A 72,089-nucleotide genomic window follows, 5' to 3' on the forward strand; every position below is an offset into this window, starting at 1 on the left:
CATCAGTATATACATACATGCATCTTTGTACTTACATCGGCTAGGCGAAGTACGTAGAAAGTAGGTGGCGAATGGAGGGGGATAGCAAAGGAAATGGCAGCACGAAAAAGAGAGAAGAAGATTAGAAAGAGGACAGAGAAGGTTGGTGTGAAATGGAGAGGGGAAGAGGAAGGGACATTGGCAGAAAAGTTGGAAAGAAGTGAGTTAGAGAAAAGTAGAAGCAAAGGGGGAGAAGGACAAAAAATGGAAGGGGACGGTGAGAAAAAAACGAAGAATGGGACATAAAGATAAAAAGGAGGGAGCAAAAGACTGATAGAAAGAAGTAAAGTAAAAATAAGAGGAATGAAACGGGAAGGGATGAAGGAGAGGAAATGTAGAGCGCTGGGTAAAATAAAAGAAACAAATGTGAGGAAAAAAATATATATATAGAGAGGGTGGAAAAGGGCGAGAGAGGCATGTAAAGCGTACGGGAAGTCATATAAGAATATATACAAATAAATTAAAGGTAAAAAGATAAAAAAAAGCAGGCGAAGAAGAGAGATTGGGAGAGAAGAGAGATAGGAACAACAAGTAAGGAAGGCTAAGTTCGGGTGTAACCGAATATTACATACTCAGCTGAGAGCTTTGGAGACGCATGTTGGAGTTGAATGTTGACATAATTTACTTATATACTATAAAGATATTCGATTTTTTGTTAAAATTTGACTTGAAAAAAAATTTTTTTTAAGTGGGCGTGTTCGTCATCTGAATTTGCTAATTTTTATTTGGAACACATATAGTAATAGCAGTAACGTTCCTGCCAAATTTCATCATGATATCTTGAACGACTGCCAAATTACAGCTTGCAAAACTTTTAAATTATCTTCTTCGGTTTGGGAGCGATTTACCTCCAATGAAATTTAGGCCGAGCTTCTCTTCCAATATTCGATGTGAGGCATGGAGACCCACATGTTTTAAGTCGACTCCGAACATCAGCTACAAGGCAGGTTAGTGTGCGATGAGAAACTTTTCATGGCAGAATTACACTCGGCGTGTTTGCTAAACCACTACAGAGCGGCGACCAGTTTAGAAAAACTTTCTCATAATTGGAACAACTTGTTTTTTATTCTTTATTGCTTTGCCCGAGACTTGAACTCAGGACCTTTGGTGTGGTAGGCGGAGCATGCTACCACCACACCGAGTCATCTAAAAACTATCTCTATTTACCTTTTAAGAATGGCCTAAAATATATTGTTACGAATATTAGCAACACAAAGGGGTACTGCAATCTCTAAGCCGATGCTAAGCAGTGATTGTATGCACATCCATAAATCAATCATTATGTATCTACATAAACGAATCAATCATTATATATACACATATGTACGTACACGCAGCGGAGAAACAACGCACAAACACATGCAGATATCTTATCTGAGATGCTCCCAAAAGTATGCAATTGTAATTGTGGAAGTGCCGCTCACAAATACACGTGCATATGGGAGCTACACACGTGTATCTGTAGTTATAATTATATACCAGTGACTAAGTAAATTCTGGAAACGCCTAGAAGATGCAACGAGGAAATCACACAGTAAAAAACAGCAACAGTAGAGGCGCGAGAATCAGTTTAAATTAAGCTCGCTATCTGTCGAGCAATATTAGAGTTATTTATTGTGAAGTACTTTAATAAAGGCCATTTTGCATTATTAAATATTGGAGTTATTTGTTCAACAGTTTAGTGATTCGAACTTAGCAGAAGGTTGCAAATAAGAGGATTTGCAGTAAATTCGTTACAATTGGAGTCAGAAGGGGAATTGTTGAATAAATTCTGGAGATTTCGAATACAACTTGGACATGACAAAGTTAAGTGAATTGAAGATCCAGCAACTGAAGAAGGAGTTGGAGAGCCGTGGATTGAATACAACCGGCATTAAACTAGAACTTCAGGAACGACTACGGCAGGCCATGGATTTAGAAGGAATTAACGTGGAAGAGTATGTCTTTCATCTTGATGGAGACGAGAAAACAACAAAAATTGAAGAGAAAAACGAAACATCGCAGACAGTTACGAGCACAGACTTGAACATGATTTTGGCTGCAATATCTGCTCAAACATCAACAGTGGCATCTCAACTGGAATCGCTAGAGTCACGCATAACATCCAAGATTGAAGCACAGGAGGCACGCATTTCAGAAATGTCATCGCAAATGTCATCTCAACTGGAAAACCAGAAGACAAGTATAGCATCCCAACTGGAATCGCAGGAGAACCGTATAACTGCCAAGATGGAAGCGCAGGAGACACGTATATCCGAAATGTCGTCGCAAATGTCATCCCAGCTGGAATCGCAGGAGAACCGTATAACAGCTAAGATTGAAGCGCGAGGGACACGAATATCCGAAATGTCGGCGCAAATTTCAGCACAGATATCATCGCAGATCTCTGCTCAACTGGAAGAACAAGAAGGACGTATTTCCTCGAAGTTCGAGGCCAAAGATACAAAAATTTTGCATCGAGGCCGATGATGCTCTGATAGGACGTATCGAGCAGTTGCAACTAAATCGCCCAGCAGTTTCAATGAGTAATCCGAAGGTAAAAACACCACCCTTTGACGGTTCTGTTCCTTTCCAGGTCTTTAAGCTACAATTTGAGAAGACCGCAACAGTGAACAACTGGAATGCTGAAGATAAAGTTGCTGCATTCTTCGTAGCATTGAAAGGACCAGCTGCCGAAATCTTACAGACTATTCCAGAGTACGAACGGAACTGTTATGAAGCACTGATGGGCGCTCTAGAGAGACGATACGGAAGTGAGCATAGGAGACAGATATACTAAATGGAGTTACTGAACCGCTTTCAGAGGCTTGGTGAAACATTGCAAGAGTTTGCGTCGGATGTGGAAAGGCTGGCACATTTAGCGAATGCGGACGCAACCGTGGAATACACTGAAAGGGTAAAGATTCAGAGCTTTATAAATGGCATACGGGACGTCGAAACAAATCGAGCTATATACGCAAACCCAAAGCCAACATTCGCAGAAACGGTGTTACAAGCTCTGATTCAGGAAACAGCGTCGCTTCTGTGTAAGCCAGTTTTCAAAGGACGCCGTGAGGAAGTAGAAAGGCCAGAGTGGGTAGACGCAATATTGGAGGTGCTGAAAGGATCGCAAAAGCGGAGTGGAAGAGTTATGAAATGCTTCAATCGCGGGAAGCCCGGTCACATTGCACGTCATTGCGATCTTGGTCCTAATAGCTTCAACAATGTGGGTGGCCGCAAAGCTGGAGGAGGTGAGCAAGAGCATGTCATATGTAAGGAAGGAAAACTTGCCCCAGCTATTGAATGTCCTGTGATATCTGTGTCGCAAATTGGAAGAAAATCGAGCAGTTTTGCCGTCGAAGGAAAGCTGGATGGCAAGGAGCGTGTACTAAATGTAGATACGAGGGCATCTTATTACTTAATCCGATCTGACTTGGTTGCGTACGGTCATTGGCAAGTATAATCAAGTCCAAGGAGAAGTGATATGTGAGGTATTATTTTGAAAGGTCATGGTTTTACACAAATTCATTGTGGCGGAGATTGTTGATGAAGTCATATTGGGAGTGGACTTCTTGGTTGACCATGACATCTAGATCGATATGCAGAGAAGGGTGATGCGTTATGAGAACCAGGATGTGCCACTTAACTTCAGTTTGGAAAAAGGGTTCAGTAGTAAGCGAGTGCTGGTGGAGGAGATTCGACAGAGACCACGAAAGTCAAGGAAAGTAGATCGAGCAAAGGTTGATGGAACAAATGGGCCAAAAAAATCAAAACCGAAGGTACCTGTGAGAGAAACACTGGCATTGAAAAGCCCTAACGGACGCACTAAAACGAAGAAAAGAATTTCGCAGAAAGAATGCAAGGGTGGTTTCAAGCCAGGACACGCTACTGTTGTGAAGCGTCGGAACGATACTGATTATGCAAAGAGAATCCGTCAAGCGCAAGCTCTACGAAGTAGTTCATTGGCCAAACAACAGAGTGTGAAGGAACGAACCAGGGTAATGAGTAGTACGATGAGAATAATAATTCGGAAGGTTTCTTGGCGAGAGATTTGGTACTGTTATACAACCCTCACCGGCGGAAAGGTGTTCCATCCAAGATTTGGTGCAGTTTGGAAGGCCCGTACAAAGTTGTGAAGAAAATCAGTGATACATCTGCCGCATACAAACCATTGGGAAACCACGGAGTAGAAGAGTGGTACATTTGGAGATGCCAGCGGCGTTTAGATCGGGAGTTTTGTCTGATCGGGACGTTCACACTTAGGTGGAGGGCAGTGTTACGAATATTAGAAACACTAAGGGGTACTGCCATCTCTAAGCCGATGCTGAGCAGTGATTGTATGCACATCGATAAATCAATTATTATGTATCTATATAAACGAATCAATCATTATATCTACACATATGCACGTACACGCAGCGGAGAAGCAACGCACAAACACATGCAGATATCTTATCTGAGATGCTCCCAAAAGTATGCAATTGTAATTGTGAAAGTGACTAAGTAAATTCTGGAAACGCCTAGAAGATGCAACGAGGAAATGACACAGTATAAAAGCAGCATCAGTAGAGGCGCGAGAATCAGTTTTGATTAAGCACGCTATTTGTCGCGCAATAGTAGAGTTATTTATTGTGAAGTACTTTAATAAAGGTCATTTTGCATTATTAAATATTGGAGTTATTTATTCAACAGTGATTCGAACTTAGCAGAAGGTTGCACATAAGAGGATTTGCAGTAAATTCGTTACAATATTTATATTAAAATTAATTAAAACACTTTTTACCAAGAGACAAGAATCGCAGTTTAAATGCCATGCGACTGGCTAATATGGGATCTATTTTGATGCATGTACTAGCTTTGCTCATGGGTTGTATGACATTATATTACTCGCACGACAGGCATGCTTTACCCAATGTACTAGGCCCCTTAACCCCTTTGAAACTATTAGTTGCCACTCAGTTTAGTAGGGACGGAATGGCTTGGAACCCGAAACTACATTCGCTAAAACTCGAGAGTATACAGAGATCTAATGCAAATCGAATTTATATTCAATGGGCGCACAGCTGTTACAAGACTAGGTCGATAAAACCGAAGCATGGGCGAAGGATGGGTATATAGGTTAGGTTGAACAGACCGGTCAATAACCATAAATTGTTTGCGACCAAGCGGAAACCCCCCAATAAATTACCAGAGCTCAAAAAATACTTGGCGCGATTTATCTCCATTTAATATTTAAGCCGGGGTTTTTTTTCAATTTTTGACGTGCTAGTTTTGAATTTTGCTACAAACTGTCGGGACCTGCATGTTTTATGCTGCCTCTGCAGCAGCTGTGAGGCAGTTGAATTTTCACTGAAAGACTTGTCATTTCAGTAATATACTCGGAGAGTTGTAAAACCACTGCCGGGGGCGACCCCGCTTGTAAAAATTTGTTTAATGCCCGCTGGCAACACAGCAGAAATAACTCTTCCTAAAGGACCTATCTCAAAGACTACCTCGAGATCTCGCAATTCTGCCGCCCTTATTATCCCGAGCCTTGAGTTCGCAAGCATAGGACATCAAAACAGAACGTGCACAAGAGTGTCTTCCTGCAGGCCGCACTTCCTTCCATTGATCTCATATCTTATCCCACTTAAAGCACCTCCGAGCACGTCGCCAGGCCAACCAAGGAACTACCCCCATCTCGATATAGCTTCGCATATTTTTACCGTTTGCTAGTTTCTGCTTATAGGTCAAATAGTTAACAAATCTCTCGATTGAGCATATTGCCAATGTACATGTGGCAACTAAGTATGCAACGACTTGTGATAATTTTTGTTTGCGATTGGAAGGACTTACAAATATTGGCTTCATAGGGTGTCACTCCGCCGCAGAACACCCTGATTTCAAATCTTCCTTCACCACCTTCGTATCCTTCCAAATTCGAGTGTGGACAGAAATAATTTTTAACCGGACCATGCTCGTCCATTCTCATAACATTTTCTAGCCAGCGAAACCTTTTATCTTTTATTATATTCTTATCTGCCTAGAGGTCATACCGCTCATCGTTATACCTAGTTCGACGTTGCTGCTTGTATGACAGCAAGAAGGTAGTTGGTTCTGTATAACCCCTTCTCTGTCGTGAATCCCAAGTACTTGACAGTTCATATGAGTATAGCCTCTGTCATAGAAGATAAGTAAACTGATTTAGGACGGGTTTTTCAGTGCGAGTTTAAACTCCAGTTAAAGTTGACTAGAGTTTAACCATGCCACATCGGTCGCTTAAGCTGACATGAGCAGCAAAATTTTATGTTTTTCGCCAATTACACGGCTCAAGTATCCTTGTGCCAATTACCAATTTGCGCAAGGATTTGCCCGGTGTGTGCACTGGTTGCGCTATTTGCGCAGAGAACTGTGCTAAAATCAAAACGATTTTGATATTTACGCATGTCTGCAAATATTGCACATGCTTTTTTCTTCGTGTGTGGTGAATGTGACACAGTTTACCTGTGGTTTCTGATAATATAACATCAGTAATTGTTGCTTAAAAATGTTAATATCGAAGGCGTAAGGACCATCTCTAGCTTGTAACAGGAATTCACACAAATTCAATAATACATAATAATTTTTTATACAATTAAAACACATGTTTCATTTGTTGTGCTACATTAAAAATGAATATTGCGCAGTGTTTTTGAGCCGTGTATGTCAACATTTTTATTTGCACAAATTCCGTCGTTTTATATTTGCGCATGGCTTTTGTGTCATGTAAGGGCCGTCTTAGCGAACAAAGTGGCAAGATTAAATTCTAGACTCTAGTCAACTTTAACAGAGTTTAAACTCGCACTGAAAAACCAGGCATTCAACTTATGTACGTATGTATGTACTGCACAATTCAAATTCTTTTCCGTTGAACATATATACATAACTACATAACTCACCGTTCAATTGCACCCGTTAGTTGCTTTTTCTTTTGACACCCTCTGCAAAGTTCGAATTTTCAAGTGCGAAGCTAGCATGTACACCACCCTTTTAGCTTCGCTTCCTACCACTTGCACAATCAATAGCAATTGACGGCGGCGACTTTAAAACATTAAGCAGCGCAAGTATTCTCAACCAGGAAAAACAGCCAAAGTCAATTTTAGCAATTCTGGTTGCCATCCATTTTCACGCAGAAGGATTTTATTTGTTACTTACTTTTGATTGTTGTTACTTAACGCAATAAGAGAAGTACATAGATACATTGACATCTTATTTTTTTTACTTACATACTTAATTGTTATGTCTTTTCTATGATCAACTTTATTTACATAAAATTTTCATAAAACTAAGAAAGTCTTCACAACAAATGGATAAAGAAAACGGGTTTGTTCTAAATATTTCGATAAACTAAAAAGAAATATTTACAAATGTGCACTAAAACTAAATAATAATGAATAAACTAGATTTGTGATTAAAGCTAGGCAAAAATATTTTCTCATATACATATCCCTGTCCAATATTTTTGGTTTAAGTTATGACCGGTAGATAAGCGGTGCTCATCATCTTTATAGGGCTAGACTGGAAATGACTACGACGATTAGAATGCATTTGAATAAAGTTCAAAAAACTACGTTAATGTTGGAATACTGCAACTGTTATTTAAACGGTATTCCGCATAGACGATACCTGGAAAGAAATGAAAAAGTAAAAATCTTTGTCTTAACTTGCTTTAAATTTGCATATAGAGATTTGAGTATAGATGAGTCTATCGCGGCTGTTAGTTTGAAAACGTCCTGAATCAAAAAATAGTTAAAAAATGTTTTTTATGAACATTCTGAGCATGACGCAATAAAACCGGACAGGTGAAATGGAGTCGCATTTGACACAACTCGCCCTCATAAATTTAAATGTTGCTTCTTGACTTATCTGCAGCACAAAAATATACATTAATGGCTACCTGCGGCCTGTATTTTCTTTTGTGGGAGGATTTATTTCCTTTTCCTGAGAGGAAATGTTTTTGGCAACGGAACTAAATGGCTGAGTCTTCAGGGTCCCCCGTAGTCCACGACTAAGGAATATGGAAAGATACCGCTCACGTCAATGAGATGATTGGCAATCTGGAACAATATCATGAAGTTGCGGTTGAGTATATGGGAGGTTTATTGTACGAAAACTCGGGATTGACGGTATACGGTCCTAAGACCCACCATTTATTTATGTAAGCCAAGCGTTGAAGTAGGCTCATTGAGCTGAAAAATATACATGTAGCTGCAGATGTTTTACAGCAACGATGCATCAACAAATCAGAGTTTATCAATTTTTATATATAAAAAAAACTTACCCACAGCGGGTTAGGGGGTTAGAATATACCCGCGGTAGGTATGCCTGTCGTAAGAGGCGACTAAAATACCAAATAGATTCAAGGGGTTGTGTAGCGCAACCCTTTAAAATATAGCTTCTTCAACCCAATTGTCAACCTCAACTATCCGTGGCGAATCCTGTTTCATTAACAGCCGAGGCTCTGGCGACTCCGAACTCCTCATGGATCTAGGGGGTGGGAGGGCGTTATGGCCTAGACGGTTGCATGTGGTCATACGAAATCGTTCCTGAGATGGATGGGCATGGTACCGGAACGTACCAGATCTGCATCCGGCAAAGGACCATCAACATCGACAACACCCCAAGGCCTTCGGGGAGTGTCGTTATCTCTACAACAACAACAGCTAATAAATTTAACTGATGGCAGAATAAATAACTTTGGCTTTTCAGAATTTTATTTTAAACGGCTCTGGCTATCCCTAGAAACGTTTAGACTAACATGAAATACTCTCAGCCGTGCGATTAAATTCGACAGACATTGTTATGACTTTCTCTATCTATCCACCTGCCTCTCCTCTGTCTAACCCTCTTCCTCTCTTATTTCCTCTCGCCTATGCATTTTCTAGTTTACCTTATTCGACTCACCATTACCCTTGATCCTCTCCATATTACTCTTGCTTTTTTTTACTTTTCCGCCTTCGCTCTATTTCCACTACATTTCCTTCCCACATCCTTTATTTTCTCTTTTCTCTCATGGCCCCCCTTTCCAATGTGGAGATATATCGATTTTCGCTTTTTCCCACACAATACATTACTAAGGAAATAAAAAAAAGTAGCAAAATAGTACCAAATATTTTCCCTTCATACTACTTTAAAATTCATGACCGGATTATGAGGCCCGTCAAATGTTTCTTGCTGTACTAAGGACTTCACCGCACTGGTTTTATTGCGTCATGATTCTCAGATATATCCGATCTTCTTTAAGAACTACAAAAAGACGAGTTTCAATCATTTCCCGATGTATGGCATTTTTGAAAGTGTTGCAAAATAGAGTATTATTTGAATAGCATTCCTTCACTACTTTCTTAGATACGAAGTTTTTCGAGTCGTCGATATATCAAATACTTACCAGTATTATGCCAGTGATAGAAAGCGGCAAGAATAAAAAGGTGCCACCAATTATGTGAATGTCCTACATAATCCACTTTACCGGTGAGCCAGCGCTCCGGTATTTTCGCCGCATAAATGACAAAGGCGAGAGCGCACCAGCCATACATGACAATTATACGAGGCACCATTAGCTAGAGAAGGAAAAAGTTACATGTGAAGATAAATAACACTCTACTTTGGTAGGATAATTCATTGACCAGCAAATAGAGAAAGAACGAGCTACATAGGTAAAGAATTGGCCTAACTATATGACCTTGGTTTAAAAAATATAGATTTTTGCACAAAATAATTTTTGGACCTACCCACACTAATTCGTTTTCAAATCCACCCATCACATAGGTCCAATGAGCCAATGGTATGATACCATACGCTGCCCATAACACCAGCACGGAGATTTTTGCATCCAAAGACACATTCAATTTCGGTATTTGCACCAAGATCGCCAGACCGAACATACCCAAAGCAATTACAGAATAAATTGTACGAAGAGTCTGAAAAGGAATTAAAAGAGTTTATTTGGGAATAAAAATAGAATTATCCAAATATTTTTATTCAGGTTATGTTCATGTTATGTTGAGTGACATCTACAGGGGTAGAGGAAGCTCACTTGCACAGCATTAAGATCTGTTATGACTCCGGACTGAAATACTTTTTCATAGTTCTGGCAAAGTCCGAACAGTCAAGCATGAAATAAATCGATGAAGCTCTATGCAGATGCAGAAGGAAGGATTTTTTTGGTACATTAAGATATAGCATGGGGTGTTATACGCCAATGTGTAGGGCCGTGTGTAGAAGTCCACGAAAGTGGGGAAAGCTTCTGACCGCCATTCACCTGGGAATGGCCAGAGCGATTCTTTTGCATGCGGTTCAAGCAGCTCACTACTGCCGGTCGCTTGCGGCCAAGTATCCTCTGGGTAGCCGCTAAACACCCGTTTAGCGGTGAGCTAATGTGAGAAGGCGACAACCTGGCTAGGCCACTCTGACATAATCGGTTTAAGGGCTAGCCGGGGGGAGATTTCATCGGCAGCGTCTGTACACCTCTAGGTGCGGCTGCAAGCGGGCGTCTGTCTTGGAGCAAGCGGCTCGCTATATAAACGTGCCAAGTAATATTTTCACCCCCGCTGAGCGGGTTGTGCGCTGGGCTTGGGACCCGCCACGTAAAACCATACTCCAATGAAATATAACAACAAGCCTCGGATAAATACACTCTCTATTGATGACGACCATGGCAAACGTTTGAAGGACAATGAATTGAGGGCATGCACCTGGAACGTCCGCTCCCTGAATGGGATTGGTGCAGATGCCCGGCTGGTTGATGTCCTCGTCAAAGCAAAATCTGACATCACCGCCATCCAAGAAATGCGTTGGACGAAGCAAGGAAGAAAGAAGATCAAAAATTGTGACATATATTGGAGTGGCCATGCGAATAAGCGCAGTTTCGGCGTCGGATTCGTGGTGGGAGAGAGACTTTGTCGCCAAGTGCTGGCGTTCACGCCTGTGGACGAGCGTCTCGCCGCTATTCGAATAAAAGCAAAATTTTTTAATATATCATTCAACTGCGCCCATGCGCCGACAGAGGAGAAAGACGATGAGGTGAAAGACACTTTTTATGAACAATTAGAACGTACATACGAGCGCTGCCCCCGTCATGATATAAAAGTCGTGCTTGGCGACTTTAACGCCAGGGTGGGCAAAGAAGGTGTTTTTGGCCCTACAGTCGGAAAGTTCAGCCTACACAATGAAACTTCTCCTAACGGACTGAGGCTGATTGACTTTGCCGGTGCTCGAAACATGGTCATATCAAGCACGAGGTTCATGCATAAAAAGATACATCAAGCTACATGGCTGTCTCCTGATCGAAATACTCGCAATCAGATCGATCACGTTGTGATAGACGGACGGCATGCCTCCAGTGTTTTAGATGTGCGAACGATCCGAGGACCTAACATCGATTCGGACCATTATCTCGTTGCAGCCAAAATACGCACCCGCCTCAACGCGGCTAAAAACAAGGAACAAAAAACACAAGGAAAGCTAGACGTCGAAAAGCTTCAATCACAACAGACTGCCAATGATTTCGCAACTCGACTCTCACACCTGCTCTCTGAGGGCACAACTCATCCTGAAGGAATACAGGAGCAGTGGGAGCATATCTCCAAAGCACTTCATACTGCCGCCGAGGAAAAAATTGGTTACCGGCGGCCACGAAAAAACAACTGGTATGATGAAGAATGCCGCGTTGCAACCGAAAGAAAAGACGCTGCCTACAGGGCTACGTTAAAAGCGAGCGCGACAAGAGGAGTGTGTGAACGCTATCGTGAGTTGCCCGGTCACATTGCACGTCATTGCGATCTTGGTCCTAATAGCTTCAACAATGTGGGTGGCCGCAAAGCTGGAGGAGGTGAGCAAGAGCATGTCATATGTAAGGAAGGAAAACTTGCCCCAGCTATTGAATGTCCTGTGATATCTGTGTCGCAAATTGGAAGAAAATCGAGCAGTTTTGCCGTCGAAGGAAAGCTGGATGGCAAGGAGCGTGTACTAAATGTAGATACGAGGGCATCTTATTACTTAATCCGATCTGACTTGGTTGCGTACGGTCATTGGCAAGTATAATCAAGTCCAAGGAGAAGTGATATGTGAGGTATTATTTTGAAAGGTCATGGTTTTACACAAATTCATTGTGGCGGAGATTGTTGATGAAGTCATATTGGGAGTGGACTTCTTGGTTGACCATGACATCTAGATCGATATGCAGAGAAGGGTGATGCGTTATGAGAACCAGGATGTGCCACTTAACTTCAGTTTGGAAAAAGGGTTCAGTAGTAAGCGAGTGCTGGTGGAGGAGATTCGACAGAGACCACGAAAGTCAAGGAAAGTAGATCGAGCAAAGGTTGATGGAACAAATGGGCCAAAAAAATCAAAACCGAAGGTACCTGTGAGAGAAACACTGGCATTGAAAAGCCCTAACGGACGCACTAAAACGAAGAAAAGAATTTCGCAGAAAGAATGCAAGGGTGGTTTCAAGCCAGGACACGCTACTGTTGTGAAGCGTCGGAACGATACTGATTATGCAAAGAGAATCCGTCAAGCGCAAGCTCTACGAAGTAGTTCATTGGCCAAACAACAGAGTGTGAAGGAACGAACCAGGGTAATGAGTAGTACGATGAGAATAATAATTCGGAAGGTTTCTTGGCGAGAGATTTGGTACTGTTATACAACCCTCACCGGCGGAAAGGTGTTCCATCCAAGATTTGGTGCAGTTTGGAAGGCCCGTACAAAGTTGTGAAGAAAATCAGTGATACATCTGCCGCATACAAACCATTGGGAAACCACGGAGTAGAAGAGTGGTACATTTGGAGATGCCAGCGGCGTTTAGATCGGGAGTTTTGTCTGATCGGGACGTTCACACTTAGGTGGAGGGCAGTGTTACGAATATTAGAAACACTAAGGGGTACTGCCATCTCTAAGCCGATGCTGAGCAGTGATTGTATGCACATCGATAAATCAATTATTATGTATCTATATAAACGAATCAATCATTATATCTACACATATGCACGTACACGCAGCGGAGAAGCAACGCACAAACACATGCAGATATCTTATCTGAGATGCTCCCAAAAGTATGCAATTGTAATTGTGAAAGTGACTAAGTAAATTCTGGAAACGCCTAGAAGATGCAACGAGGAAATGACACAGTATAAAAGCAGCATCAGTAGAGGCGCGAGAATCAGTTTTGATTAAGCACGCTATTTGTCGCGCAATAGTAGAGTTATTTATTGTGAAGTACTTTAATAAAGGTCATTTTGCATTATTAAATATTGGAGTTATTTATTCAACAGTGATTCGAACTTAGCAGAAGGTTGCACATAAGAGGATTTGCAGTAAATTCGTTACAATATTTATATTAAAATTAATTAAAACACTTTTTACCAAGAGACAAGAATCGCAGTTTAAATGCCATGCGACTGGCTAATATGGGATCTATTTTGATGCATGTACTAGCTTTGCTCATGGGTTGTATGACATTATATTACTCGCACGACAGGCATGCTTTACCCAATGTACTAGGCCCCTTAACCCCTTTGAAACTATTAGTTGCCACTCAGTTTAGTAGGGACGGAATGGCTTGGAACCCGAAACTACATTCGCTAAAACTCGAGAGTATACAGAGATCTAATGCAAATCGAATTTATATTCAATGGGCGCACAGCTGTTACAAGACTAGGTCGATAAAACCGAAGCATGGGCGAAGGATGGGTATATAGGTTAGGTTGAACAGACCGGTCAATAACCATAAATTGTTTGCGACCAAGCGGAAACCCCCCAATAAATTACCAGAGCTCAAAAAATACTTGGCGCGATTTATCTCCATTTAATATTTAAGCCGGGGTTTTTTTTCAATTTTTGACGTGCTAGTTTTGAATTTTGCTACAAACTGTCGGGACCTGCATGTTTTATGCTGCCTCTGCAGCAGCTGTGAGGCAGTTGAATTTTCACTGAAAGACTTGTCATTTCAGTAATATACTCGGAGAGTTGTAAAACCACTGCCGGGGGCGACCCCGCTTGTAAAAATTTGTTTAATGCCCGCTGGCAACACAACAGAAATAACTCTTCCTAAAGGACCTATCTCAAAGACTACCTCGAGATCTCGCAATTCTGCCGCCCTTATTATCCCGAGCCTTGAGTTCGCAAGCATAGGACATCAAAACAGAACGTGCACAAGAGTGTCTTCCTGCAGGCCGCACTTCCTTCCATTGATCTCATATCTTATCCCACTTAAAGCACCTCCGAGCACGTCGCCAGGCCAACCAAGGAACTACCCCCATCTCGATATAGCTTCGCATATTTTTACCGTTTGCTAGTTTCTGCTTATAGGTCAAATAGTTAACAAATCTCTCGATTGAGCATATTGCCAATGTACATGTGGCAACTAAGTATGCAACGACTTGTGATAATTTTTGTTTGCGATTGGAAGGACTTACAAATATTGGCTTCATAGGGTGTCACTCCGCCGCAGAACACCCTGATTTCAAATCTTCCTTCACCACCTTCGTATCCTTCCAAATTCGAGTGTGGACAGAAATAATTTTTAACCGGACCATGCTCGTCCATTCTCATAACATTTTCTAGCCAGCGAAACCTTTTATCTTTTATTATATTCTTATCTGCCTAGAGGTCATACCGCTCATCGTTATACCTAGTTCGACGTTGCTGCTTGTATGACAGCAAGAAGGTAGTTGGTTCTGTATAACCCCTTCTCTGTCGTGAATCCCAAGTACTTGACAGTTCATATGAGTATAGCCTCTGTCATAGAAGATAAGTAAACTGATTTAGGACGGGTTTTTCAGTGCGAGTTTAAACTCCAGTTAAAGTTGACTAGAGTTTAACCATGCCACATCGGTCGCTTAAGCTGACATGAGCAGCAAAATTTTATGTTTTTCGCCAATTACACGGCTCAAGTATCCTTGTGCCAATTACCAATTTGCGCAAGGATTTGCCCGGTGTGTGCACTGGTTGCGCTATTTGCGCAGAGAACTGTGCTAAAATCAAAACGATTTTGATATTTACGCATGTCTGCAAATATTGCACATGCTTTTTTCTTCGTGTGTGGTGAATGTGACACAGTTTACCTGTGGTTTCTGATAATATAACATCAGTAATTGTTGCTTAAAAATGTTAATATCGAAGGCGTAAGGACCATCTCTAGCTTGTAACAGGAATTCACACAAATTCAATAATACATAATAATTTTTTATACAATTAAAACACATGTTTCATTTGTTGTGCTACATTAAAAATGAATATTGCGCAGTGTTTTTGAGCCGTGTATGTCAACATTTTTATTTGCACAAATTCCGTCGTTTTATATTTGCGCATGGCTTTTGTGTCATGTAAGGGCCGTCTTAGCGAACAAAGTGGCAAGATTAAATTCTAGACTCTAGTCAACTTTAACAGAGTTTAAACTCGCACTGAAAAACCAGGCATTCAACTTATGTACGTATGTATGTACTGCACAATTCAAATTCTTTTCCGTTGAACATATATACATAACTACATAACTCACCGTTCAATTGCACCCGTTAGTTGCTTTTTCTTTTGACACCCTCTGCAAAGTTCGAATTTTCAAGTGCGAAGCTAGCATGTACACCACCCTTTTAGCTTCGCTTCCTACCACTTGCACAATCAATAGCAATTGACGGCGGCGACTTTAAAACATTAAGCAGCGCAAGTATTCTCAACCAGGAAAAACAGCCAAAGTCAATTTTAGCAATTCTGGTTGCCATCCATTTTCACGCAGAAGGATTTTATTTGTTACTTACTTTTGATTGTTGTTACTTAACGCAATAAGAGAAGTACATAGATACATTGACATCTTATTTTTTTTACTTACATACTTAATTGTTATGTCTTTTCTATGATCAACTTTATTTACATAAAATTTTCATAAAACTAAGAAAGTCTTCACAACAAATGGATAAAGAAAACGGGTTTGTTCTAAATATTTCGATAAACTAAAAAGAAATATTTACAAATGTGCACTAAAACTAAATAATAATGAATAAACTAGATTTGTGATTAAAGCTAGGCAAAAATATTTTCTCATATACATATCCCTGTCCAATATTTTTGGTTTAAGTTATGACCGGTAGATAAGCGGTGCTCATCATCTTTATAGGGCTAGACTGGAAATGACTACGACGATTAGAATGCATTTGAATAAAGTTCAAAAAACTGCGTTAATGTTGGAATACTGCAACTGTTATTTAAACGGTATTCCGCATAGACGATACCTGGAAAGAAATGAAAAAGTAAAAATCTTTGTCTTAACTTGCTTTAAATTTGCATATAGAGATTTGAGTATAGATGAGTCTATCGCGGCTGTTAGTTTGAAAACGTCCTGAATCAAAAAATAGTTAAAAAATGTTTTTTATGAACATTCTGAGCATGACGCAATAAAACCGGACAGGTGAAATGGAGTCGCATTTGACACAACTCGCCCTCATAAATTTAAATGTTGCTTCTTGACTTATCTGCAGCACAAAAATATACATTAATGGCTACCTGCGGCCTGTATTTTCTTTTGTGGGAGGATTTATTTCCTTTTCCTGAGAGGAAATGTTTTTGGCAACGGAACTAAATGGCTGAGTCTTCAGGGTCCCCCGTAGTCCACGACTAAGGAATATGGAAAGATACCGCTCACGTCAATGAGATGATTGGCAATCTGGAACAATATCATGAAGTTGCGGTTGAGTATATGGGAGGTTTATTGTACGAAAACTCGGGATTGACGGTATACGGTCCTAAGACCCACCATTTATTTATGTAAGCCAAGCGTTGAAGTAGGCTCATTGAGCTGAAAAATATACATGTAGCTGCAGATGTTTTACAGCAACGATGCATCAACAAATCAGAGTTTATCAATTTTTATATATAAAAAAAACTTACCCACAGCGGGTTAGGGGGTTAGAATATACCCGCGGTAGGTATGCCTGTCGTAAGAGGCGACTAAAATACCAAATAGATTCAAGGGGTTGTGTAGCGCAACCCTTTAAAATATAGCTTCTTCAACCCAATTGTCAACCTCAACTATCCGTGGCGAATCCTGTTTCATTAACAGCCGAGGCTCTGGCGACTCCGAACTCCTCATGGATGTAGGGGGTGGGAGGGCGTTATGGCCTAGACGGTTGCATGTGGTCATACGAAATCGTTCCTGAGATGGATGGGCATGGTACCGGAACGTACCAGATCTGCATCCGGCAAAGGACCATCAACATCGACAACACCCCAAGGCCTTCGGGGAGTGTCGTTATCTCTACAACAACAACAGCTAATAAATTTAACTGATGGCAGAATAAATAACTTTGGCTTTTCAGAATTTTATTTTAAACGGCTCTGGCTATCCCTAGAAACGTTTAGACTAACATGAAATACTCTCAGCCGTGCGATTAAATTCGACAGACATTGTTATGACTTTCTCTATCTATCCACCTGCCTCTCCTCTGTCTAACCCTCTTCCTCTCTTATTTCCTCTCGCCTATGCATTTTCTAGTTTACCTTATTCGACTCACCATTACCCTTGATCCTCTCCATATTACTCTTGCTTTTTTTTACTTTTCCGCCTTCGCTCTATTTCCACTACATTTCCTTCCCACATCCTTTATTTTCTCTTTTCTCTCATGGCCCCCGTTTCCAATGTGGAGATATATCGATTTTCGCTTTTTCCCACACAATACATTACTAAGGAAATAAAAAAAAGTAGCAAAATAGTACCAAATATTTTCCCTTCATACTACTTTAAAATTCATGACCGGATTATGAGGCCCGTCAAATGTTTCTTGCTGTACTAAGGACTTCACCGCACTGGTTTTATTGCGTCATGATTCTCAGATATATCCGATCTTCTTTAAGAACTACAAAAAGACGAGTTTCAATCATTTCCCGATGTATGGCATTTTTGAAAGTGTTGCAAAATAGAGTATTATTTGAATAGCATTCCTTCACTACTTTCTTAGATACGAAGTTTTTCGAGTCGTCGATATATCAAATACTTACCAGTATTATGCCAGTGATAGAAAGCGGCAAGAATAAAAAGGTGCCACCAATTATGTGAATGTCCTACATAATCCACTTTACCGGTGAGCCAGCGCTCCGGTATTTTCGCCGCATAAATGACAAAGGCGAGAGCGCACCAGCCATACATGACAATTATACGAGGCACCATTAGCTAGAGAAGGAAAAAGTTACATGTGAAGATAAATAACACTCTACTTTGGTAGGATAATTCATTGACCAGCAAATAGAGAAAGAACGAGCTACATAGGTAAAGAATTGGCCTAACTATATGACCTTGGTTTAAAAAATATAGATTTTTGCACAAAATAATTTTTGGACCTACCCACACTAATTCGTTTTCAAATCCACCCATCACATAGGTCCAATGAGCCAATGGTATGATACCATACGCTGCCCATAACACCAGCACGGAGATTTTTGCATCCAAAGACACATTCAATTTCGGTATTTGCACCAAGATCGCCAGACCGAACATACCCAAAGCAATTACAGAATAAATTGTACGAAGAGTCTGAAAAGGAATTAAAAGAGTTTATTTGGGAATAAAAATAGAATTATCCAAATATTTTTATTCAGGTTATGTTCATGTTATGTTGAGTGACATCTACAGGGGTAGAGGAAGCTCACTTGCACAGCATTAAGATCTGTTATGACTCCGGACTGAAATACTTTTTCATAGTTCTGGCAAAGTCCGAACAGTCAAGCATGAAATAAATCGATGAAGCTCTATGCAGATGCAGAAGGAAGGATTTTTTTGGTACATTAAGATATAGCATGGGGTGTTATACGCCAATGTGTAGGGCCGTGTGTAGAAGTCCACGAAAGTGGGGAAAGCTTCTGACCGCCATTCACCTGGGAATGGCCAGAGCGATTCTTTTGCATGCGGTTCAAGCAGCTCACTACTGCCGGTCGCTTGCGGCCAAGTATCCTCTGGGTAGCCGCTAAACACCCGTTTAGCGGTGAGCTAATGTGAGAAGGCGACAACCTGGCTAGGCCACTCTGACATAATCGGTTTAAGGGCTAGCCGGGGGGAGATTTCATCGGCAGCGTCTGTACACCTCTAGGTGCGGCTGCAAGCGGGCGTCTGTCTTGGAGCAAGCGGCTCGCTATATAAACGTGCCAAGTAATATTTTCACCCCCGCTGAGCGGGTTGTGCGCTGGGCTTGGGACCCGCCACGTAAAACCATACTCCAATGAAATATAACAACAAGCCTCGGATAAATACACTCTCTATTGATGACGACCATGGCAAACGTTTGAAGGACAATGAATTGAGGGCATGCACCTGGAACGTCCGCTCCCTGAATGGGATTGGTGCAGATGCCCGGCTGGTTGATGTCCTCGTCAAAGCAAAATCTGACATCACCGCCATCCAAGAAATGCGTTGGACGAAGCAAGGAAGAAAGAAGATCAAAAATTGTGACATATATTGGAGTGGCCATGCGAATAAGCGCAGTTTCGGCGTCGGATTCGTGGTGGGAGAGAGACTTTGTCGCCAAGTGCTGGCGTTCACGCCTGTGGACGAGCGTCTCGCCGCTATTCGAATAAAAGCAAAATTTTTTAATATATCATTCAACTGCGCCCATGCGCCGACAGAGGAGAAAGACGATGAGGTGAAAGACACTTTTTATGAACAATTAGAACGTACATACGAGCGCTGCCCCCGTCATGATATAAAAGTCGTGCTTGGCGACTTTAACGCCAGGGTGGGCAAAGAAGGTGTTTTTGGCCCTACAGTCGGAAAGTTCAGCCTACACAATGAAACTTCTCCTAACGGACTGAGGCTGATTGACTTTGCCGGTGCTCGAAACATGGTCATATCAAGCACGAGGTTCATGCATAAAAAGATACATCAAGCTACATGGCTGTCTCCTGATCGAAATACTCGCAATCAGATCGATCACGTTGTGATAGACGGACGGCATGCCTCCAGTGTTTTAGATGTGCGAACGATCCGAGGACCTAACATCGATTCGGACCATTATCCCGTTGCAGCCAAAATACGCACCCGCCTCAACGCGGCTAAAAACAAGGAACAAAAAACACAAGGAAAGCTAGACGTCGAAAAGCTTCAATCACAACAGACTGCCAATGATTTCGCAACTCGACTCTCACACCTGCTCTCTGAGGGCACAACTCATCCTGAAGGAATACAGGAGCAGTGGGAGCATATCTCCAAAGCACTTCATACTGCCGCCGAGGAAAAAATTGGTTACCGGCGGCCACGAAAAAACAACTGGTATGATGAAGAATGCCGCGTTGCAACCGAAAGAAAAGACGCTGCCTACAGGGCTACGTTAAAAGCGAGCGCGACAAGAGGAGTGTGTGAACGCTATCGTGAGTTGAAAAGGGAAGCGAGACGCCTTTTCAGGAAGAAAAAAGCAGAAGCAGAAAGGCGTGAGTGCGAGGAGCTTGAGCTGCTAGCCACCAGGAATAACGCCCGAAAATTCTACCAAAAAATACGGCGACAGACGGAAGGTTTTAAGACCGGGGCAAACTCCTGTAGGAATGAAAACGGCGACCTTGTAACTGATGTCCAGAGAGTGCTTAGATTATGGAGGGAACACTTCTCTGCTCTCCTAAATGGAGGCAGCAATTCACCGCGCAGAGATGAAGAACCCGATCCCGCAATCGATGATGATGGAATATATGTCCCCCCGCCCGATTATGACGAAGTTAGAATAGCAATAACCAGATTGAAAAACAACAAGGCCGTGGGCGCTGATGGATTGCCTGCGGAGCTATTCAAGTTCGGCGGCGAGGAGTTGGTAAGGCGCATGCAGCAGCTTCTTAGCAAAATATGGGCGGACGAAAGCATGCCCGACGGTTGGAATCTAAGTGTTCTTTGCCCAGTCCACAAGAAGGGGGATACTGCAAAATGCACCAACTATCGTGGAATCAGCCTTCTTAATATCGCATATAAGGTCCTTTCAAGTGTATTGTGCGAAAGATTGAAGCCCACCGTGAACCGGCTGATTGGACCTTATCAGTGCGGCTTCAGACCTGGTAAATCTACCATCGACCAGATTTTCACAATGCGCCAAATCTTGGAAAAAACCCGTGAAAAGAGAATCGACACACATCACCTCTTCGTCGACTTTAAAGCCGCCTTCGACAGCACGAAAAGGAGCTGCCTATATGCCGCTATGTCTGAATTTGGTTTCCCCGCAAAACTTATACGGCTGTGCAAAATGACGTTAAGCAACACCATCAGCTCAGTCAGAATTGGGAAGGACCTCTCCGAGCCGTTCGAAACTAAACGAGGTTTCAGACAGGGTGACCCTCTATCGTGCGATTTCTTTAATTTGATGCTGGAGAAAATTATACTAGCTGCAGAACTTAACCGCACTGGAATAATATACTATAAAAGCGTGCAATTACTGGCATATGCTGATGACATTGATATCATCGGCCTAAACACCCGCGCTGTTAGTTCTGCTTACTCCAAGCTGGAAAAAGAAGCGGTAAAGATGGGTTTGATGGTGAATGAGGACAAAACGAAGTACCTGCTGTCATCGAGCAAAGAGTCAGCGCATATGCGCCTTGGCAACCACGCTACTGTTGGCAGCCATAATTTCGAAATAGTAAAAGACTTCGTTTATTTGGGAACCAGCATCAACATTAGCAACAACATCAGCACTGAAATCCAGCGAAGAATCAATCTTGCCAATAAATGCTACTTTGGACTAGGTAGGCAATTGAAAAGTAAAGTCCTCTCTCGGCGAACGAAAATCATACTCTACAAGTCACTTATCGTACCCGTCCTGCTATATGGGGCAGAAGCATGGACCATGACAACAGCAGATGAAGCGGCTTTGGGAGTGTTCGAGAGAAAAGTTCTTCGAAAGATTTATGGACCTCTACGCGTTGGCGATGGCGAGTACCGAAGAAGATTTAATGATGAGCTATACGAGCTATACGCAGACATCAACATAGTCCAGCGAATTACAACGCAGCGGCTGCGCTGGCTAGGCCATGTTATGCGAATGAAAGATGATGCTCCGGCCAAGAAAGTGTTTCTATCGGAACCCGCCTATGGAAGCAGAGGTAGAGGGCGGCCCCCACTCCGTTGGAAGGACCAGGTGGAACACGATTTAAACTCCCTTGGTGTGACCAATTGGCGCCGGTTGGCGGAGCGAAGGAGCGACTGGCGCGCCTTGTTGGACGGTCATAACCGTTTAGACGGTTAAGCGCCAATTAAGTAAGTAAGTAAGTAAGATATAGCATACTGAACGCAATCATCTCAGTAGACCGCCTGCCATCTCCAAGAGATGGTGTTCCACAGCGTACCGATTTACCCACGCGGGCTAAGAGTACCATGCGATACTTGCGTTGGATACTGCCTTGGTCTAGGAAATAGATCATCCTAATATTAGTTGAACTGAGCGTTTATTGGCCGCCTAAATATCAAAATAGATATTAAATGATCTAATCGTCATATCATTTACCGGCATCTTCTACTTGATCGTGCCATCTTTCGCTTGGAAAATGCTGCAGTGATTGAGGAGCAGGTAATTCCCCACCACCAACCTTACTTTCCAACATCGTCCCATCTGTGAACCCTTTAACTACTCCACTATCCCAGATGAGTTCCTCTTTCCTCTTGAGTGAATGACTGAGGGGAACCTTATTTTGGCACATATTAATTTATTTTGTCTGGATATGAAGAAGAAAATAGTGAAAATGCTGAAGTGCCCGAAAAAGTAAAGCCCATATCACCAGGCCTGATAAATGGCTGCATCGCAGTCGACTTTCACGCGATATCAATCGGGTTAAGGTTCGAAATGACAGGCAATGCCAAGGTAAGAGCGCCGCCGATAACGTCCAGCGCTGTCCTCGTGATTTTGGTAATGCTCACCGTGTCCATGCATTCCACTAGATCAGCTCCCTATATAGCAGCTTCGGCTTGGCTACCATCTCATAAAGTCAGTTTAGAACTCTTGGAGAGAGTTCCCACCTCCTGCCTATGGCTTCCTAGCCATATCCTCCAGATTGAGCCTCGATAACAGTCTCCGGTTCAAAATAATCGCCGGAAAATTAACTCTATCAGAAATAATAGCGATACTTCTCCAATCGCCGGGGTTCTGAAAGCGAGGATTTTATATTTCCTCGCAAACAGAAACATTTTCATGTTACCAGGAATGACAGCCAAAAAGTTACCAAGGTCGTACTTGGTGACTTTAATAGCAAAGTGGGCTAGTAAAACGCTTTAACCCGACAGTGGACAGTTCGGTATTCGTGACGTAACTTCGCGGCTGACCAAATTGGTCATAAAGCTACATGCCATCTATTGAAAAAATATGCAACTCTATAGGAAAGAGATGCACGGAATGCTTCTTGTATATTAGATGAGCGCACGTTTGTAGGTTATACCAACGACTTCGCAACTAAGATCCGCTCCTTCTTATAAAAAACACAATGAAGTTGAACGTCAAAAGGTTGCAATCGCCAATGATTTAACCCAAACGGATGGATTTAAGGCTAGCAGAGTTAGACAAGGAGATTCCCAACATTTATATAAAAGCATACCATCTGCAATTTTTTTGTAGCAGAAGACCATCTCATCTCGTTAGCTCAGGAAGTAATGTGGGTTCAAGGGGTTATGATGCGAAAAAGATAAAGCCTCGGTTTCTTAGATAAGAGCAAAATAAGTTTACCTGCAGGGTTTGACATTGAAACCTTCACGTTTCGTACGAACTTACTATGTTTTAATCCAACAAAGAACTCATAAAGATAAAGCCACTCTCAAAATCTTTCGGTAGTAGTTTTTTCATTAAACAAACAGTGTGACAAATTTGTCTCAAAAGTAGTATTTCAGGAGCATCCGAAGCCATTGAAAGCCTTGTATGTAGACAGTCTAGATTTTCTCCTCCCGCCAAATTTTGCACAAAATTCGCGTTCGCAGGAACTTCGTTTAGATTTTCTGCCAATGTGAGTGCCGATAGGTATTTTAAAATAAACGCGGAAGTACCGAGTTTGCGAATTCGAATGCTTCAACATTCTTAATATAAGTAGGTAAATACAGGAAGATGGCCACCGTGGTGTGATGGTAGCATGCTCCACCATCCACACCGAAGATCCTGGGTTCACGCGCGTGGAAAATAGCGTTGCCAAATGTCCCGTATTGGCCGGAACATTCCGTATTTTTCCAAAATTTTAAAGTGTCCCGCCGGGAAATGCTACGTCCCGGCATTTTCACAATATCAAAATTAATAAGTTATAATCTGCTACAACATGGCCATATTTGCGGCTTCGATTGTATTCAGGTCATTGGCATATTGCATGCAACTCTGTAAAGAAAAAAAATTCATCCCTACTGTGGTTCTGAATATTGTCAATATTTGACATATCGCACACCTAAATATTCATTTTGCATAGAGAAGTGTAGTGTTTCAAAATAACGTTAGCAAAATTAATCCATAGAATATTGAATTCGCATTAAACACAGTAAAGTATTAATTATTAGCCTGTTTCATAAAAATATTTGAAAAATATTTAGAAATAAATGAGTTTAAAAGGTTTAATTCTATCTAAAAATTATTTCGCCGAAATGAGCAACGCATACAAATATATAGGTGTTTCTTTTTTTTCAAATGTCCCGGGAAATTTTTAAAAATCCCGGAACTTGGCTCAAATTTGAGGTTTGTCCCGGAAACCCGAGGTAAAAATCTGGCAACCCCAGTGGAAAAGCAACATCAAAATTTTAGAAACAAGTTTTTTCAATTAGAAGAAAATTTTACTAAACGGGGTCACCCCTCGGCAGTATTTGGCATGCACTCCGAGTATATTTCTGCCATGAACTGCTTCTCAATGAAAACTCATCTGCCTTACACATGCCGTTCGGAGTCAACAGAAAAAAAGTAAGTATAAAAAAAGTAAGTTTCGTTTAGTTTTTAAAAAGGCACGAGGAAAATTGGAAGAGAAGCTCGACCTAAAATCTCTTCGGAGCTTATATTTATTTATTCCTTTTAGGTTTCTGTCCCACGACGCATAGTATGGTCACACTTGCAGGCGGACAAAGCGTAAGATTTTTGACAGTTCACAATTCAACAGAAATACATATGTGACAAATCATCGAACTGCTATTAATTGGGTGGATAACATGGGTACAAGAAATCTTTTTACACACACATACATATGTACAGCGTCCGTTAATGTAACCAACTCTATTAGCTGCATTAAATGTTTATTTATTTAATTTTAAATTTTTCAATTGTCTCTTTTTCAACTCACCTTAAAACACCAGAACGCATAATACATTCCGCTAATGTAAATCGCCACCAGCGACAATGAAATACCCAAAAAATCGACGGACAGAAAGAAATCATAATGTTCCTCCGATTTACAGGAGAATATATGATAAATAGATGATAGCAACATGCAAAGGCAAAAGCAAACCAAGAGGCAAACGACCAACACTTGATCACTGACATCCGCATGAGCTCTAAGAAATTGATAATCGAAGATCGTCAAACCAATGAAGAGCAGACAACCAAAGAGATGACTCCATATGTTGATCTACAACAAATTTCAATTAATAAATATTTATTTATGCATTTTGGTGCTTTTGTTCTTTTTTTATATTTACTTACTGTTTCATTGGTCCACCAGAATACACTTTGTAGGCATAATTTTGTAGAGAGGAATGTACGATAGCCTCGGCGTATGTAAGGGTTAAATTTAAGGTGATCCGGAGCCTACAAAAATCAAATATATTTATATTTACATTCATAAGTCAATATTTTCTTATTGAAATCGAAAACTTAAAGGTTAATAAAAAAAGTTGATTAAACTTGATCGGACCTTTAATAAATTTTCGCACATTAGGGGTGTATTGTTGATAGAAGCATTGTTTGATCAGAAAAATATGCTCAAAAAATTTGTAAACCATTAATAAAAATTTTATTTTTATTATAACTACTACTAAGCCCTATCCACATTTAAGTCGTACCAGTGATACCTGGTAACTGACGTATAGAGGGGGCTTAAGTTGTGGAAGGAACACTGCTCTTCATTTCTAGCTAGCGAGGGAAAATACGAACCCGATATCACAATCGTCGATCACGCAAAACACGCTCCGGCACCCGACCATGGTGAAGTGGGCATGGCAATCGCCTATTCAAACAAGAGCGAAAGAATATGCAGCAAATTCTATGCAAAATATGGTTGGATGAGCGTATGCCTTCTGATTGGAATCCAAACGCGCTCTACACAAACAACAAAAAAAGCGGAATCAGCCTTATTTATATCGCGTATAAGTTCCTATCTGGCATATTGTGCGAAAGATTTTAAGTCCAAAGTGAATGAACTGATTGGACCTTATCGGTCTCAGATTGGGTAAATCTGCTACCTACCTTCCCTATGCGCCAGATTCTGGAGAAGACTCACGGTAAGAAAATCGATGCTTACCACTTTTTGTTGACCTCAACGCAGCCCTTGACAGTGCTAAACGATGATGCTTTTATGGTCATTGTCTGAATTCAAGTTTCCTCAAAAGCTCGGCCAAATGACGTTGAGCAACACCACCAGCTCCGAAGGTATTGGGAAAGACCTCTCCGATCCATTGGAAGCCAAACGAGGCTTCAGAAAAGGCGACAGGTTTTCGTGCGATAGTTCTAGCACCAGAACTGTACTGTGGTGGCTCAATCTATTACAATAATTGGCCTTAACTTTGTTAGCTTAGAAATCAAACGGGAGTAACTCTTGAGGGCAAGTGCTACTTTGTACTGAATAGGCAATTGAAGAGTGAAGTCCTCTTTCCACAAACAATAGTCACGCTGTACAAGTCGCTCATCACACCTGATGTATGGCTTTCAATCATGAACGAAATTGTAGGAAGATTGAAAAGAAGAGAGCCATCTCACTCTTTGAGTGTTCGAGAGAAAAGTTCAGCGGAAGATTTATGGGCCTGTCGAGGTGCGAGTATCGAAGAAGGTTTAATAATGAGCTGTATAAGCTTAATGCAGATATGAGGATAATGTAGCGAATAAAAGCCGAGAAACTTCGCTGACTAGGTCACGTTTTGCGAATGGGCGAAGACGCCCCGCCCAAGAAGGTATTTCAAACGAAACTGCAGTTTGAAAGAAGAGGAAGGGGGAGACCTAGCGCATTTGACGAGGTAAGCTAGTACGTAGTGCAATTCCTCTCAGGGAGTACTTCGGAAAGACCTATACGACGCTGAGCTCACCTTCTTCATGGTCGCGGTGGAAACAGAACTGGCATATGTTCGAGCAAAGAGTCAAGGATATCACAGTCAATAACATTAAAAAAAGAAAATATGCTGACCGGTGAAAAATTTCGTAGTAGATAGATAATTAGCACTGGGACCATTGGTCTATTCTGCTTCGTAGTAAGCACGTTTAGGGCAAAAAATCGGAAGCTGGGCGTAGGGACAACAGCAAGCTCTTAACAATTAGAAAAATGAAACGCCACACTGAATCAATGCGAGAGTGGCACCGGCCGGCTGTTGGCTCCAAAGGAGGAACTTTTTTAGTTCCCTAACTAACGGTTTCTGCTACGGAGAAAGTTGTGGTGCAAAAGAAATGTTTCATCTTCATTACAAAAAAGTTTTGCTTTGCATCAGCTTTAAATTGAGGGGCGGTCATTTGCAAGCTTTTTATTTTGTTAGGAACCGCACCTGGTCTAATGTACATACTAGCCCTAAATATGTTTGCACTTATTATCTAACCTTCATTGTACCCCCTGTGGGTTAGGGGTAGTAGAATATGCCCACGGCAGGCATGCCAGTCGTAAGAGGCGACTATAATCCACAAATGGGTGTATTGTTGGTTTTCTAATTAAATTGGTTTATGTTGATCTTCGGATTTTCATACTCCAAGCCGACAGTGCACCTCTGTAACAAATTGCCGTCATCGTATTAGTGACGAAAAGGGATTGTACTGGTGGTTAAATTGGTTTGTGTTTTATCTTCGGATCTTCACACTACAAACCTATCAGTGCACCCTAACCGTAACAAATGTACGTCATCTTATTAGTGACGATAAGGCTAACCAATCCTGAGTGGCTTTACTCGAAAGGGAGCAGGAAGAACGCTGGTATCACCCTGTGGAACCCCAAGCATGGTCTTTATAAAAACTGTCACCGCGGGAGCAGGAAATAAAGCCGGGTGATCAGAATTTTCAGGTCTCACCTTCCTGTCCTGGGATGGCCCCCTTGTGGGTGCATCGCGGGGGCTGTGATTTCAGATCGTATTTCTGGAAAGGTAACCCAGAATGCGTAGGATCGCCTCTGAGGAAGTTCGGTTCTTCGTTGGAGTTGACAGTGTTCTCTTCGGAGTAATGCTGTTGCTTCAGCCGCCGAATCAGACAATATAGTATTCTCTTCGGAGTAATACTGTCTTCTTTGGTGGGAGATGGGCAAGAAAGTTTACTCATATACTTCTCATATGGAGTAGGCTGCCCAAGTACGTCCTAATCTGCACACAAGTAATTCAAAGACGCTTCTGCGGAACGTCAAAGAAAAGGTTGGTTACATCCCTAAATTGTGCACGTTGTTTAAAAAGGATGTATAACAGGAAGAGAAATATTCAATGGCGAGTTTATTAGAGTTGAATAAATGTAGCAACTAATGTTGGTAAAGTCGAAGGTTGCATATAAATGAACGAGAAACGTTTAGCTGGTAGTTCAGTTGCAACAGGGTCCCTCGTCGTGGAAAATTATGGATAATTGTAAGGGTGGGTAGTTCCCACGCTTATATTGGTAGTCATTCACGGCGAACGAGCGTATAACTGAGTGAACGTAGTACCTATGACTAATGAGATGTATCTTAATGTGTAAGTAGTTTAGTAATATGATTAATGGAGTGTATCCTGCGACTGCTTGTATCGTAATTACTTGTGAGCATCAATGTCTGTTTCGCCATAATAGATAGTTTTATTTACAAGGAATTATATGACGCTCTCACTCTATGGAGCACCTGAGTAGTTATTCATTTAGAAAGACATTTGCACTGATAGATTACATCGATATTTAGTTCATGGCGAAGGTGCGTTGTGGATCGTAAGGCTTTAAAAGGTTGTGTCACATCCCTAAATTGTGTTCCAAATTCGTGGTGCTTAGCAAGGGTTGCTCACAATGCCCCTAATACTTGTATTTAAATTGTGGGACTGTAGCATGTATCTGCTCTTTACACACAGAACATGTTGCAGGCGAATTGCTTGTGGGCAGAGAAGAACGTACTATGATCCGGGGTGGAGTTGCCTAACAACCGGATGCCATTATCCATAAAATGGCTGCAGCTTGATACACTCCTATCTTACCAAGGTAAGGACTTGTAATTGAATCGCCCGATTACAAGCAATTTGGTACCAAACGATTCGGCTAAGAAGTGTTGAGAGAAGGCAACATGGAGCTGATAGTTTGGGCCATTGATCATGCAGTAGATCCGTGTTTGACACCGTAGAGTTCAGTCTACAAAGACAGGTATTTGCGTTATAATTCACCTTCAACTAACCTTCATTGTGCAAAAAAAATTAGTATGTGTATACACAAGCACTCTATGCTGCATAAAATTTATTCGCAAACGCAGAAGCTTACGCTGTTATCATTACATTTTCAGAATTTGTAGTCAAATAAAGTTGGAGGTCTAGATTGGCACGCATAAATATTTCTATTATCATGAAATATGAGCGCATAAACCAATGCACAGGGTAGGTACGCACTGCACGTCGCCTTCGTAATTCAATAATTTCTTAATACATGTAATGCATTGTAATTAAATTCTTTATAAACTAAATTGACACTTTGCCATTCTTGTTTTTGCTGTATTGCGTATACAATAGATTATACTTTATAATTGGACACCATGAAAACCACAATAAATTGCCAATTCGTTGGTTAAATAAAAAACAGGCACAAAAAAATAAAAAGAAGCCCCATGTCCGAATTGAAATTGAAATTGAAATTGTTTGTACCATGGCACTAACGGTCGTTGTACAGACATCTATGGTTAGGTGTATTTTGGGCACTTCAATTCGTTGTATTGATGAGTTATTCGATCGGTGTTTTTCCTTCTTGTTTAAAACACAAAAAATTTACATTTAGTTAGAGCGATGGCCAATGGCTAAGGCAGCCAAAATAATATGTTAATGGCTTAACCTTGATTTACTTTGCGCTTTTGGCTTTGGTGTGCTATCGAAGTGGAATATTTCGTTTGAAAAAAAATTTTTTTTTCCGGCGGAACGAATGATAACGTTGTTTTTTGATATGCAACAACAACAATATATGCAAATATGCTTAATAGAGAAAATCTGGTAAAATCAACCGGAGTACGGGTTAACTCAACTTCGCACAAATTGGTGATTCTGAATTGGCTGTTGTTGTTGTTATAGCGATAAGGATACTCCCCGAAGGTTTTAGGGAGTGATATCGATGTTGAGTGTCCTTTTCCGAATATAAATCCGGTACGTTCCGGTAACAAGCACCATTAAGGTACTATCCCGACCATTTCGGGAACAACCTTCACCTTCAAAGTTTTTTCCAAAATTATATTTTGCGTCAAAAAATCAATCCAATCACCATGTTTCATCCCTTTTTTTGTATTTGGTATAGAATTATGGCATTTTTTCCCCCTTTTTGCGAAATTTTCTATACTGAAAAAGTGGACGTGGTCATAGTCGGATTTCGCCCATTTTTAATACCAAGATGAAGTGAGTTCAGATGAGTACGTGAACTAAGTTTAGTAAAGATATATCGATTTTTGCTTAAGTTATCGTGTTAACGGCCAAGAGGAAGGAAAGACGGTCGACTGTGTATAAAAACTGGGCGTAGCTTCAACCGATTTCGCCCATTTTCACAGAAAACAGTTACCGGCATAGAAGCTTATCCCTTACCTTACTTCACAAGGATTGGTAAATTTTTGTTCGACTTATGGCATTAAAAGTATTCTAGACAAATTAAATGAAAAAGGGCGGCCACGCCCATTTTGAAATTTTCTTTTATTTTTGTATTTTGTTGCACCATATCATTACTGGAGTTGAATGTTGACAAAATTTACTTATATACTGTAAAGATATTCAATTTTTTGTTAAAATTTGAGTGTGGGCGTGTTTGTCATCCGATTTTGCTAATTTTTATTTCGCACACATATAGTATTAGGAGTAATGTTTCTGCCAAATTTCATCAAGATATCTTCTACGACTGCCAAATTACAGCTTGCAAAACGTTTAAATCACCTTCTTTTATAAGTGGGCGGTGCCGCGCCCATTGTCCAAAATTTTACTAATTTTCTATTCTGCGTCATAAGGTCAACCCACCTACCAAGTTTCATCACTTTATTCGTCTTTGGTAATGAATTATCGCACTTTTTCGGTTTTTCGAAGTTTTCGATATCGAAAAAGTGGGCGTGGTTGTAGTCCGATTTCGTTCATTTTAAATAGCGATCTGAGATGGTGCCCAGGAACTTACATACCAAATTTCTTTAAGATACCTCAAAATTTACTCAAGTTATCGTGTTTACAGACGGACGGACGGACGGGCATGGCTAAATGAATTTCTTTTTCCGGCCAGATCATTTTGAAATATAGAAGTCTATATCTATCTCGTTTAGTTTATGCCGTTACGAATTACCATTATGCGAACAAAATTAATATACTCTGCGAGCTCTGCTCAGCTGAGTATAAAAAAATATCAATTAAAACTGTTAAAATAACAGATTTTCGCCAACGTTATAATAACAGTAAATAAAGGCTGTTGATATGACAAAAATTTCTGTTCCAGAATAGTGATAAGAACGAACGATTGAGCGCCGTGGGTGTAATGGCGGTCTCTTTTCTGAAAACAATATCGTCCTGTTGGTTCTTTTTAACTCTCTCTTAAGTTTGTGCATTCCTTTCAAAAAATATTTCCTTTTGAATAGGAAAAGGGTCACCATTACCTAAAAATTCAGCATTTCTTGCATAGCACCAGGTGACTTGGTTCAAAAGTTAGAGTTTAAGAGTGCAATATTTTTTCAAGATAATAAAACTCCACAAGTTTCTCTTCAAAATAAGCGGATGCCTTTGCATAAATTTGACAGTTGTTTGCTGTTGAAAATAAATATTAATTACTTGAAACCAACAGTTTCTCTTCTGTTGAAATTACTAAATGTGATCTCTTGCGATTGCTCGAAATCTAAGTTGTCAAACCGGAGCACTTTGCTAAATCCAACACAAAAGCCGGCTAAGAAAACCGAAACGTCTGAAAGTCCTACCCTTACATAAATAAATTTGAACTTCCACTACATTTTACTTACATCTTCAAAAGTTAATACCATTTTCCATTTCATTAACTTTTCTGTTGTTGATGCATCCGCTTTATCTTCTATCGGAGTACCATGACCCAATATATTGGGTTCTTCATTTTCCGGAAATTGATGTGTGTCTGCAGCATGTTTGAGGCCTTCAAGCTACAATATATGGGAGAGAGAAAAAATTATTTATACTAAAGATGTGATTATACAGACAAATGTTGCGAAAGAATTGCATAAATAAATACAAATTTGCAGTTTAAAAATAGCACTCAAATTTTCTAAATAAACAATTTCGTGTGATATGCACACGTAATTGTTGCTCATCTACTTATATATGTGCGTATGTACATTAGACCGTGTCACTATACAAGTTGTAAATGTGCTCTCCGGACTCGAATATTTACTTAATTTTATCGACGTTTTCCTAAAACCGACACTCTTTATTCGAGCCATATATCAAAAATAGTGAAGGAATATAATCAACTATCGTTAGTATGTCAATTTTTGGGTAAATAAATTACTATTATTTAACAGTGTAATACCAGGCTCGGTGCCTCGGGGCAGCTTGAGCGCCGAACATATGGCTCTGGCTTTATCTATCGACCTGCCTCTCCTCTATCTAACCCTCTTGCTTTCTTATACCGTCACCACTCTTCATTTTCTGGCTTACCTTAATCGGCTTTTTCAATTACCCTATTCCTTCCCCTCTTCCGTAAATCTTCCCGCTTTTCATTTTACTTTTCCCGCTTAGCTCTTATCCAAGTCTAACTTTCACTATTACTCTTTATCTCATCGTTCTTCCATCACTCTTATTCTTACTTTTACTCTCACTCTTACTCCTTTTCTTTTTACTTTTCCGACTTCTCTCCAACTTCCTCTACTTTTCCTTCCCATTTCCTCTGTTTTTTCTTCTCTTTCATTTCATGTCGCCGTCTCTAATGTGAAGATACATATATCGAGTTTGGCTTTTTTCGCACATTACATTACTAAGGTAGTAAAGAAGTAGCAAATTAGTACCAAACACTTTTCCTCCCTACTACTTTAAAATGCATAACCAGACTATGAAAGCCGTCAAATTTTTGTTGTTGTACACTACTGTTGTCACCTGTCTAGTTTTATTGCGTCATGGTGCCTGGTTATAAAAAAGAAAATTAAGTAAAGGAAAAATAGTTTCCAGAGCATATTGACTGCTGAGTGGAAATCACCCACCACGGCTATCGTTTTGAAAACGACCCATCTCAGAAAACTTTTGAATAACGCCCTTTTTCTGAATATGTTTTAAAAACGTCCTATCCCAGGATTTCAATACATTTTGGCGTTAGCTGGGGTGTTTATAATTCTGAGATAGGTCGTTCGTCAACCGAATTCTAGGATAAGGCGCTTTTAAAATAAATTCTAAGATCGGACGTTAATCAAAAGTTTTCTGAGATAGCGCATTTTTGAAACAGAACCCGAATTATATCGAGACCATTTTCGTTTCTGTTCGGGATCATGTAGGGAAAATTTTAAGACTAGTTATTCGATATTATTTCCGAACTTTTGAGAAACATTTGGGAATCAGTTTTATTCCTTGCCATTCTTTACTAGATCTTGTTATATTTCGTTATGTTCTATTTTATTATGCAGTTTTACATTGTGCTTTTTAGGCCATCCCACCTACACAAGGTTGCTTTAATTTTGTTATGTCATATTTAGGTATGTTTGATATTCTTTAATTTCTATATCGTCTTTATAAATTAAATGAAAGCCATACATCATTTGTTTTTCAAAAATTGGTATCTATCCTATATATGTACATATGTATGTACGTAGAAAAATATTTGTGATAAATTGTTTGCTAATTATTATTATTTTAGTTTTGCTTATATCTGCAATATTGTTAACAACAACTAATGTTTTAAATAGAAATGTGTAAATATGTAAACATACTATAAAAACACTTGCAAATATTTAATAGAATGCAGACTTAATTATAAAAAAAATATTTTTAACAAAAACAACATCAAATGCAACTTAAGATCTATGATCATACAGTCATCTTAAGGTGAGGCTAATGAAATATTGATTTATAAATTTTTATGTACATATGTAAGTACATACCTACTTAATTAAAAATAACTAAAGTTATAACGTCATTTAAAAAATCTTTTATAAGAAACCCCCGAGTTAAGTATATAAATAGTTTTATGCATATGTATGTATGCATTATAAACATTCGACTATTTAAACAACTAGAATACACAATAAAATGAATTGTTGATGATTTGTTTACATTTCATAAAATTGCATCCGCCTCTCATTGTGTCGTATAATGACGTATTTGCGTATTTGTCAATTGTGAAGTGTCGCTTATTTATTATGCAATACAGTAACAGCCATAAATCATATGCGTCAGGCCAATATGTAATCATGCACTAAAGTAAGTTCATGCAACCCCATAGAAAAAACTTCAACATAGTTAATATTGTAACGAATTTACTGCAAATCCTCTTATTTGCCTTTTGCTAAGTTCGAATCACTAAACTGTTGAATAAATAACTCCAATATTAAATAATGGAAAAATGGCCTTTATTAAAGTACTTCACAATAACACTTATACTTTGCCACTAGCTTGCTTAATAACCAAACTGACTGATAGCTTAACTGAAACTGATATATTGGCCGACAGATAGCGTGCTTAACTGAAACTGCTCTAGCGCCTCTACCGCTGGTGCTTTTATACTCTGTGATTTCCTCGTGGCATCTTCTAGGTGCTTCCTGAATTTACTTAATTGCCGCCATATAATTATAACTACAGATGCACGTATATAGCTTCTCATATGCGTGTATTTTTGAGCGACACTTCCACAATTACAATTGCATACTTTTGAGAGCATCTCAGATAAGATATCTGCATGTGTTTGTGCATCTCTTCTCTGCTGCGTGTACGTACATATGTGTAGACATAATGATTTAATCGTTTACGTACATACAAGTGTAGCAGCTTGCTTCATTGTTGTTGTGGCTTTATTTACTTAGTATCAGATTAGTGATGGGAGTGTCACTAATATTCGTCACAATATCATTCAAATATGAAAATATGATCGTTCCAATATCACAAGTAATTGTTTTTAAGTATATTAGTTTTTGAGGAACAAGAAGATACCTATTAAGGTAATTCGGAAGTTGAAGAATTTTCGCTAAGAAGGACCTAGACGGAGCCACGCTACCACCACACCACGACGGAAGCCATCTCTCGTGATATAATAGTAGTAAATCCATTTTCATCACTTCAATTGCCCTTAAGATTGTGGGGATTTTCAAACACCTAAATGTTTATATATTTTCAAGAAAGGAATATATTCAAAAGCGGATGTAGCAAAAATGAAAAATAGCAATAACGACTCAAAAACTATTTTATTTAAATAATATTAGATAAAGTGCTGAAATAGTACTGAAATGGTCCCAACAAAAGTCCTGAAAAAATTTAGAAGTTTTAACGAAAACAACTCCGAAACAAACATTCCGTGACTTGCGATGGCTTTCGCAAATAAAATTATACGAAAGAGCCGAATTTAAACGTTTTGTTTTGGCTTTAAAACTATGAATTGTAAATTAAGGTGGTCCTACAATCTCACCACGGCGTAAAATAATACAGAATAATTTTGGTCCCAATTGGAAAGGATTAAAAGGGGTCAACATTATGATGACTTAAAAAATTAATATATAATTTCGGTTATTTTATATAAGAGCTATTTGGCCGGTGCACAGTGTTTCGTGTAGAACAAGCTAGCTGGACAAAAACAAAGTTCTTATTCCAAGAAAAGTGTAATGAGAAATGAAAGAAAACAAACAAAATAACGGGATTTTTGCTTTTTTTTTGATATTTTTGCTCATATATATTGATTAATTGAAGTAAGAAGGCAGGAGTGGCCGTAAAATGCATTGATTAATTTGCAAAATTCTTGTTGAATATTAAGATTCATATTTCTTTTAAGTGAACACTTTTACATAATTTTTTTGATGGATTCTAAGCTCGAAGGTAAGTAAAATTTTTTAATAGTAATGCTTTCACAATAAGAGTATTTTCAATATATTTAACATTCCGTTATTAAGAAGAAAAGGTATTTTTTCCCTATATTTTTAAATTTAGGGACAAAAAAGTTACATAAATCCGCGGACATCCGGGCTTAATTTTATATATGTTATAGTCGCAAGTATTCTCTAATAGTCGAAAGAAAAAACCATTGCGAATTCTTTGCACATCTATTTTTAATTTTTTTATACTCAGTTGAGCAGAGCTCACAGAGTATATTAAGTTTGATTGGATAACGGTTGGTTGTACATATATAAAGGAATCGAGATAGATATAGACTTCCATATATCAAAATAATCAGGATCGAAAAAAAATTTGATTGAGCCATGTCCGTCCGTCCGTCCGTTAACACGATAACTTGAGTAAATTTTGAGCTATCTTGATGAAATTTGGTATGTAGATTCCTGGGCACTCATCTCAGATCGCTATTTAAAATGAACGATATCGGACTATAACGACGCCCACTTTTTCGATATCGAAAATTTCGAAAAACCGAAAAAATGCGATAATTCATTGCCAAAGGCAATTAAAGCGATGAAACTTGGCAGATGGGTTGACGTTATGACGCAGAATAGAAAATTAGTAAGATTTTGGACAATGGGCGTGGCACCGCCCACTTTTACAAGAAGGTAATTTAAAAGTTTTGCAAGCTGTAATTTGGCAGTCGTTGAAGATATCATGATGAAATTTGGCAGGAACGCTGCTACTATTATTATATATGTGCTAAATAAAAATTAGCAAAATTGGATGAAGAACACGCCCACTTTTTAAAAAAAAAAATTTTTTAATTCAAATTTTAACAAAAAATTTAATATCTTTGCTGTATATAAGTAAATTAAGTCAAAATTCAACTCCTGTAATGATATGATGCAACAAAATACAAAAATAAAAGAAAATTTCAAAATGGGCGTGGCTCCCGCCATTTTCATTTAGTTTGTCTAGAATTCTTTTAATGCCATAAGTCGAACAAAAATTTACCAATCCTTCTCAAATTTGGTAGGTACATAGATTCTATGACGGTAACTGTTCTCTGTGAAAATGGCCGAAATCGGTGGAAGTCACGCCCAGTTTTTATACACAGTCCACCGTCTGTCCTTCCTCTTGGCCGCTAACACAATAACTTGAGCAAAAACCGATATATCTTTACTAAACTTAGCCCACCTACTTATCTGAACTCACTTTATCTCGGTATAAAAAATAGCCGAAATCCGACCATAACCACGCCCACTTTATCGATATCGAAAATTACGAAAAATGAAAAAAATGCCATAATTCTATACCAAATACGAAAAAAAGGATGAAACATGGTAACTGGATTGGTTTATTGACGCAAAATATAACTTTGGAAAAAATTTTGTAAAATGGGTGTGACACCTACCATATTAAGTAGTAGAAAATGAAAAAGTTCTACAAGGCAAAATCAACAGCCCTTGGAATCTTGGCAGGAATACTGTTAGTGGTATTGCATATATAAATAAATTAGCAGTACCCGACAGATGATTTTCTGGATCACCTGGTCCACATTTTGGTCGATATCGCGAGAACACCTTCACATATACATCTAAGGGCCACTCGCTTTTAAAACCCTCATTAATACCTTTAATTTTATATCCATATCGTACAAACACATTCTAGAGTCACCCCTGGCCCACCCTAATGGCGATATCTCGAAAAGGCGTCCACCTATAGACCTAATGCCCACTCCCTCTTAAAATGCTCAGTAACACCTTTCGTTTGATACCCATATCGTACAAACATTCTAGAGTCACCTCTGGCCCACCCTAATGGCGATATCTCGAAAAGGCGTCCACCTATAGACCTAATGTCCACTCCCTCTTAAAATGCTCAGTAACACCTTTCGTTTGATACCCATATCGTACAAACATTCTAGAGTCACCCCTGGCCCACCCTATTGGCGATGTCTCGAAAAGGCCACCTATAGACCTAATGCCCACTCCCTCTTAAAATGCTCAGTAACACATTTCGTTTGATACCCATATCGTACAAACATTCTAGAGTCCCCCTGGCCCACCCTAATGGCGATATCTCGAAAAGGCGTCCGTCCACCTATAGACCTAATGCCCACTCCCTCTTAAAATGCTCAGTCACACCTTTCGTTTGATACCCATATCGTACAAACATTCTAGAGTCACCCTTGGTCCACCTTTATGGCGATATCTCGAAAAGGCGTCCACCTATAGACCTAATGCCCACTCCCTCTTAAAATGCTCAGTAACACCTTTCGTTTGATACCCATATCGTACAAACATTCTAGAGTCACCCTTGGTCCACCTTTATGGCGATATCTCGAAAAGGCGTCCACATATAGAACTAAGGATTACTCCCTTTTAAAATACTCATTACCACCTTTCATTTGATACCCATATCGTACAAACACATTCTAGAGTCACCCCTGGCCCACCCTAATGGCGATATCTCGAAAAGGCGTCCACCTATAGACCTAATGCCCACTCCCTCTTAAAATGCTCAGTAACACCTTTCGTTTGATACCCATATCGCACAAACATTATAGAGTCACCCCTGGCCCACACTAATGGCGATATCTCGAAAAGACGTCCACCTATAGACCTAATGCCCACTCCCTCTTAAAATGCTCAGTAACACCTTTCGTTTGATACCCATATCGTACAAACACATTCTAGAGTCACCCCTGGCCCACCCTAATGACGATATCTCGAAAAGGCGTCCACTTATAGACCTAATGCCCACTCCCTCTTAAAATGCTCAGTAACACCTTTCGTTTGATACCCATATCGTACAAACATTCTAGAGTCACCCTTGGTCCACCTTTATGGCGATATATCGAAAAGGCGTCCACCTATAGAACTAAGGATTACTCCCTTTTAAGATACTCATTACCATCTTTCATTTGATACCCATATCATACAAACAAATTCTAGAGTCACCCCTGGCCCACCCTAATGGCGACATTTCGAAAAGGCGTCCACCTATAGACCTATTGCCCACTCCCTCTTAAAATGCTCAGTAACACTTTTCGTTTTATACCCATATCGTACAAACATTCTAGAGTCACCCCTGGCCCACCCTAATAGCAATATCTCGAAAAGGCGTCCACCTATAGACCTAATGCCCACTCCCTCTTAAAATGCTCAGTAACACCTTTCATTTGATTCCCATATCGTACAAACACATTCTAGAGACACCCCTGGTCCACCTTTATGGCGATATCTCGAAACGGCGGCCACCTATGGACTAAGGATCACTCCTTTTCAAAATACTCATTAACAGCTTTCCTTTGATACCCATATCGTACAAACATATTCTAGAGTCACCCCTGGTCCACCTTTATGGCGATTTCTCGAAAAGGCGTTCACCTATAGAACTAAAGCCCATTCCCTTTTAATATACTCATTACCACCTTTCATTTGATACCCATATCCTACAAACACATTCTAGAGTCACCCCTGGTCCACCTTAATGGCGATATCTCGAAAGGGCGTCCACCGATAGACCTAAGGCCCACTCCCTCTTAAAATGCTCAGTAACACCTTTCATTTGATACCCATATCGTACAAACAAATTCTAGAGTCAGCCCTGGTCCACCTTTATGGCGATATTCCTAAATGGCGTCCATCCATAGAACTATGGCCTACTCTCTCTTAAAATACTCTTTAATACCTTCCATTTGATACACATGTCATACAACCACATTCCAAGGTTACCCTAGGTTCATTTTCCTACATGGTGATTTTCCTTATTTTGTCTCCATAGCTCTCAACTGAGTATGTAATGTTCGGTTACACCCGAACTTAGCCTTCCTTACTTGTTTTTTTTGTAGATTTAGTTATCTCTACATATCAAATAGGATGTATGTACGTACCAGCTCCGACGAGATATTTTAACCTTTAAAGCTGATCTACAAACGGCAAAACCAATTCCCTGGTACAGGGAACAAACACGTAGCCATAAAACATACAAAAATAAACGCGCAAGGTCAACAAGATCACACCAAAAGCAAAAAGGCGAAGATCATTGACTTCAACCTGCCACAACCTACCGCACCAGTCACCAAGGCATAAAAACAGGTACATACAATGGATTGATGAAGATAGACCAAAACCAGGTTTCGGCAATACCAATGACGGCAACACTGCTCGTAGGTTTTTCGAAAATTCTGAGGCTAGTGCTGAGATTACGGGATTGGATGTAACGCTCATCAAAAGATTCGACACTCTCCTTCGCGCATTTGCATCTGGGTTCAATATAAATATCCAAAAATTTTAAAAATTTGCGGTCGAGACTAAAAAACTATACATAGATCTTTATCCATGGTTTAATATGCCTGTTACATTTCATAAATTCTTAGTGCATAGTACTGATATTATAAAATCAGCACTTTTACCTATTGGTCAACTTTCCGAGGAAGCACAGGAAGCCCGTAACAAAGATTTGAGACGATTCAGGGCTGATAACACACAAAAGCAGTCGCGTGAAGCCACGAATAGAGATCTTATGAATATGTTGCTTATAACATCGGATCCTTTAGTTAACAGTTTTAGGGAGATACCTAAGAAAAAATTTAAAAGTCTGACTTCAGAAGTCTTAAATTTACTGTCCCCCGATAATGTTGAGGAGTCAATAAATACCCCAGTTGTTTCAAGCTTTCACAGTAGTGTTGCTGATGTTCATGACTATTCCACAAGTGACTCATCCAATGAAAGTGATGATAGCGAATAATAACATAATTATAAAAGATAACCTACCCTATAACTTTTTGTTGGATCAGGTTTTATTCAATTTAAATCTATTGTCTTTTCTACTTTGTATGATACTTTACTTTTAAGTTTTTGTAATAAGTAATTTTCACATAATTAATTCAATTATTTACATTATTATTATTATTATTGTAATTCACTTTTACATTCCTGACTGGTACTATAAAATAATTCTGTAAAAAATGTAGTGCCAGGATAAATACTCAAATAAATACAAAATATGTATGTACATATGTACAGTCACTCACATAAATAAGTAGACACCCCTTTTTGGATAATTCTTACAATTTTCGCTTTCGCAAATTTATTTTAACTAATTTCCCATAAGAAAATTTGTCACGATCTATAACAAAAACTAAATTATATTTAAAAATTTCGACGAATTTTCATAAAAAATTTTAATTTTTTTTCCGAATTTTTAGAATTTTTTAGAGTATTGAGATTTGTATTCCATTCAATTTAAGTACAATAAAGTAATATTCTTAAGTCCTTTAAATTTTTTTGGATCTATGTCACTTATTCACATGAGTTACTGTATATGAAATAAGCAAATGTATGCATATGAAGTAAAATTTTGGAAAAAAAAATAAAAAAAGAACATATGGCTGAAAAAAATGACGTAGTTGTAAAAAATGACTGCATATGAAACGGAAAATCTCATAAAATAATTTTGTCCAGCTAGCTTGTTCTACACGAAACACTGTGCGGTGGTTTTTAAGCGAAAAACTAAGTTTTCCTTTATCCTCCTACGCGTTTCGGTACATTTTGTACCTTCCTCAGGGAGATCTGTTTTTATTAATAACATAAAACGATTATTTGCAAAATAAACATTTTACATAACGTTGAGGATTTCACTTACATTACATTCAATTAAATTTAAAATGCATTCTTTTCGTTGCTCATCTCATCAAACTGTGTGCTTTTTGATTGCTGTGAAGTAAGCACAGTTGATATTGTCTACGTCTACTTTGAAGTTCACACAGTCTTTTATTCTTTGTTGTATTCGCAAGCCCTCTAGTGTTAGCCTTTTCTTTTTTTTTGTTTTTCTTTCTATGTCCAATATACGCGCATTCAAAAATCAGCTGAGTGATTGTGTATTGATAGGTGTTGTGTTTTTCGCTTAAAAACCACCGGCCAAATAGCTCTTATATAAAATAACCCAAACATAATAAACATTGGCTCATCAAACAACTGGATAAGTAATATATAATTTGTTTGATTTCCAATATCCAAAAACAATAAAACTTTAGTTAGCGATATCATATCGAATGCTGAGGGGAATATCACCCTATCTCAGATGTCCTTTCCTGTGAATAACGCCTCATTTCAGAACTTCTTTCAAAAACGTCCTATCATAAAACTTGTCTAAAGAACGCCCTATCTGAGCATTTGTTCCAAAAACCCTATATCTGAACTTAAATTCAATATATTTCGACATTAGCTGGGGCGTTAATGATACAACTCCTGAGATAGTGCCTTATTCAACCGAGTTTTAAGGTAAGGAGTTTTCGAAAAAAAATTCTGAAATATGTCGTTTTTGAAGAATATAGGACGTTTACGAACTGTCATCCGAGATAGGCTCATTTTCCAATCAGCCATCGATATATATGTACATTTATGTTCTAATTTGAAAGGGTTAAAGGGTGTCGCACAGCGATTGAGGTTCAGATTTTAATATTTTGAATCTGCATAGAGAATAACTCGACAGCTGATTTACGGGCATGACGTCTCCCACTACCAATATCCAGCTTTTGTTTACGTTAGATGGCACTGGTAAATCAAAGCATGTTTTGGTTAATAGAAATATTTAAGGAAAATTTTGTGAATTTTAGTTATTTATACACTTTCCTACAGGGCTGTATATAGCAATTACTTGATAACAAGTATCTATCTATTGAGCTTTGGAGGCTCGTCGCTGAGCAAAATCTTATCCACCGCCCCCTCTTTTTCAACTCATTTATCTCCAACTGCCATCTTAATGCATACGCACTTACTCATGTATTACCACATAAATTTACAAGTACATACTTATAGCTAAATGCAAAATAGCGTTTATTTACCAGTCAATTATGCAAATTAGTACGCAATACCTTCGGCAGGCTAATGTGACAACACAATTGACATTGAAAAAGGCGACTGCGCGTGCATAACTTAAGCATTAATATTCATATATACGCAAATCCAAATGCACTCGAATATATGGGAAAAAGTTTACGAGCCAATTGTAGTGTGTAATCCATTAAATTTTTGTTTGCATGCATTTATTATCTACTATTCTATGTTTACATTTTAACAATACTTTTGTTCGTGTTGCTGTTTTTTGCACATTTACAAAATATATCATCAATAAAAATTTGGCTAAATGTTCGTTTTATTCTTGTGATATTTTATCGAGGTTGTAATGATCTCTTCATGAATTGATATACATACATACATACATGCATGTTTACATATGCATATGTAGCTATATGTATGTATATACGTGTACATGTTTTAATTATATTGTAACGAATTTACTGAATTCCGCTTAACTGCAAACTTCTGCTAACTCCACTATCCAATAATGCAAAATGGCCTTTATTAAAGTACTTCACAATAACACTACTCTTGCTCGCCAGATAGCGTCTTAATTCAACTGATTGTCGTGCCTCTACATTTGCTGCCTTTCATACTCTGTGATTTCTCGTTCGCATACTTCTAGGCGCTTCCATTTATAGAATTTACTAGTTAGTTATCAGCTATAAAATTACTACGTTTATAGCTTCTCATATGCGCGTGTATATGTGAGCACAATTATAATTGCATACTTTTGGGAGCATCTCAGATAAGATATCTGCATGTGTTTGTGCGTCTCTTCTCCGCTGCGTGTACGTACATATGGGTAGACATAATGATTGGTTTATGGATGTGCATACAAGTCACTGCTTAGCATCGGCTTAGATATGATAGTATCCTTTAGTGTTGCTAATACTCGTCACAATATATAATTTGCAAGCCTTACATGTTGTTTTAAACAGATCAGTTTACAGTGCACGAGAATTTAGCAAGAATTAGAGGAAATGTGCAAACGTAAGCTCACACGATAAAATCAATAAAAGTTAATTCATAGTTACTTGTCTAGTAAGTAGTTAGATATATTATGTGCTATTAATCCAGTGATCTTTGGTATATTTGTACAGTTGTAAGTCACCATGTGGTGGCCGCCGTGGTGTGATGGTAGCGTGCTCCGCCATCCACACCGAAGATTCATGGGTTCACGCCCCGGGAAAAGCAACATCAAAAAAATAAATAAAAATTAAGAAACAAGGGTTTTCAATTAGAAGAGCATTTTTCTAAACGGGGTCGCCCCTCGGCAGTGTTTGGCAAGCACTTCGAGTGTATTTCTGCCATGAAAAGATCTCTGTGAAAACTCATCTGCCTTGCAGATGCCGTTCGGAGTCGGCATAAAAAAACAAGTAGGTCTTGTCCCACCAATTTGTAGAAAAAATTCAAAGGAGCACTACGCAAATTGGAAGAGAAGCTCGGCCTAAAGTCTCTTCGGATGTTATCGCGGCTTATATTTTTATAAATAATATAAATATAGTTTAAGAAAAACCTAAAAAAACACGAGTTTAACTCTCCTTTCCTTCCGCTAGATGGGCCTAACTCTCCTTTGCGCGCCTAGCCTAGAGATTTGCAAACAGGCATACATACAAGTGAAGCTAATATAAGTATATAATAATAATAAAAAGTCTAACTGGCTGGTTGGTACATACGAAAGGGTTAACAAAATATGCGCCTTCAAGAGACCTGTTTGGTTTGAACTATAACTGATAATATGTAAGTACCTGGGCGACCGAGCTTTGCTCGGCATCGTTTCGTTGTGCTGGCAACGTTCCTAGAGTATCTTCGAGTATCTTTTTTTTTACTTTCGAATAAGTGGCAGCCCTACTCAAAAATGTCCCTATTGTAATACGGAGTGAAATAAATTTCGTTTGATACCCACATCAGATGTCTCATGCAATTTTTGATTTAATTTCCAATAGGTGGCAACCCTAAATGGCAACCCTACTCAAAAATGTCCCTATTGTAATGCGGAGTGAAATACCTTTCGTTTTATACCCATATCGGCATATGTCATGCAATTTTTTTTAAATTTCGAATAGGTGGCAACCTTGTGAAACATTCTGAGTGGCAACACCTAGGTAGAAAGTCATAGGGCTTAAGTGCAGAATACATACATTTGTCAAATTAAAAACATTTATATGAGTATCGGTAGTGGTGTTTATTGTGAGTTCAACCGTATAATTTTTTTTTTTGGTGCAAATAACAACTATAGGGGTAATTCCACGTCAAAAGGTAAATTTTACAGTTTTTTAAACAAAATATCTTTGAAACTATTGAGTCAATCTTGAAAATTGCAATGTGTTTAGATAGGTAATAAAACAAGGTTTTGTTTGATATATAAAACATCTATATTGAGAGAAATTTCTATAATAAAATTATGTTTTTATGGGAAAATGATTGCTAACTTATCATAAATCGAATAATAATAAGTCGAAAAAATGTGTTATTGACAAAATACTTTAATACCATCGTGTTGAAGATAATTTCATTACCTTTAATTTGGTATATATATCTTTATATTAGAAGGTATAACTTGATTATTTAGGGGCGAAAAACAAAGAAGGTGTCATATGAGTTCAATTATTTTTATCGATGTAGGTATAAATATGATGTTATTTATGTATGTATAGGTTTATGCATTGTATTAATTAACTGCAAAAATAATGTATAACATAGCCAATTTTGTATGGCTAAAATATATGTCAAAGGTAAACTATTTAAAATTATGCATTCGTGAACGAACTGATATTACCTTATAACTCTTATGTTTATTGTTATGTTAGCCGATCCAACACCGGCTGCGCCATGGACAGTAATTCTGGGTAGAACACCTTTCACGAATGCAAAAAAAAGCGTTTTCAAATTTTTGGTAAATAACGACTAGAAAAGTTAAAGATATATATACATCAGATGAAAGGTATTTTTATAAGTTATTTTTCGATTTTTTAATTTTTGAAATCCATCCACTAGTTTCGGAGGTATTTTGATTTGAAAAATTCATAATTTCGCCTTTTGACATGGAATTACGTCAAAACCTTTCATTTGCACCAAAAAAGAAATATAGCGTTGGAATCAGCATAAAAATCTCTATAAAGTCCGATTTTTTATAATATTTTTTTTTTGACAAATGTATGTATTCTGCACTTGTTCCAGTCTTAGAAGGTGATACATTATCTCTGTGCCAAATTTCATTTAAATCGGTTGAGCCGTTCCCGAGATCGTTCGGCTATACAAACAAACAAGAATTGCTCGTTTAAAGTTATAAGATAATAATACATTCCGGTCTTGTCTTTACGTGTGAGTGGACGTGCGGTGTCATCCTCGACTCAACGTCAATTTTTTCGGGCTTTTCTGCGTTGAGTGGAAAAGTAAAATAGGCCTCAAGGTTGGCTGCTTTGCTTCCCTCGGGCATTTTGGCGGAGTTAGGAGATGCAATGCCTCCCTGACCTGGAGTTAGGGCGGTTTTACGTACTCCTAACAGGAATCAGTGACATTTGGAAACTGGCGTGGTGCCAATGAAAAACCTAACCTTATGTTTATATACTAAATAAAATGTAACGGGATATTGTAACATAAACTAACGGAATATCTGGCGTGACGCCATAAAAATCAAACGTGTTTTATATACGAACGGGACTTTTACCCGTAACGGGATAGTGGAAAAAACATGGCAACCAGCCATATATTAGATTTTCAAATATATATTAATAATTTTGTGCCTGGCGTGGTGCCATGAAAAAAAAAGCAAAAAATTAACATTTCTGCAAATAACGGAATTGAATAAGTGAATTTAGACAACCTAGCAGTATAAGGGCTCTTTTAAGCACCTTGCCATACGACGCTTACGAATGCAGTGTAAATTAAAACCAAAAAAAAAGATAATAATATCATCTCTTTTTTATATATATTTCTCGTAAACTGGTTGATAAGGTTCGTCAACGAATTTTTTCTCAACATAAAGGAATCGAAAACAGATTTAAAAGATTTCCTGTATCAACATATGAAAGCACTCAAAAATAGGATGTACCGTGGCGTATGAGTGACACACATGGTAACCTAGTTGCCTAATACCCAAACGGAAAATTTGATACGCATCAATTTCAATTTTCAGAGCAAGTTTCAACCCCAATTAAAGTTGATAACATAAAATGTTGCTGTTCATCTTTAAGCGACCAAACTGGCAGGGAATAGCTCTAATCAATTTGAACTCGAAAACCTGGCAATAGAATGTATGGATATTAGAAGTTGATATTTCTGAGCGGTTAAGGTAGGTTAGGTTAGACTGAACTGGTCAGCCAATAAAGACCCCACAAATACTGAATGTGTCCTTGGCCAACTAATCGGCCTTTTCTTTACCTTCTATCCCTTTATGGCCGGAAACCTAGTATAGATGTATGGTCCGGCATGAGCGAAGTTTTTCCAATGCTTCTTTGCATTCCGGAACACTTCTTGATGAGGTACTGTGTGAGAATATTGCTTAATCGCCGCCTGACTATAAATATATATATTGACGCGACTGCATCTTAAGCACGCTTCCTCCAAAAGACGCTACAGTAATCTGGCAGGGTGTAAGATCTACTTATGTATTTCTGGATCGGCACAGTAAACAGCAGACACCTCCCGTTAATTAAGAACCATCGAACAATTGATTATAAAATTAAGATCTGAAAAGAAGTGAATCGAATTGTCTTCTATATAAATTATTTTATTTTTATACTCAGCTGAGCAAAGTTTACAGAGTATATTAATTTTTTTGACATAACGTTAGCTTGCAACGGCATAAGCTTATCGAGTTAAACATAAACATCCATAATAATATGTTTCTACGATATCGGTATCAAATTAAAGGTATTAATGAGGGCTTTAAAAGGGAGTGGCCCTTAGTTGTATATGTGAAGGCGTTTTCGAGATATCGACCAAAATGTGGACCAGGGTGATCCATAATATCATCTGTCCGGTACCGCTAATTTATTTATATATATAATACCACGAAAAATATTCCTACCATGATTCCAAGGGCTTTTGATTTCGCCCTGCAAAACTTTTTCATTTTCTTCTACTTAATATGGTAGGTGTCACACCCATTTTACAAAGATTTTTCCAAAGTTATATTTTGCGTCAAAAAACCAATCCAATCACCATGTTTCATCCCTTTGTTCGTATTTGGAACAGAATTATGAAATTTGCATATCGAAAAAGTGGGCGTGGTCATAGTCGGATTTCGCCCATTTTTTATACCAAGATAAAGTTCAGATAAGTACGTGAACTAAGTTTAGTAAAGATATATCGATTTTTGCTCAATTTATCGTGTTAGCGGCCAAGAGGAAGGACAGACGGTCGACTGTGTATAAAAACTGGGCGTGGCTTCAACCGATTTCGCCCATTTTCACAGAAAACAGTAACCGGCATAGAAGCTTAGCCCTTACCAAATTTCACAAGGATTGGTAAATTTGTGTTCGACTTATGGCATTAAAAGTATTCTAGACAAATTTAATGAAAAAGAGCCACGCCCATTTTGAAAATTTCTTTTATTTTTGTATTTTGTTGCACCATATCATTACTGGAGTTTAATGTTGACATCATTTACCTTTATACTGTAAAGATATTGAATTTTTTGTTAAAATTTGACTTTCAAATTTTTTTTTTTTTTAAGTGGGCATATTCGTTATCCTATTTTGCAAATTTTTATTTAGCACACATATGGTAATAGGAGTAATATCTTCAACGACTACCAAATTACAGCTTGCAAAACTTTTAACTTACCTTCTTTTAAAAGTGGGTGGTGCCACGCCCATTGTCCAAAATTTTACTAATTTTCTATTTTGCGTCATAAGGTCAACACACCTACCAAGTTTCATCGCTTTATCCGTCTTTCGTAATGAATTATCGCACTTTTTCGGTTTTTCGAAATTTTCGATATCGAAAAAGTGGGCATGGTTACATGATTGTAAATAATGCCGCTACAATAACAAAATTGTATGTATAGTTTTGAAAAACAACCCTCTTATTTAAATTTTTGTACAATTTTAAAAAAGGGCATGGAACCACCCTTTTTCTGACAAAATCAACACTTCAAATACTAATAGCCATAAATCAAAAACGGTTTAAGTTGTCATCACGAAACTGCATAAACTCATTACCCTTATTTTGAGGAATTATTCTGGAGAAAAGAACGAAATCGGTAAAGGACCACGCCTACTTTTCTATAAAATGTTTTAAAAATGATCTTAGGCGACTTAAATAGACAATATCATTGCAAATAACATTTTATCAATGCTATTTTACTGGTACAGTGTTTTTATAACAAGAAAATTAATATGTAAGCAATTTTTAAAAATGGTAGCGTCGTACCTCTTTTGACAAAGCATTTTCTCTTGTTTCAGGAGCCATAACTCGAAGACCAGTTGATGTACTTGACAAAATTCGGTACATATATTTTTCTTATAACCTTAAACAACTTTTTAATAAAGAAGAAATATTTTTAATAAAAGAAAAATAAATGTAAGGCGCGATAACCTCCGAAGAGATTTTAGGCCGAGCTTCTCTTCCAATTTGCATCGTGCTCCTTTTTTTATTTCCTACAAATTGGCGGGATGGGGCCTACTCCTTTTATGGTCCGAACGACATCTGCAAGGCAGATGAGTTTTCACTGAAAGCTTGTCATGACAGAAATACACTCGGAGTGCTTGCCAACCACTGCCGAGGGGCGAACCCGATAAGAAAATGTTTCTTCTAATTGAAAAACCTTGTTTCTGAAGGTTTGATGTTGCTTTGCCCGGGGCGTGAACCCAGGATCTTCGGTGTGGTAGTCGTAGCACGCTACCATCACACCACGGCGGCCGCAAATGGGAAAACTGATTCATGACTATGCCCCCTTTTGATAATATTTGAGGGTAAATGAACTAGATGATAAAAGCTCTCAACTGAGTATTTAATGTTAGGTAACACCCTAATTTAGACACCCTTACTTGTTTGATTTGAAAGCAATTGTTTATACCACAATCCTTGTGCTCATAAACTCTACGGCTAGGTGAAGTTGACCTGTCGTGAGGATCTCACATAGACTAAATGAGTTCATGGCGTTGCCAGAAGTTTGCTCTATAAAATAAAATAACTCCGTCATCTTGGCAAATACTAGAAGCTTTTTACGACCTATGCTACTTGCTTCTTCTAGATCTGATACCCGTGCCACTCATAGTAGCTGGAGTCTTAGCCAGGCGAGAGCAGGACAAAGCAAAAAAGATGCTCTATCCTTTCGTCTTCAAACCGCACTTCCAACATCTGCGATTACTAACTAGGCCTTTTTTAAAATCATTTGATGCCAAAAGGCAGTGTCCAATCAGAATACCCATCATTAGTCTCCAGCTCCCTCTTTTCAACGATAAGAGTAACTTTGTTAATCTAAGGTTGTAAGACCGGCACATGATCTTGGAAATTTTGCAGCCCCGCGCTTGGTTCCACGCCCTCCCTGCCTGGACGAACTCCACATCTTGCCCCATTTTAATACCGCCAAATCTGATTGCGACTCCATATTAGAAAAAAATTAGAAAAAAGAATCAAGCTTTCCGGGACAGTGTTATGAAACAAGAACATTTCACCATAATCATCATTAAATGGTGCTTAACCGCCTAGACGATTTTGGTCGTTACGTAACAAGTCACAGCAGCTATCCCTGTTGCACGATACCTGACCCCAACTGGACACACCAAGGGAGATCAAGTAATCTTGCGGAAGCGTCTTCGTTCAGTGATGTTTAGTGATATGTATTCATTTTGACTTATTTTGTAAAAAAAATTACACAATAAAAGTACGCTCCAAACGATTTCTGTCAAATAAAGTGTCAGTTACTGTTAACCGAAGATGTTGAGAACAGCACTTAACTGCGGTAATCTGCCTAATGGCCGCTGTGTGATACACCTTAACTGTCACCAATCGGGACGAAAATTTGTTCAGTGAAAAAGGGTGAGTCCCAAAAAATCATAAATTTTTATTCTTTAAGGACCACTCCAATGAGCATCATTCATACTTTCAGCTCTAAGTTCATAAGTCGGCTGCAATCTTCTTTAACTGCACTTTTTTAATGTTCGTTCAGTTAAGTCGTGCAAAGATACATTTGTGCTTTCAAAAATATGTACATTAGAGTGCTTCGATTTTCTCGCAAAAAAATTAGTACTTTCTTTGTATTGTTGATATTTTTACACCTTTTCTTTTATTATCCTTCTTAACAGAAAAATGTTTGTGCATCACAACCACAAAAATCAGTGTTTACACATTTGTATATATTAACAAGCTTTGGAAGTCGATTATTGCTCGATGATAATATGAGGTGCTAAGAATATTATCCATTTTTCACATCGACTTTTCACTTCATATTTTCAGCGACGCGGTCTTTTGCAGTTCTTTTTATTTCGTATCTATACTGAAAGAAAAAGGCTGGTAAAATCAACCGAAATACGGGTTAATTCAACCGAAATTTCTGTCAATTTTTATCCATTGCAACAAGATGTTGAATAAACTGCGCACAAATCGTTGATTCGTAATTGACCGTTTTAGTAGTCAAATGAGCAAAAAAGGTTGTTGCGACAGCTATGTACGAAAATACCTATGATGCGGCATTTGCAAGGCAGATGAGTTTTCACTGAGATCTTTTTATGGCAGAAATACACTCGGAGTGCTTGTCGAACAGTGCCGAGGGGCGACCACGCTTAGGAAAATTTTCCTTTAATTGAAAAACCTTATTTCTAAAATTTTTATGTTGCTTTGCCCGGGGTGTGAACTCAGGGTCTTCGGTGTGGTAGGCGGAGCACGCTACCATCACACTACGGCGGCCGCCATATACATACGTAAATATGAGCATACATATAGTACACAGCATACATAACTACAAAGTAGAGAGCGCAGTGAGCGTAAAATTCTCTTTGAAATTTGCTCATGTATTGACTGTTGATCGCTGTTGAAATGACCAGTGAGATCACTTGTGTTAACAAAAAAATCAATTGGATTGATTAGGAATCTGTCAATTTTACAGAATTTTGTTAACTTAATAGCGACAATTTCTCTTCTGTTGAAATGACTAAACTAATTTGTTAGCTTGACAAAGAACTCGGTCGAATTAACCATAATTCGATCAATTTCACTGAATCTCCATTAAGTCAAGAACAACAGAACCAATTTGTTGATTTTACTAGCACCATTTCTTTCAGTGTTATTGCTTTGAAGTCTACAAAAAGATAATGCGATAGATATTAGATATACAAGAACTAAAGGCGCACTGATAACGTCCAATCATTTCGTTGACTTGGCCTTCAGTCTATTGGACAACAGGTAAGATAGAACATTATACGCGATATTAAGCACGCTCATTCCGCACTAACTAATGCGCTGGTTTGGGCGATCACCTTTCTTGTGGATTATATGTCCCAACGGGTTAGGGGACCTAGAACGAACCCGCAGCAAAACATGCCTGTCGTAAAGAGCGATTGAAATCTAAATCGTACACAATTTGTGTGGTGGGCTTGACACCTGTTACGTAAAACCCCTACCGATGAAGAAAATGTAATAACGATAAGATCCCCACTTTTTATATCGTTATCTTAATTCACAATGGCACTAGCCAACAAATTTAAAATTTTACAGGAGAAGCAAAATATATATATATATATTTTTTTTTCAAATTCACTATCTGCAGAAACTTGTTATTGGTTCTAGCACTTTCAAATTTTTCCTGGGCGTGCATTTTTGTATATCAATCCAAAATCTGCGAAAAAGCCAGTTTAAAAAAATCTGTTGGTTATAGCCTTTGTGAATTAGGCTAACGATATATAGCCGATAAAAAAAAATATTTTTGGAAGGGCATCCTAATGCACATATTTACATAACATTAAAATATTAAAATATATTTAATTTAAAAAGCCATACCGTATGCGTGTGATCACTGCATGAATTCACATGCTTTCTCGCAACACGCTTCGATTCTCGTGTAGTTGTTGTTGTTGTGATCGTTGTCGCTTCCATCTTTTGCCTGATCTTTAATTTAGATTTAAATTGATTTTTTATTAAATTTAATTAGAAAAACTGAATTTATTATATAATCACATGCCACACTGACTTGAAATATATTTTTTTAGTACGAATTGGAAGAAATTGGACACTGTCCGAAAGTTAATTGTTTATTTATTTAAGCCAAATGAAGCGGAGGCGTCCGATTAAATCACGTTTTCAGAATGCGATTTAATGTTGTATTTATTCGATAAATCTAATGTAGGCATGAAATTACATGCAAAAAAATAAACAAATTTACACTGCATACAGGTTTGTTTTTTTTTTTTTATAGATTTCACAAAAAGTTGTTTTTTCATTTACTACATTTGCTGTTAATGTACTGTTATTCGCATTCTGACAGGTGCACACTAATGTGAACGCCGCCGCTAGCAAATAACGCAACCGCTTTGTTGGTCAATTGAAATTCAACTGATCGTTGGCGATCCCGCTGAGAAGCGCATTGCAAATGTTTTTCATAGTTGCTATGTCGTGCTGCGGCCGACTACGGCTGTCGCGTTGAACTACTGTCCGCCGCTTGTCACTTTATAGAGTACTTTTACAGACGAACGTTTATAGATTTGGTTTATTGCAAAAAGCCATACAAAATATTCACTTTGGCTACACCTCATTCGTCAGGAAGCACACAGATCTCACCGGCGCTGCTTAAGCATGCTCATGCTGCAATGAGAAGTGCAAAGTTACGAAATACTCCTTGAGTAAAATGTATCTTATCAATGCAAATACATATTATGTTAGCTCCAGAGAGATTTAGGAATTTAAGTATGTGAGATACTAGTTCTATGCTGGAGGTGGAAATTTCGGTATGGCTTGTCAGTCTAATGTGGATCCTAATATTTTTGACTCACTGCAAGCTGTTCCTGGTTCTGTAACTGCTACAATGCAATATCGGAATGCAGTCGTGTTGCGACCACTTTCGGAGAACATCGTTATTTATTCGTATAAATAGATGCATCCAGTGTTGGGTTAAAAAGAACTGACCAATCCTTAAGGACCTCACATAAGTTGTATGTTGCCAGAAGAAAAACCTCTGGCCAACGCAGAAAACGTACATAGAACATGCTCAACCGTTTCCCCTGCAGCCCGCATTTCTACATCTGCTCTCAATGGCTAGGCCTAATTTATAAGCATGTGATGCAAGAAGCTATTGCCTTGTAGGTACGCCCAGCAAGAATCTACATTCTTCTCTTTTTAGGGGTAACATTAACCCAGCTAGCAGCCTGATGCAGCCCTCAAAAATCGTCGTCAGTCATTCTATAATCGTTCAACCTGGTGATATAAACATTAAGAGTTTATCGCCCGCCTGTTTTTCTATTATTCACTAAAGCTGGCATGGCTCGCTCTGTAGCCGAAGCCCATGAACTGCTTATCTGCTCTGCCGCATCTTTTTCTATCAATCTTGCTATTTCGTTAGGGCACTTGAGGTCTTTTCCATAGTCATCTTCATGGATGGCTTTATTCAAAGGATTTTCCGATCTACTTGTACATAAGGCTGTCGAACCCTTGCCTAATCTATAAGGTGGAAGTAACAGCGATCACGGGAGTGTACCGGAAACATATCCGGCAAAAGTCCGCATATATCCGTAACACATCTTCTTTTTCATCTTCTTCTTTTACCGATAAGGAGACTCTCATCGTTACTGATCCGGTACGTTCCGGAAAATAGTACCATTAAGGTACTAGCCCGATCATTCCGTTAGCGGAACGTTGAAATTCGTGGTTCAGCCACCCCCGTGAAGATAGCAGCGATGAGAATTACAGTTCACAGTTGCGCATATAAAAACTGTGCTGCCGAACAACTAGCGGGGAACCTGTTTATTTATATGCTTGGAAATACTGACTTCGGTTCATTTCCACAGAGAGCGCTACTACCAGAAGGCAGTTGAACTCACGAGTGAGGTGTTGAAACCAACTTGATAATCAAATTACTTACTTACTTCATTGGCGCTTAACCGTTTAAACGGTTATGGCCGTCCAACAAAGCGCGTCAGTCGCTTCTTCGTTCTGCTAATTGGTCACACTAAGGGAATTTAAATCGTTTTGCTCCTGGTCCTTCCAGCGGAGTGGAGGCCGCCCTCTTCCACTGTTTCCATAGAGACGGGTTCCGATAAAAATACTTTCTTAGCCGGAGCATCGTCTTTCATTCATTCATAATGAAATTAGTATCTTATTAATTTTAATAATCTCTCCTTAGGTCCATTGATTACGGTATGTAGGGTTGAGAGGGATATAGAAAGTGTTAAACACTTCCTTGTTGCTCTGGCCACCCACCACACGTAGGCAATGTCTGAACGAGCACTTTATGGCTGTGTAGTGGATCTTAGTTTTGCTGAAACCGCTATCATTATATGCTGTATTATACCGATTGGAAATTGGTTAGCTTCTTATGGAATTTTTGAGATACGACTTAATGAAATAGCTCAGATACCTACAGGAAATTGGACCTTTTTAAGAAAACCGTCGAGTCGTCAAGTTACGACCTTTGTGTTAGGTTAGGAGGAAAGCAAGATTTTCAGGACGTACAGGGTACAAGAGATTCGTGGACATTTGTTTCCAGCAGAGAGGGCACTAGCGTCCTGGATGTTAATTGGGCTCTTTCTCTACAGCAGGGCGGCACAGCAGCCAGTCAAATAGGCGACTCACCCTTTCTGTACGTACAAAGATCGTCTCTTAATTGACAAAATTGTGTTCAAAGTTGGCTCCACAACATATTTCAATGTCATTTTGATGCGAACACAGAAATCCATTATCAGGGCAAATAGCTGTCGTAATTTTAGCTAATAAAATCGGAGTTCGGCTTGAAGTGCAAGAAACTTGAATACTGTATAAGCACGTGCATATCGCACAACCTCATATGAACAGTGATCAAACTCAACTTAACAGCTTATCTAAATAATGCGTAAAATATAATCAAGGTCTCCTTCTGTACTAAAGGAATTCCTTTGTTATCGAATTATTTGCCGGCTAGCAGTGGTGATATCATGGATCAGTTATATGAATCGTTAGGTAATGAGCTTAGGAATTCAATGCTATGCGGAACTTCAAAATTCAATACTTTTGATTTAGCTCCTTTTAGTTATATGTAAGTGTTAGCATCCAATTATAAATATTAAGCAGGTAAAACCTACAAAAACTAAGTATAAGACGTAGTCACATGAAATTGCATACCTTTACAATGATGATCGTTTGAACTTGTAGACTCACGTAGAAACCGGTTTCATTGAACTCTTTCGTGGGCTTTTCAAAATAAAAAAAGAAGCCTTTTAAAGAAGATCACCATATCAGCCCATAAACACGCTGCAGATGCGCATACTTCTTTTGTGTTCGGATTGCAGAATGTGATGTCTACTCACTTATCTTTCTCGTTCCCTGCTGCTCCCCTTTTAGGCATAATTTGCTTTAACAATTTATTGACACATTGTTTGGTCACGGACTGGTTTGGAGTTCCCACACACAGAAAATGTGATTTATAAACAAATATGAATAAACATAACAACCAAACAATCGGGTTTTTAACCTAAGTTTAAATACAAAATGCTCTTAAGTGAAATGAAGGTAAGACCCAAATATTTGTACGGTGGCCTTGACAAAAGTGCGAAGCAGATTTCTGTTTTGGTCATTTTTTTTTACTTTACAAAAAATAATAGTCGGAAGAAAAGCTGTGTGTGGATTAAAAAATTACAATCCAAGAGCTCATGATTCTATTTGTAAAATTCCATTAAAATAGTTGAAAGAAGTCAAAAGTTTCGCCCGGTGTTTTATGGTAGAGCCAAACTCGAGGCAATATGCTCACGGTGGTGTCCTCTGAAGGCTTGATGGTGTGAATAAGTCATCAGATTGTCACACGCCCTCGCTGAGTTTAGACAGGACCGTAAGGCGATGTTTAGTCGGAGATGGGGTATTCGAGAGAGACTGCCCGCAATCAATGATGATGGAATTAGTTAATGTTCATCCACCTGACTATGACGAAGTCAGAATAGCAATAACCACATCGCTGCTAACTGCCTGTAGAGCTATTCAAATGCGGCGGTGCGACGTTGGCAGGACACATGCATCAACTTATGCGCAAAATATGGTCTGACGTTTGGAATCTAAGTATTCTTTGTCCCGTCCAAGCAGAGGATGGAAAACGATTTAAGGGCCAGACTATGTATGACGCCGTAGCACTTTGAGCCGCAGTTACTGGCATTCACATTCACCACTTTATTATAAATTAGGCAATCAGGTTTACTTTCACTCACTGCCTGTAGAGCTATTCAAATGCGGCGGTGCGACGTTGGCAGGACACATGCATCAACTTATGCGCAAAATATGGTCTGACGTTTGGAATCTAAGTATTCTTTGTCCCGTCCAAGCAGAGGATGGAAAACGATTTAAGGGCCAGACTATGTATGACGCCGTAGCACTTTGAGCCGCAGTTACTGGCATTCACATTCACCACTTTATTATAAATTAGGCAATCAGGTTTACTTTCACTCACTGCGGTGAATGAATGCTCTTATATCATACGAATTCTGGTTCACACGAGAAAATACGAATCATTGCCTTATATACATAATATGCCCCTGAATTCCCCTCGTGTTACGAATTGTCGCTAGTTAGCCCAATGAAGGAGCGAGTTACGCGACTTGTTGGACAGACAAAACCATTGAAACTGTTAAACACTAATTTAGTAAGTATCACTTTTGGTGCAGGACCACCACGATATTTTCAAGTGATTTGTTCATCTTAGTCTTCTCTTCCACAAAGTTCGCATTAGGGCTTATTCCCGCTAACAATTTCTTAGACTATACAATAAAGCTATTTGGATTTAGATTAGAGGCAGATTAAAAAAAAATTATTGATAATCGTGAGGGCATAGATCATGCAAATTGTACTTATGAGCATTCTCACTTCCACGTTTCCAACGCACGACACCGGCCAATCCCATATCTGGCTTCACAAAATCTTGAAACCCTATTGGACAAATTTTGTTAAAGAAAGTTATGTTTTGTTGATAAGTGGAATGAAGTGCAAAAGTGCAACATTGATACTTTTCAACAGTTCGCTGTTTAGTTGACATACACGTAAAAGGGGCTATGTTTAAATCAAGGGTTATGTAATACTAGAAAAATATTCTTAATTCACCCTCGACAAGCATATTATGCCACTTTCGAAAATACCATGAAAGAGGGCTTACTTCGAAGATCTTAAGACCAAGCTTCCCTTCCAATTTGAGTCGTGCGCCTATTTTAATTCGTTCAAACAAATTGGCGGGACGAGACTCACATTTTGTATGCCGATTCCGAACACAGCTGCCGATTTGTTTGAGTCATATCGCCCGATATCTCTCCTATCGCCAGTAGCCAAGATGCTTGAAGCCATTTTGCTCCCCTACTTCAAAGCAAATTTGCAGCTAGCTTGTCATCAGCATGGCTTCAGAGAACTCCATAGCACCAACACCGCGCTAAATGCCATCAGCACCCAGATAAATTGCTGTTTAAATCAAAACCCCCACCACAGAATAGTACTCGTTGCGCTAGACCTATCAAAAGCTTTTGATACGGTCAACCATGGCACGTTACTGCAAGACCTGGAAGGGTCTACTCTTCCCCCATGTCTTGAAAGGTAGACCGCAAATTATCTGGGTTGTCGGCAGGCATCGGTGCAATTTAGAAATGAAACATCAAAACTAAGAAGAATTAAACAAGGGGTGCCACAGGTTGGTGTCCTATCCCCACTTCTGTTTAATTTCTACATATCTAAGCTACCTTCGCCACCAGAAGGAGTTACTATCGTTTCCTACGCCGACGACTGCACAATAATGGCCACAGGCCCAGGCCCACAGATCGATGAGCTTTGCAACAGAATAAACGGCCACCTCCCTGATCTCTCCAGTTTTTTCGCCTCGCGAAACCTGGCATTATCACCGACTAAATCCTCCGCGACCTTATTTAGAACATGGACGTCCCAAATGTCGACCATTTTGAACATCCACGTCGGGGGCACTACGCTACCGACTGCCCTACACCCCAAAATCTTGGGTGTGACCTTTGATCAGGATCTACATTTTGGTGAGCATGCAGCCGCAATTGTACCGAAAATCCAGAGCCGTAATATAATCCTCAAATCCCTTGCTGGCAGTACTTGGGGAAAAGACAAAGAAATGCTCATTTCCACATACAAAGCAATTGGCCAGCCGATTGCATGCTACGCGTCCCCTATATGGTCGCCAAGCCTAAAAATTACCCACCAGCCTGGGCATCCCAACAGACATCTGATCATCTGATTGATGAGCCAACACCGCCTAGGGGCTTAAGGAGTCATCTCCGTAAGCATTATGAGGAAATACGGCACCTGAGAACTCAGCCGTATGAAGCAAAAAAAAAACAAGCAGGTCCTTGGTTATGAACTCCACAAACAAGCGTCGGACCTTTATGCCGGGAATTACCCGGTGAATCCAGTACTCAAAGAACAGTACCCAAAACTTGCGGAAGATGAACGTATACTCCTCAGGGAAAAGCGAGTCACTCTAGCTCAACTTCGTTCTAGATACTGTAACAGGTTAAACTCTTACCTATCCAGAATCAACCCCGACATACAAAATGTATTCCCCGCTTGCAATGTGTCCCCCACATGACACCAACTATCTCTTTAATTGTAATGTGGAACCAACGCCTCTAACACCCCTTTCATTATGGTCCACCCCTGTTGAAACAGCTTCCTTGGACTCCCGTTAGAGGATATTGATGACAATTTGTGATCGGTCGAAAATATTAGGTGGGGCGAAGCACTGCTACAACAACAACATTTGTTTTCACTGAGAAATTATTCAATGCCGAAAAATACTCAGAATTGTTTTCCAAACCACTGCCGAGGGACGACCCCACTTAGAAAAACCTTTTTCAAATTGAGAAAAAATTTTTTCGTGGTAGGCGGCACTACCCTTCGAGTTGGTTTGAGGAATAATTAAGCTGTAGATAGAGGTAACTGAATGAATTTTAAGACAATTACCTTAAACGGCCCCCCTTGAGCGCCTCGTAACTTCTCTTAGCCCTGTACGGTACAATCCTGACTCTAGATAATTCAAGATTATATTCTGATGATTTTTGAATAGTCTGTGGTATATAAATATTGTGACGAATATTCACATCACTAAGTGATACAAGCTTCCTAATCCCATACTAAGCAGCCACTTGTATGTACGTAAACAAATCAATCAGCATTTACATGTACATACAACACAGCAGAGAGATACTCGCCGTCAGCCGAAGTAGCACTCACATATACACACGCCTATGGCTATGCGAGAGACTATAAACTACAAACATACATATACATTTGGGTGGGTCAAATTTATTGTTGAAAAGACACATCCAGTTTCTGAATCTATGGGTCATACTAAGTAATATTGTCCATGGGACCATAGGTCTGAAATGAATTTCGAGCCTCCCTAATTTTGTTAGAAAATTTTATATCCCAATCCGAATCCGTTTATTTTCATCTATTTTATTTGTGAGAGCCGCTATTCGGATTGGGATATACAATTTTCTAAGAAAATTAGGGAGGCTCGAATTTCATTTCAGACCTATGGTCCCATGGTTAGTATTACTCAGTATGACCCATAGATTCAGAAACTGGATGTGCACCTGAAGTTTTTTTCTCTCTTTTTCCCCATACAATTTGACCCGCCCTAATGTATATATATGGCTGGTAACCAAGCATGAAGTTTGCGAAGTTACTAGACCTTAGGAGAAATCGGTGGACGAGGCAACAGAGAGTATAAAAGCAGCGAAAGCTTAGAAGTCAGTAATCAGTTTGATTTAAACACGCTATCAGTTGCGAATTTCACTAGTAAAGTAGTCAAATAAAGACCATTTTGCAATACAAAATATTGGAGTGATTTATTCAACAGTTAGCGAACGTTAGCAGAAGGTTTCAAATAAGCGAAAATTCACTAAATTCGTTACAATATGTAGGTAGAATGGCTGGGACCCGTATAACCAAAGTAGCTAGCATCCCTGGATGCAATGTCACTTCATCTTCTGCAGCGGTTATTATGCGAAATACAAACCCGTGCTTTTGTCTACTGACCTCCGCAAGCTCTTGTGAGCTTACAGGAGTTGCCTCAAAGTGTATCTACCTAGGCCAATTCTTGTTTGTTATAGTCAACTTTTCGCATGTTTCCTACAATGTGGTCTACAATTGCATGCCACTATCAACTTCAACCGTGTCTCCCTTTGCTATTTGGAAAAATTTTAGAACAAACTGCTCTCGCTGTTTGTGAAGACAAAAGTCTATTTTGGCACTAATTATAGCCGCGGGAAGTAAAATAAGGATACCACGTTCAACTAAAATCTAAGCCCTTCCTCTTCAGCACCATTTTATATAGAGTATACTGAAGTCCTTCAAATACGGTCCACAGATGGTGCGAAAAGCTTCAGATGCACCACCGCACTCAGTGCATTGAATCTTCTGAAGTGATTAGCGAGATTATACTTCGTCCAAAAAGCTCCCCACCACACTGTACAGCAGCAGGTCAGCATTAGAACGGATACTCAGCATAATTTTATAGGGTTTTTGCTACCTGCTTAGTTTTTGTAGTCTAAAAGTATGTGGTTTGCATATCTTGTCCGGATTAAACCAAGGTGGTACCTTAAAAAGGAATGCTTGACCCAATTTGTCTGGGCTTACTCGCAATAAGAAGCAATTTAGAACGTAGACATTACATACATACCTCGATATTGTCAAATGGACTTTAGTCTACATTTGATTATAATAGTTGGGATGGTTTAAGTAAACAACCGCTTGCTGATGTCAATCTAGAAGACTAAGCACCAAGCAAGAAACAGTGAAGACATTTCTTTGATCAGGCAAAAAAAGGTGGAAGAGAATAAAATAATGTAATTTAGTTTTATTCTCACCATAGTGTTTGATTTTGATGTTTTGTCAAGAGTTAGTCACATATCAGAAAAATATAAACAAATTCGCATTCATTCTTTGGAGAATACACATTTGTATAAGCAGGTGAAACAACACAAAAGATCGTTGGAGAGGACCAGGCCAGTGATGTTTTTACTGCACGATTTTAACCTCGAATATACAAGTTTTATGATTTCGGCGGTTTTTATAGATTTTTACCATCTCCTAAACTGAACATGGTGAAAACGATCCGAAAAATTTTACGCCGATGATAAGTCAGTCGGCCTTCACCAAGCACTCTTTTCATAATCTTCATGTAATATTTACTCATATATCGAACAGTTCTCGTACCAACCAACCAAAGTATAGCTGAAAGGTAAGATGCGTCCGTTTTGTTAAGAAGCATGATAGCAGTTATCTGCTCTCATCCAAGGTGCCACAAACGAAATTTACAAACTTATGTACATTTATCAATATGAGGTGAATCTGAACAAAAGAGAAAAGAAAAATATGCAACTTGCGTAAACAATCAATGAATACATGAAAATGCTCTGCCCTTCACATTGACCATTCAAATGTTTTACATGCATAATTCTAACAAAATTAATTAGTTAAATGTTCATGCAGTGTACATGTGCCGGTGGCATTTGAAGAGAGAGCCCGAAATCTGCGAACTATTTGCATTGCAATCTAGTAAAACAAGTTACTTGGAGCGATTTAACTGGAAACAGCTTCTGTTCCAATTCGCGTTGTGTCCCTTTTAATTTCCTCTCCAATTTGGCAGGACGGGTTCAACGTGCGACGGGACCTAGCTGCGAGGCAGGTGCATTTGCACTGAGAAGCTTTTCTTGGCAGGAATACAATTGAACAAAATTTTTGTAAATTTTTAACGTTGCTTTGCTCGGGACTATAACCCAGGCTACCACACCACGGTAGCCGCCACGTTTCACGTTTAGTGTAGCGCAGATGAAACTATGAGTTGACAACTATCCGTTCCAAGACAATTATCGTTTTTTAGAGGGGAAAAGGGTTAATACCAGAGCTGGGTAGTAATGATTACTTTAGGTAATCAATACCAATCGATCCCCCATGTACATGTACTTGAGGGAAGTAATCAATTCCTTTCCTCCACAGCAAAGGAATTGATTACATTTCAATTCCTCAAAAAAAAAAAAAATACCAAAAGTAATTTCTTTTTTTTGAGGCTCAAGTACAAAAAATTTTTTGTTTGTAATTGAGAAAAAAATTCTTTGTTCAAATGTAATTTCTGCCCAAGTACTTTCGAAAGGAATTGCAAATGTAATTGAAAATTTTCCAATTACAGTGAATGGAAAAAGTACTTTCGAATTTCCCATTCCTTAAAGGAATTGCAAGTTATTGAAAAATTCGTAGTGTAAAAAATATTTTTGCGATTCGAGCGGCGATTTTATGAGCCAAAGTAACTTTTTGGACCATAAGAAAATGTGTTTAAAACACAAGCACTGCCTTCAATGACTTGCAATTCATTTCTTCTCCCCATATATGAGAAAGGTTATGGTAAGATTATATCATCGTAGTTTAGATATGCTGTTAAGTGGCCGGCCAATTGCTTTGTACGTGGCTAGCAACGTTTCTTCATCTTTTCCCCAAGTGCTACTGGCAAGCGACTTGAGGATTTTGTTGCGGATTTGTACTTTAGATACAACTTCGATGGCATACGTCTTGAAAGTGAGAGTGTGATCGAATGTTACTCCTAAGATATTTTAATGGCTGACAATCGGTACCGCAACACCATCGACGTGAACGTCCAATATTCCACGTCGCAAAACAGTGACCGTGGATTTGGCTGGCTAGGTTCAGATAATTTGCAATTTATCTTTTTATACAAAGGTGAAAAGGTGAATCTTCTATATCTTGGAGTATAGTACCGTGGTTGACTGTGTCAAGCTTTTGACAGTGCTGGTAGTGCTATGTATTTTGCGGAAGCCATGCTGATGGGTGGCTGGGCGAAGATTCGCACTAAGCTGACAGAGCAGGAAGGTTTCCAATGTCTTCACTACTCGCGAACAGAGTGATATCGGTCGTTATAACTCACCTTCGTTAGCCGGTTTCCCAGGCTTGAAAACGTGCGTCAGGTAGCTTTCTCCCTCAGCGCCAAGATGTTTTAGCATTGGCATAACTACTCCATTTGGACCGATTGATTTAGAAGGTTTGGCTTTTTTCATGTCTTCTTCAACCTCTGTGGGGTGATGGTAACGGGTCACACGTCGTGTTTGTGTCTATGTTCCCTCATCCGGGGAATTAAAAATTCCGGGCATTAAAAATTGCCGGCAAAATCCGTTCACGCATGTCTTCGAGTCACCAGAGTTGTGTCGCCAAAGGCGATGGATAAATTACAAAGGCCGACAAAATTTAACCAACATTCAGACCCAGATACCCGACTATATATTTGCCTCAGAATTGCTCTATCAACTCTGGTTTTCGAGATATTCTGACCAAAATTAAAGGATGGCATCTTTAAACTAAAGTCTTCTATCAAATGGCGTTGAGTTTGCTTAAATATTTTTTCGCTGAGATATCGAATTTTGAAATTTTGTGGTGTGGTAGGGGTGGTTCCTGAGGGTTAGACACTTTTAGGTTAGGATATCTCGAAATCCAGAGCTGATAGAGATATTTTGAGGTCAGATTTCGATTCATAGCATCAAAATCCTTCGAAAATATATAGTCCGGTTTCTGGGTTTGAGATGCTGTCGGCCTGTGTTATCATTGTTTTTTTTTTTTTTGGTAAGATAAGGACTTTCCAGAATCTTTTAATTAATTTTTAAACATACATATATCAGGTGAGTTCGAATCATAGCGCTGAGCCTGGTGTTATTGCAGTACAATGGAAATCAATGTATAGATGTCAATGTCCAATCCTGTGTCGGTATATTCGGATTCTCATTCTGCAGAAGTCGCAGAGTATCCTGACTTCATCACGCATGGTCTCCATACTTTAACTTTTGGTACCGTGGGGATTTGCGCTTTATCCACCACCTCGAACTTCGCGTTCGTGCCATGGCTTTGGAGGTTTGGAACAACTTCCTCCAGCCACAGCAAGCTCGCGGACGCTATCATCTTCACACCAGGGCCTCACGTGGTTGTTCCCGTATCATCTTAAGAATTAAGTAAATAAGCTCCTTTTCTACAGACCTCCATCTTTCAGTAGTCATATGTCCGACAGGACTCCTACGATCAACCAGCGCCAAAGTCATTGACTACCTTGCCACATCATCCATCTTCTCGGGAAAAGCCAGAGTCTTAGCTTTTTCTCCCTTTGGCTTATCTCCTACTTCCCTGGTTGGCACTTCGCCACTTTTGATGTCCTTCCTCTGACTTGCAGCTTTCGAGGTAGTTGCTATCTCACTATTGGGGCCACCTGTCCTACAGCTTTAGGCCTACTTATCTTGTCAATTGCGGTTGCCCTGCCTCGCGGCTCTGGGACTGGGTCCTTTCAGACCCCCTGAAAGCAGACTTTTCGCCTTCCGCCGAACGTTGCCTCTTCGTTCTGCAATTCGACAATTCTTCCAACTCGTACCGGTTGCAGTGCCGAGTTTCTCGCAGGAAACCTTTTGAACTGCCTTCGACCTACTTCTACCGCCCAATGAGCCCATTCCAAGCGCTCGATCTCCGCTTCTGTTGGGTCGACCACTGCTCCCAGGCGTTGGACAATTCTTAGTGCTGATCGGTAATGCGACAGCGCTCTCTTACTTCCTCTGCCCAGTAACCTTCTCTACTCTCCTACTCCGTTTTGAGTTGTATGCTTTTCCAACACGGAGTTCATTGAATCAGAGCACTACTCTCGCTCCCCAGGTCCGACGCATCGCTTAATGCGTTTTTGTAGTTTTTGGTTTGTGACTCAGTCCTCCCATTATCACCGTCCTTATTAGAATTAGATATTGAGTCGTTCATTTTCGCGTATGACCACCTGCCCGACAGGGCGGGCTCAGCGGTTCAGTATTATATACGGGGAGAGAACATCCTCCACAGCAGCGCCCCTTACTGTGGTAATACCATCAATACTTCCCGAGTGATCCGGTATCGGGAAGGCTTCGTTTGAGTTTATCCCCTGGCTGCAAATCGTCCAATAGGCACGGTTCGAATAACGCCGTGAATTAGGGGGTTGGCAGTTCTTGGTCACCGACATTCCACCGCCCTCCTATGAGGCGAAACGGCGTAGATGCCAGTCCTAAACCGCTGCGCCTCAAAGTCGGGCGCTATGGTGTTCGGCTAAGCCCTCACACAAACGGCAAGGTGCCTACCTTAGTGAGGGATATTAGAAGCATACTTCCAAACCCTTTTCCCATATAAAGCCAGGTAATTCATGCGAAAAAATTACAATTTCATCAACACAAATTGTTTTTTATTGGAATACATTTTAGATCTGTGCCGGAATCCTGTTTTGTATATTGCATTTGTGAAATATCTAACAAAATAAAACGCATTTTAAATAATTAATGGTGTTTACGTTATGCCACGTTGCTTTCCTATAGGTCACCACCCTTTGTTATCGGAGGAAGGAAGAGATGCCCTTTCTTAGCTGTGAACTTTAAGAGGATAATGATTTTATATTCATTGGTGTTTCCAAATGCTTTTAGTTACCACTCACAAGAAAAATCTGATGAAATAATGAAAAGTGTGACCCGAAAAGTCACCCACATAAGCCGGACTAAGTTCGTATACACAAACTAACATATAGTTTTTCAATTACTTTCGCAATTCCTTTGAGGAATGGAATGGCAAATTCGAAAGTACTTTTTCCATTCCTTATAATATAATTGGAAAGTTTTCAATTACATTTGCAATTCCTTTCGAAAGTACTGGGGCAGAAATTACATTTGAGCAATTTTTTTTTTTTTTTCTTTTTCAATTACAAACAAAAAAATGTTTTGTACTTGAGTCTCGAATAACGAAATTAATTTCGTTATTTTTTTTTTTTTCTGAGAAATTGAAAAGTAATCAATTCCTTTGCTGTGAAGGAAAAGAATGTATTATTTTTCCCAATTACTGAGGAATGTAATGGGTAATGTAATGGAATTGAATTTACCTAGCTCTGGTTAATACCCCAATACAATTACTATTTGGGTAGTCGTGGGTTGATAGGATCAAAGATAAGATTACATCGTGCATGACGATTCGACCAACCCACGTACATATGTATGCATTTATCGATAAACATCCCTTTATAAATAGGTGGCACTGTCGAAGATGTAACGACGCTTGGGGTGGCTTTCCGTAATTAGATCGCGCAAAAAACGTGTATGAAATAATCTCGAATTGACGAGTGTCGACTATCGAATCACGGAAACCCACCCCGGACATATACTCATCTGCACTTAATTTTGTGGGAAATGGTGTCTAATTCGAAGTAGAGCAAATACACTGCTGAGTGGAATATCACCCAATTAAGGCTGCCATTTCGAAAACGCCCAATCTCAGAAAACATTTGAGTAACTCCTATTTCAAAATTTGTGTCGAAAACGCCTTATCTGAGCTCAAATTTAATACCTTTTGATATAAGCTGGGCAGCCGAAATGCAATAGCAATTCTTTTCTTTTTATACTCCTTGACTTCTGAAGAAATTTTTTTTCCTTTTAAAGCTTTTGATTTGCCTCCAAACATCGAAAAAATTATTAAGCAAGAATATACTTACAAGTTTACTTACCATTCATTGTTGCTCAAATTCAATAATAAATTGCACCATCAACTTCCGCCCGCCTAAATGTATGCTTAGGAAAATCATAAAAATGTTCAAATAGAACAGACAACTTTTCAATTACTTCAATTGAGTGGAGCAAGAGAAATCATTTGACTGTACATAAAAAACTTGTTTGATTTCACGTTCTCTAAAGAAACAAACTGAAGCAAAAAAGTGCCTACATTTTATTTATTCAAGTTCGAGTCTCAAAAAACTTTTGAAAATCAAATCAAACAAGTAAGGACGGGACTGTATTCGGCTATGCCGAAGACTTCATACCTTTCATGAATGGGGCTGAACAATAATCTTATCCCGTTCGTAATCTCCGAAAAGACGGATGTATAAGATAAGAAATATCTAGTGAACAGATCTACATACCTAAAAAATAGGAAGGTACTTTGTGTGAAGATGCAGTTTCAGGTTTTTTGTGGTCTGCATGTAAAAACTACACTACGAATCACGTATTTCAACAATATATGACGTAAACGTAACTATTTGATGAAATGTTTTAGATTTTGAAGCTTCTAGCCGTAAAAAAGGGGCAAAAAAATACAGTTTATATGGGGTATATAATATATGTACCACCGATCTCTATGATTTTTTCAGACAACAATATATGCTACATACGTAAGCATTTGGTGAAATTTGAAGCTTCTAGCTGTTAAAACGGAGCAGAAATTGCGCAAAGTTTCTTTCTGAACAATCGGTTGTATGAGATATATACTATATATACCACCGATCTCAATGATTTTTTCAGACAACAATATATACTATACACGTAAGCATTTGGTGAAATTTGAAGCTTCTAGCTGTTAAAATGGGGAAGAAATTGCGCGCAAAGTTTCTTATCTAAACAATCGGTTGTATGAGATATATACTATATATACCACCGATCTCAATGATTTTTTCAGATAACAATATATACTATACACGTAAGCATTGGGTGAAATTTGAAGCTTCTAGCTGTTAAAATGCGGAAGAAATTGCACAAAGTTTCTTATCTGAACAATCGGTTGTATGAGATTATATATACCACCGGTCTCTATGATTTTTTCAGACAACAATATATGCTATATACGTAAGCATTTGGTGAAATTTGAAGCTTCTAGCTGTTAAAACGGGGCAGAAATTGCGCAAAGTTTCTTATCTGAACAATCGGTTGTATGAGATATATACTATGTATACACCTGATCTCAATGATTTTTTCAGACATCAATATATACTATACACGTAAGCATTGGGTGAAATTTTAAGCTTCTAGCTGTTAAAATGGGGAAGAAATTGCACAAAATTTCTTATCTGAACAATCGGTTGTATGAGATTATATATACCACCGGTCTCTATGATTTTTTCAGACAACAATATATGCTATATACGTAAGCATTTGGTGAAATTTGAAGCTTCTAGCTGGTAAAACGGGGCAGAAATTGCGCAAAGTTTCTTATCTGAACAATCGGTTGTATGAGATATATACTATATATACCACCGCTTTCAATGATTTTTTCAGACAACAATATATACTATACACGTAAGCATTTGGTGAAATTTGAAGCTTCTAGCTGTTAAAACGGGGTAGAAATTGCGAAAAGTTTCTTATCTGAACAATCGGTTGTATGAGATATATACTATATATACAACCGATCTCTATGATTTTTTCAGACAACAATATATGCCATATACGCAAGCGTTCGGTGAAATTTGAAGCTTCTAGCTGTTAAAATGGGGCTAAAATTGCGAAAATATATATATACTATATATATATACTATATATATATACTATATATATATACTATATATATATAATATATATACCACCGATCTGTATGATTTTTTCAGCCAATATATGCTATATACGTAAGCATTCGTTGAAATTTGAAGCCTCTAGCTCTTAAAATAGGGCAGTAATTACGAAAAGTTTCTTATCTGAACAATCGGTTGTGGGGGATATATACTATATATACAACCGATCTCACCAATTTTTTCAGGCAACAATATGTGCAATATACGAAAGTATATGGTGAAGTTTGAAGCTTCAATCTGTTAAATTGAGTAAGATATTACAAAAATCCTCTTTTCCTGAAAAATCGTTTGTATGGAGGATATATGCTATAGTGGTCCGATCCGGTCGGTTCCGACAAATGTCTAATCGGACACCCAAATACACCCGCTCACCAAATTTTATCAAGATATCTCAAAAATTGAGGGACTAGTTTGCATACAAACAGACAGACGGAGAGACGGACAGACGGACATGGCTAAATCAACTCAGCTCTTCATTCTGATTATTTCGGTATACTTAATGGTGGGTCTAACTATTTTCCTTTAAGGACTTACAATTTTCGGTTTCGTGACGAAATTAATATACCATTTCATTTTCATGAAAGGTATAAAAATAGGTAGGTACTTTGTGTGAGGTTGCAAAGCTTCGCGTTTTTTGTGGTCTGCATGTAAAAATTACGACTACGAATCACGTATTTCAAAAATATATGAAGTAAACGTAACTATTTGAATAAACTTGATGCATTTTGAAGCTATATACGTAAGCATTCGTTGAAATTTGAAGCCTCTAGCTCTTAAAATAGGGCAGTAATTACGAAAAGATTCTTATCTGAACAATCGGTTGTGGGGATATATACTATATATACGACCGATCTCATCAATTTTTTCAGGCAACAATATGTGCAATATACGAAAGTATATGGTGAAGTTTGAAGCTTCAATCTGTTAAATTGAGTAAGATATCACAAAAATCCTCTTTCTCACCAAATTTTATCAAGATATCTCAAAAATTGAGAGACTAGTTTGCATACAAACAGATGAGACGTACAGACGGACAGACAGACAGACGGAAATGGCTAAATCAACTCAGCTCTTCATTCTGATTATTTCGGTATACTTAATGGTGGGTCTATCTATTTTCGTTTAAGGACTTACAATTTTGGGTTTCGTGACGAAATTAATATACCATTTCATTTCATGAAAGGTATAAAAATAGCTAGGTACTTTGTGTGAGGATGCAAAGCTTCACGTTTTTTGTGGTCTGCATGTAAAAACTACGACTACGAATCACGTATTTCAAAAATATATGAAGTAAACGTAACTATTTGATGAAACTTGATGAAAGTTTCTTTCTGGACAATCGGTTGTATGAGATATATACTATATATACCACCGATCTCAATGATTTTTTTAGACAACAATATATGCTATATACGTAAGCATTTGGTGAAATTTGAAGCTTCTAGCTGTTAAAATGGGGAAGAAATTGCACAAAGTTTCTTATCTGAACAATCGGTTGTATGAGATTATATATACCACCGGTCTCTATGATTTTTTCAGACAACAATATATGCTATATACGTAAGCATTTGGTGAAATTTGAAGCTTCTAGCTGTTAAAATGGGGAAGAAATTGCACAAAGTTTCTTATCTGAACAATCGGTTGTATGAGATATATACTATGTATACACCCGATCTCAATGATTTTTTCAGACATCAATATATACTATACACGTAAGCATTTGGTGAAATTTGAAGCTTCTAGCTGTTAAAATGGGGAAGAAATTGCACAAAGTTTCTTATCTGAACAATCGGTTGTATGAGATTATATATACCACCGGTCTCTATGATTTTTTCAGACAACAATATATGCTATATACGTAAGCATTTGGTGAAATTTGAAGCTTCTAGCTGTTAAAACGGGGCAGAAATTGCGCAAAGTTTCTTATCTGAACAATCGGTTGTATGAGATATATACTATGTATACACCCGATCTCAATGATTTTTTCAGACATCAATATATACTATACACGTAAGCATTTGGTGAAATTTGAAGCTTCTAGCTGTTAAAATGGGGAAGAAATTGCACAAAGTTTCTTATCTGAACAATCGGTTGTATGAGATTATATATACCACCGGTCTCTATGATTTTTTCAGACAACAATATATGCTATATACGTAAGCATTTGGTGAAATTTAAAACTTCTAGCTGTTAAAATGGGGAAGAAATTGCACAAAATTTCTTATCTGAACAATCGGTTGTATGAGATTATATATACCACCGGTCTCTATGATTTTTTCAGACAACAATATATGCTATATACGTAAGCATTTGGTGAAATTTGAAGCTTCTAGCTGTTAAAGTGGGGAAGAAATTGCACAAAGTTTCTTATCTGAACAATCGGTTG

General features: G+C 38.8%; 2 protein-coding genes across 2 annotated transcripts; both read right to left on the reverse strand.

Moving 5' to 3' along the window:
- Nucleotides 1-7,233: 7,233 nt before the first annotated feature.
- Nucleotides 7,234-10,621, reverse strand: LOC137243239 (progestin and adipoQ receptor family member 3-like). The gene is made up of 3 exons (XM_067770708.1): nucleotides 9,768-10,621; nucleotides 9,425-9,596; nucleotides 7,234-7,662 (listed from the first exon to the last, which is right to left on the reverse strand). The coding sequence occupies exons 1-3, from the start codon at nucleotides 9,918-9,920 to the stop codon at nucleotides 7,604-7,606; spliced, it is 384 nt and encodes a 127-aa protein (XP_067626809.1). The 5' UTR covers nucleotides 9,921-10,621; the 3' UTR covers nucleotides 7,234-7,603.
- Nucleotides 10,622-15,830: 5,209 nt separating this feature from the next.
- On the reverse strand, nucleotides 15,831-53,681 carry LOC137237372 (progestin and adipoQ receptor family member 3-like). Its single transcript, XM_067760918.1, has 8 exons — nucleotides 53,537-53,681; nucleotides 53,146-53,248; nucleotides 32,293-32,445; nucleotides 25,635-25,739; nucleotides 25,276-25,560; nucleotides 18,365-18,553; nucleotides 18,022-18,193; nucleotides 15,831-16,259 (listed from the first exon to the last, which is right to left on the reverse strand). The coding sequence occupies exons 2-8, from the start codon at nucleotides 53,239-53,241 to the stop codon at nucleotides 16,171-16,173; spliced, it is 1,089 nt and encodes a 362-aa protein (XP_067617019.1). The 5' UTR covers nucleotides 53,242-53,248; nucleotides 53,537-53,681; the 3' UTR covers nucleotides 15,831-16,170.
- Between the last annotated feature and the right edge of the window lie 18,408 nt (nucleotides 53,682-72,089).

This window comes from Eurosta solidaginis, chromosome 1 (assembly GCF_040869045.1).
Source record: "Eurosta solidaginis isolate ZX-2024a chromosome 1, ASM4086904v1, whole genome shotgun sequence".
Taxonomy (NCBI): Eukaryota; Metazoa; Arthropoda; class Insecta; order Diptera; family Tephritidae; genus Eurosta; species Eurosta solidaginis.

Bases quoted from the DNA above. Each gene is read 5' to 3' on its own strand.
- LOC137243239 (XM_067770708.1), bottom strand. From the start codon at position 9,920: ATGTTCGGTCTGGCGATCTTGGTGCAAATACCGAAATTGAATGTGTCT. The intron at 9,597-9,767 runs GTAGGTCCAAAA...TTCCTTCTCTAG, and splicing joins TTGAAAACGAATTAGTGTGG to CTAATGGTGCCTCGTATAAT. The intron at 7,663-9,424 runs GTAAGTATTTGA...ATTTCTTTCCAG, and splicing joins CTATCACTGGCATAATACTG to GTATCGTCTATGCGGAATAC.
- LOC137237372 (XM_067760918.1), bottom strand. From the start codon at position 53,241: ATGGAAGCGACAACGATCACAACAACAACAACTACACGAGAATCGAAG. The intron at 25,740-32,292 runs GTAAGTAAAATG...TGATTTTTGTAG, and splicing joins TGGTATTAACTTTTGAAGAT to GCTCCGGATCACCTTAAATT. The intron at 18,554-25,275 runs GTGAGTTGAAAA...ATTCCTTTTCAG, and splicing joins ATGCGTTCTGGTGTTTTAAG to ACTCTTCGTACAATTTATTC.